We start from the raw sequence: 72089 nt of genomic DNA on the forward strand, positions 1-72089 counted from the left end.
TTCTGTGTAATTCTACATTATTCTGAGATAGTCCATGAACTGATTTTTGTGATTCTACCATCTTGTAAAGCATTTCTTGAAGCAAACTTGCCTATTGCTAAGAAAAGGTTTTGATAACAAGGAATTTAATTCTCCTTACAATTGAAGGAGATCCATCTATTTTGGCACAAATTCTGCTTGCATACAATTAAGTCCTTATTTTTCATTTAAAGCTCAGCATATCATCTAAGACAATAGAAGTAACCTTTAATATCTGCCCTTTCAAAGCTGTCACCATAGCTCTAGACTAAGTGAATTTCATGCATTCAAATTTATAGTAGAATTCTTATGAAGAATACTTATTACACTCACATGAATGCCAGTGTGGTTAATAATGATTAAATTTTTGCCATGAAGAATAAAGAGCTATTTATGATTTACAATTAAGGATGGAATGCTGTTGTCTGGAGCTGACACAAATATGACTAAAAGAGAGAAAGAAAAGAATCATCATGTGTAGCTGACATTAGGAGCTGTGATAAGCATATGAGGAAGTTGTTACATCATTAGAAATTAAATCATTGCTCTTTTCTCAATTTTCTTGTATTATGTCTTACACACTTTGTCACATTATTTCAACAAGGAAATTTTTTAAAAAAATTAAAACACAGTAAAATGCTCATATCTGCTTGTCCATAATTTACTTCTATGCTACTCTTGATTTTTTTTTTTTCCAGGGGAGCATCATTCAGTTGTTTGTGTTGATAGCAAAGAAACTCAGAACAGAAAATGAGCAGAAAATCATTTAGGCATATCAGATGGATTCCTAGGTCATACATGTTAAACCTGAATGCAGCTAGGAGCTTGTTTCCCATGATTTGAAAAGATTTCCTCTTCCACTTCAAGATGAAGGGAAGTCCTTTTCATGAAGTGTTCCCAACACTTCACCAGTTATCTGTAGAGCTTGGCTCCATGCCTTATTTCATGGAATAGACATGCCTTAAGAAGTCCTGCCTATGCTTTCTAATACAGCTAATAATATTTTGTGACCATTTTTTTAACTTATAAAAACCCCCCAGTATTTCTAATAACATGTCCTCTGAAAACCGGGCTCTTACATGATCAGTCTAAGTGGGGACACAAAGGCCGAGATACCTAAAATAAAAAATTAGGCTTAAAAATCTTCATCATGGTATTTTAAGGTTTTAAACTTTCATGTCTCAGAGTTATGGTGGCACTTTCAACAGATTTATGTTTCATTGTGTTCGTGTAAATTGCAAATATAAATACCTACGGAAGGACACAGCATTCTGAATAGCTTGGGTATGTAACTCATTACCCTGCAAGGGGGACCTTTGCAGTAGCCACAGAAGGAAAAGGCAGAAACCTGATAAATTTGGTGAGGTGAGGTCAGAATAAATCCCTAAAGAATCTAAATTGGTTTAATTTCAGCTTTCTTGTTCCTCTCAGGATGTAAATTATATTTTCTTGCCATTCATCTGGGAGTAGGGCCATCATATCTGTTTGAAGCAGAGAAAGAACAAGCCTTCAATAAAAAATCATTTACTTTTTTGAGCCATACGGGCAAGAAGGGAAGTGTTAATTCTGATAGCCCCTCCTGGTCCATCTCCTAGGAGAGAAGCTCTGCAGAGGAGCACAGAGAAAGAGAAAAGCTTGGAGCACACTGCCCCTCTGACAGCTCTTATGAGGTGCCTGGCATGGGTCAGGGAGAAGTGGATGGGATGGCAGAGAAACGATTTACACATTTGCCATGTGCTTGATCACAATAACATGCTTGAGTGTTAGGAAGTCTTCCCCTGCAAAGAGAAGGGCTTTTTGCACCTGAGGTAGTTTAGCTTGGATGCAGCATCCCTGGGACCAGATCTCTCTCCAAGCAGCTGCAGATGCCATGCTTTGCAAAAAAAGGGATGCTCAGCTTACACGTGGTTCTCTAGCTCCCTCCCTTCATGTGTCACAGCCCTGCCCAGCTCTGGTGTGGTTGTCGAGCCCTGACATACTCAGTAAGGCTCTCAAGGATCACATGCTTGTCTTCAACCTGCTAACAGACTTGCAAGTTTTCATGTCAGATTGGAAATGCACTTTTTGGTAGGAACAGCTGAAACTTGCCATGGTCAAGGAGAGCTGTTCCAGTTCTGTGGATATTTCCAGCTACTAAATGGTTCATCACCACCATGATAGACAGACAGGGCCATGTAATTACACCTGACAGCCTTATACCTACAGTGCCTCCAGGAGTCTGGAGAAACACATACATGCATGTACATGAGTGTTAAATTCCTCATCTGTGGAAGGGAAGGAAACTCACCATAAGTCCATAAACTCATAAATTTCTCCTTAGCTCCTGTTTGTGGGGCAAATGAGGTACCATGACATGCATGTCTCTTGAACTAGTTTGGGTTAGAATTTGTAGAAATTGAGTTTCATTAGATAAGGAATCAAAACAGCCCACAGCATAAGCAGGGATTTACCTAAAGACAGCATGCTTCTTGTGCAGCAGCCCATAACTAACCAGCAATGAGAGGCATTTGCCTGAAATCCCAGCCTTACCAGGTACTGGCCAGGTACTTCCCTCTGGAATAAGATCTCTCCACCTGCTAGTCATCCTTTTGAGATGTAGGTGGCCTGCTATCCACAGCAGTGAGCTCTTCTAAAATAGGATGGCAGCTCCTTGTTAAATAAGCCCCAGTGGCTGGAGGCAGAGGGAGGGAAAAGATTTGCACCTTTGTACTCTCTCCATCTTGACAGGACTTTGCAGCAAAACAAATACACAAGCCCAACAATGAACCAAAGACACTCCTCTACTTCAGTGCTGCATATTTTGCTAATCCTATCTGCTTACCTTCCTTGTATTGAGCAGGGCAGGATAGCCTTCTGGGTGGGACAGGATGTGTCCAAGAATGATAAACTTTGAGATAGTTGTTTAATTAGTCAGGTCATCAGTCATCTAACAGCATTGACTGGGGGAACTGAGTCACAGCAGAACTTCCACATGGGTTGCAGAGCACTGATTATTATACGGTAAACGAGAGCTGAGCACCACATGTGTGATGAATACCAGAGTATTAAATGCATTCCTCCACTTACCACTCAGAGTTCTTTCAAGGATTGTTTTCTGAAAAAAAAAAAAAGACAACACTTTGCAATGTCTACTAGAGATAAGGACACTGCTTAATTTCGAGATTTCATGACTTCTGAGTTGTTTTATTGGAAAATAAAACCTTCCTTCAGCCACTAATGAGAATGAAGTATTTATATTTAGTAGAATTTAAGTGATAGTGGAGAAAAACTGTGTCTTAAATTGAAACTTCAGCTCCTAATTGACCTTCTCAGACTGTATGAGTCTATTTATATGCTGAAGAAACTCGCTGCAGTACCTAGCCACCTGTATAGCCCTCCATGTCTGTTTTGTTTGTGTGAATTATAATGGAGATTTACAGGAATCTGTGGTCTGCAGAATATCTTTGTTTAAAATATAATTGCCATGTATCAGCAGGAGTTCTCCTCTGAAGAGGCCTGAACAACCAGTACAGATAAATGTTCTGGATGGCACTTTCTTTTCCACCTGTCAAATTATTGTCCTGCTTGAGCGCATGAAACTGGACAGAGCAAGGCAAACCAGGAGGTCTTTTGTGAGGCAGCAGAAATTAGCTAGCCAATTCAGTTCTCTGTGACATAGCTATTTTAAAACACAAGTGTTAAACCTTTTATGACTTATCTTTTTGGTGATGAGATATATGTAAAACAAGTTTTCTATTTACAATGGTACAATGTTTTATAAGACTGCTGGGAAAACAAATGGAAAGGAAAGATGGAAAAAAAAGGAGGTTTGATACTGGTGACTTACTGCAGCAGTCATTTTTATTTATCACTTTGTGTAGCCTCTGAGGACTTGTTTAATCAATAACAGTATCCAATTTGATCACCATATTCCATCCTTTTTAAATCTGGAATAATAATAGCTCCCCAAAAGGTGTCTGAAAGGAAAGAAGTTTGTTGAACAGGTCAGCCTTGAGTTCTGCTGCTCTTTCTGAATATAAGCCTCCTTCCCAGTGCTTCTCAAATGGTAGTCATCTGATAAGGAGGTATATGTGCTGCATATGCAACTGCAAGAAACAAATATGTTCTTTTATGGCATGCATATTTGTGTATATATATGTATATGTATATGTGTGTATACATATGTATAAGTAGTAAAATAACATGATTTCTCCTTTACCTTCTGAATTCTGATATATTAATTTTTGTGGTGGGCTCCATGGAAGTGAATGGTTCTAGTGCAGAGCTTCAGATAACCTTGTTTTTAACAAGCTTTCTTGTTTTCACAGAGGTCTGTTTGAAGTATCTCATTTTACTAAGAAATTGCTTCAGGGATGGAAAGTCACATTGGTTTTTCTTTCTTACTTGCTAGTCACATGCTACTTTACTGTAGTAACGAGGTTAAGGCACTAGAATAAAATATAAGAACAGAATGTTCTCTATTTTAGGAAAAATAAAGATTCTTTCGGATTTGCTATACTGACTGTCAGAGCTTGCACACCAACATTTTTGCCGTGACATCTGATCCTAGAGTATAAATTCATGTATTTGTCAGTGCTGCTCTGCAAAAGACATATTTAGCTTGAACACTAAAATGCACTGGAGACTGCTGAAGAAAAGATTGATTTAGAGTCCCAAGACAGCATTCATATGATGCATAACTCCTACAAACCAAGAAGGCTGTAGGTCTTTTAAGCCCATACTAAATCACATACAAATACAAGATTATGAACACGCTAAGGAGGTTAGATCTTCACTTTTTAGATACCCTTGAGCACACGATAGCAAAGTGTTTCACTAGTGTAAGAAAAAAATGGTGGTCAAGCTGTGATTTACAAAGAGAGTAACTTAAAATTTTCACTCACTGCTTTGGAGTGAAAAATCATGAATTTGTGCCCAAAGAACAGTTCAGGCATATTAAACAAATTTACAACAAAATTATACTTATTTTTGCCTTGAGTTTTGTGACTAACTTTATGATTTTGCTAGGGGTTGCTAATATTTTGTGATCCTAATAATTAAGGAAGCTAAATATTTCCTCCAATTGAACATTATCTCTATTACAAAAATGTTCTTAGAGAGCTAAAACACAGATCTGGGGTGGAATGCAAATGCCTAAGCACATCTGTTTAATGCTATTTTAAATGCCTAGCAAGATGCTTTATTGAATGGGTCACCTATAGGTCTTTTATCACATCCGCCAGCTCTACAGCACTTCAGAGACAGAGGGTGTAGAATGACAATAGATGACTAAGTTAGGCTCCTGAATAATCCTCTGGGTTACCTGAACATTAATTTCTGGAACTACATTTTTCTTTTTTTTTTAAGTGCCTATGAACTTATTTCCCAGAAAGAAATGTGGCAGAAGTAATGAACAGACTAAAAGTAAAAACAAACTGCAAGGTTTTGGCACTCAAAAATTTAGTGTATGGCAAGCTTGCCCCATGCCAATCCTACCTCTCTAATGCAGAAAATACAATGATGATGTAATTTGGATGAAAATCACCACACCATTTCAGATAAATTCTTAAATAGAATAGTGTTATGGAAGCAAAAATCTGGCTAAACCAAGTGCTTGGGTACATAAGTAATCCCACTACAGAGAAATAGGACTGCTTGTGTGCTCCAAGATAAGTGTATTCTTAAATGTGACATTAAGCTGAAGCCAAAGAAAATTGGTATAGAACAGAGACAAGAAAGACATGTTAGTCGAAATGTAGACTAAGAGGGGAAACCAGTGCAAGAAGGTGAAAGCAAGAAATTTTGTTCAATCATCAGGGGTAAGGGTAAGGGAAAGAACCTGAAACTATTTTCTGGGAAAGAAAAATTGAGGTCTTTTTAGTTAATTCTCAGTGTTTACTGTTGTGGGTAAATGTTCAGATGGAGAAAGTTTTAAGCAAACAGAAGGTAGCATTTGCTGAAGATGAATTTTGCACTAAGAATTATCAGGTTTTCTTTGAGGTATTTCATCATATGGGTTACATTCAGCCCATCAAGGGGCTGCAATACCATAGGATCTGTGGAGTCCAAATAGAACAAGATATCTCAAATCAACTGAGAAACTGAGATGCCCTGCCAGGAGAAGAAAAAAAGACAAAGCATAAGTAATGGGACAAATTATAAATTTTATAGTAAATACTCTTGTGAATTGCAAGCTGTTATGTTCACTTCACAAAAAGAAAATGGTATGGATTTGTCAAGTGACATTTCACAGCAAACACTTCCTTCAGCTTATAGTTACTGCTACTAATGTAGTTTGTTCTGGATATTACAGTAGAACCTGCATGCTCCTCTGAGCCTGACGCAAAGGTAAACCTCCCTGTCTTGGTCCTTGTTTTTACAATCAGGGAGCTGAATCATGCAAAGGCAGGGTGTACTCACATGTACTTTAGTGGTAAAGCTGTGTTCAGAAATTCCTGCCTCCTTTTCCAGCTGACTTCCCCTCCACTCCTGCTGTTACCCACCTATCAATTGTTCCTTACAAGGAAACTCCTTGTAAGGCTGTTTTCTAAACCAGATATACTAAATGATGCTTTTAGCATTCATAAACTAGCTAGAGGACAGGTAACAAAGTGAGAGATGGAATATTGTATGGAGAAGAAAATTCAGATTAAAATGCACCATATAGTAGTCATGGTATATCATTCAACCAGCTGGGCTAAATGTCAAAGTGACTGACACTTAACTCATGCAAAACTCCCACAGATTGGAATAAGAGCGATGCATAAATAGTGACTTCAGGATCAAGTCTGTTCCCGGGAGCTACTGAACGCTCTTCACTTCTACTGCAGTCCTGGAATACACTTGTCAGCACCCAAGAATCTGCCCCAAATCATAGCTGTTTTCTGCTCAGCACCAAAGACTGTAAAATTCACATTTTATCCCATTACCGAACAAAATCTTTGGTTTGTTTTTCTATTAAAATATAAGTATGTTTTTAATGGTTTTAAGGATAATTTAACCGATAGAGAACAACAAATACAAACCCCTTGTGGTTTTGTGTAATGCAGAAAGAAAATATGCCAACGATATGGTCACCAAGAGGCTGAAATACTGTTGGCCAGAGATTGATTGCACTGTCTGTAGCCATTTAACGTCCCTAAATCTGCTTCTCTTTTGACTAACAAACGGGGTTAATAACAGCGGAAGTCTATACAGTCTATCCGTGACTACTCTCATCACAATTCATTCAGAATCAGTGTCTTCTGAACTGACAAAAAGCCTCTGTCATTAAAGTAAATTAACTTTAATAATTAGACACATTAAACACATTAAAGATGACGAAATATTTGGGTATTACAGCTATGCAGTCCACATGAAGGCCATACATAGCTGTTTGTCTCAAGTAACTCTCCTTAACCTAATGCACCTCAAGAATTTGAAACATTTCCATCCTGTTTCTAGGAGGACCTTCAATGTTTTTATTTCTGCAAAAGTTGAAGAGACTTTTGTTCAATTTTTGGACATTGTCAGAGTTGCTTTTCTAAATTTTAGAAACAAAAACATCAATAAAATTAATAAACATTATTCTATTTAAAGCTAAAGCAGCTTCCTGTATTTCAGGGATAGACACCAACAGATTTCAACTCTTTCTGAAGTTGATTCTGTCACCTGCAATACAAATCAACGTATTGTGCCATGGAAAGTGAGGAAATATGAAGATGGAAAAGGGAAACTTTAGCTTTCCACCATTATCACTGCTCAATGTGACATGTACCTCTGCTACTTTATTTAGATGGGGCCTGTATCTACCCCAGAATAAACTGAACTACTACCTACAATTTAAAACAGAAGGCAATAGTTTTAGTAAAACGTTTTCTCCTTAGCTTCTGTGAGTGATAGAGAGAGGCAAGTTTCTCTTGTAAGCTGAAGAGTTACGCAGTTTTAGTATCTTGCCAGTGTGACAGCATATTCATCACTGCTAGCTTCAGTGGAGCGCACAGCCTCACTGGAGCAAAGTGTGGGGCTGTGTTTAACAGGTAGCTATAATTCTCTGGTCCGTTGATTCAACAAATGAAGGCATGTTCATTGGTAGAAAAATAATCTAGTTTTGTCAGAAATATCTATAGTCTGTCTTCTGCAAAACCTGCACCATTATCACATAACCCAGAGCTTTTCTCTTTTAATAGATTCATCTTTTTCTGTAACTTTTTTGGATAACACTTCCCTGCATATGTAGTGTCAGCCAACTGCACATTTTTTTTAGAATCTCAAAGTATAAGCAAATGTTTCAGTTTTCATATGAACCTGGGTTCTTACTTTCTTCGTAAGGGGTACAGCCTACAAAGGGTTTTCTGCTGTTTTTCGTAATTACTCCTTATCGCAGGTGCTCTTTGTAAACACTTCAACAGCAGCTCTTACTTCACACCTGGATGCTTCAGGAACAGCAACCTGCCAGCTCTCTCTGTCTTCAGCAGAATAAAAATTTATAGTCACTTTTCATGACCTCGCACAGAATTTCACGCAGAACTGCCCAAAAGGAATTAATCAGCTTTTGGGTTTCACCCCAACTTACACCGCTTCAAAGTAATTTCATCTCTGATGCCCCTTGCAGGTTTCAGCCATATTCACAAACTCCAACTTGCCCCAGTCTCGGTCTCCCCAGCCCCATAAGAGTGCTGGCAGGTGGGATGGCAGCCAGTGAGTGCTGATGGTGCCTCAAATCCTTCACCTTTCTCAGCTCTTGCATCTGCCACCTCTTTGCTAAAATTTTCAAGACTTACTAGCATGCCAGCACTGTCAGCAGACATCTTGTGTGCTTCAAGGTTTTTGTCTGTTGTCACTGTTTCTCAGCATGCCCATCCTTGTTCTGCTAACTTTGGGGTACTGTGAGGTTTTTTGCCCCTTTTCCACATGACAGGCATGATTTCTAGAGAAGGCTGTGAACACTAAAAGGTTGGTGGGCTGTGCTGTCTGCCTGTCCATCAAGCAGTTTCGGGAGGGACCACAGCTGGCTGTGCATCTGCTCCCTGCAGCAGAGCCAGCCCTGGGCACAGGCTCTGCTATGGCTGCAGCACCCTGCTATATAGGAACTTTTGTTTCTTGTGAGGATGTTTTATGACTAACTCAAAATCAAAGCGACGGTAAATTAACATTTAAAAATGTATACTGAAACCAAGGAAAAAATATTTCTTTCTGTATTAGCATCTGTTTACTTCAAAAATGAAGAAATGGAACTTAATGTAAAGAAGAAAATATTTTGTTTTAATTTGAACAAACATTTTCTTTTAAGTATCTTTCTTTAAGAAAATAATCATGCTTGTAATCAACATACGCAGCCCTCAATTCAATTTTCAGAGATCTGCTGAACATTTGTGGAGAAATACTTGATCTCCAGTCTGCAACAGAGCAGCTGTTTAGCATAGTGCAACACTTTCTCTGCTAGCCCCTATAGCAGTGACATTATTTGTTACATTAGTTGTGAGGAAGAAAGAAATGGTCTTGTGGTCGAGATACAGAAGCCGAGCACCTCAGTCCTATTCTTGGCCCCACCGCAGATTTCCTGCACAGTCTGGGGCGAGTGACTTAACCTCTCTGTGCCTCCATTCCTTCCTCTCTAAAGCCTGCCTAGGTTTTTACAGACACTTTTATCACTGCAGTTTGGGAGGACCTGCTCAAGGCAAACAAACATTCAGCTGCTTCAAGTTTGAAGTCCCCCTTTTATTTCAGCAGAGATGCTTGGAGGCATAGCGCAAAGTGTTCTGCAAACCTCCCAACAAATGGAAGCCGAAGGCTCGATCAGCAGCCCGGCTTCTTCTGTTATGCAGAGGATATGCACTTCCACCCAGCTGATGACAGAAACTGTGGTGTCAGGAAGATAAGGACAGTCAATATTTTGCAACTGATTCTTCTGTCAAACGGAGATGAAAAGCGGAAGCATTGAAAAGGTCACTGAGGCACAAATCTGACCAATTAAATCAATTATAGGTTACTATTAAAATATTGTATATATTTAAAGTGTATTAAGTTAAGTTAAGTCAATGTATTAAGTTGTTAAGTGTAAAAAAAAACATTTTCCAGTATATTCTTGAACAGCCCGAAAACTGAGACTATGGTATATGCAGAAGTACAGTACAATCCAGGGCCTGAAATTTTAATTCACACATCACAAGTTACCAAAAGTCTAGAAATTTCCCTTTCCCCTTTCCTATCCTTCTGAATTTAAATAAAAGAACACATCTAGAAGAAAAACATCTAAAATATTAAAGTAAAACTCTGTTTTTAGAAAAAATCTCATTTGAAATAAGTGTGAAGTACAGAAAATCACGGGAGTAGCCTGTTCTAATATTTTCTGTTGTTATCAGGTTGATTTTCAAATTGAAGGGATTCTGATATTGCACATAATCATTAAGTAAATATCCAGAGTTTTGGATGCTATAGCTGAATTAAACTCTGAGTGTTGTTTGGTGATGGGTATCATTACTTCCCGGATACTCAGTTATCCTGAAATGACCTGGAAAAGCAGCATCACAAAAATACATTGTAGATTTTATGAGGTCAGTTTCAATTATATCCAGTCCATTACTTCTAACACACTTTCCTCTGAGCGCTATATCTATTATTTGAAAACGTTACTTTATGTTTGCTGTAATATTCTCCAGATTTTAATAAAATTCCTTTGAAAATGCCTATTTATCAATAGTAGGCATAAGCCTGACTTTTGCCTTGGGAAACAGTGATCTTCCCGGAAGAATTACTTTAGGTTGCTAGAAAGATTACAAACATAATTTAGTCTTATACAAACATGAAGTATGACTTTAAAACCTGTCGTTCTAGATATATGGTTTGTTCTTTGGTCAAAATTAAAACAAAGAATGAAAATACTTAGCTAAAAGGTGTACTTTTCATCTTCTACTTGCTCTTTATAGCAAAAATCCACTTATCTTGGCTTTCTATATAAGGTATTTTACATCATCTAGAATTATGGCCGGGTGTGTATAAAGGTTGTGTCAGCATTTCCATTATAAAACCATATTTTAGGGGGGTTATAACTCAGCCATAAAAACTCACTCCACACTGAAACTTGGCATACGAAATCCCAACCTGGAACACTTTTTTATCACCACCATTTTATAAAAAAAACACGTTTGGTTGTTTTTCAGTTTTCTGAATGACACATAAAATGAGAAGGATTTTGGGTGGGGGTGAGGGGCAGTGGCCACCTGGTGAAGATGCTGCTCACCAGCACCGAAGGAATAGGGAATGGCACAACTTCAGCCCAAGCCACACTGCCTTGTCATTGATGAATATTTACTTCAGGCAGGGGTCAGCCCTACGTGCACAGGAGGTACAAACTGCCCCCGTGCCAGGCTGGCAAGGCTCCCCAGGTGTTCAACCTACACAAAGCAGTGAGGTGGCCACTGCTTCCCCAGACCCAAAGCTGCACACAGGAGTAGGAAGGTCAGGAGAAGCCACCTTCAGAGATGCCACCTCATCCAGCGGGAGGGCCAGTCATCCCGGGTATCAGCCAAATCACGGGCACTGTTTTGCACAGAAGCAAATGAAGGCAGATATCCAGTGTCTGCGACACTGGATTCAGCAGCTCTCAGACACCCTGTGTTGCTGCTTTTTGGAGATACTTGTGAGATATCTTACGACAGGAGCAGCCTTTCCTAATTTATGTCTCAAGCAGTGCACAGGATCATGTTGAAGGTATGACCACTGACAAGCTACACTCCAATATAGTAATAATGACCATACTGTATTGAAATTCAGCACTGTCACGGGAGGTGAGAAACACCCCCAAATCCAATATTTGGACATTACATAAAATGAGGGAGGCAGATAAAAGGTCAGTGAGAGGACGAGTAAAAAAAAAGAGTAAAATGCTTGCAATCAGGAGATGTGTTTAACAACACCAGAAGAGACACTCAGAAGTTACACCTGCTGTCAAAGTCTACTGCCAGCAAGAAGGCTCAGAAGAGAGCTCAGGAAGCAGAGGAAAGGTGGCTACAGGTAAAAAGATAGCCTTCAGAAATGACAAATCACATCCAAAAAAGGGGAAGTGCATAAATCCTGACAAGTTAAATGTTAAACCTCAGGAAGGCATGCCAATTTATTGAGGAGCAACTTATTAAAGGAACTCATTAAAGGAATAAAAGTTAATAATAAAACCTTTTTCAAATGTTTCAGGAGCAGGAAGTCCATCAGAAAGTCAGTGGGGTGAATCCCAGATCTGAGAGAAGAGAAGTTCTTGGTGACAATAAAACTCTCAGAAATGTTACATGAATTATTTGCCACTTGTCTCTGCAGTGGCAGTCATGCAGGCTCCCAAACCAAAGCTGAACTCTGGGAGAAATGAATTGAAGGACCTATCTCAAAGTGGGTCTGTAGAAGGTTTTTTAAAAATCTTGAAAAACTGAAAAGTGCTCTATTAAGGAAAATGGTACTCATCCAAAAGAGCTGAAGGGACCAGTTCAACCAACTTGCAAACCGTAGCATGGAAATTATCACTTAAACGAGCCTCTGTGTGTGCCAGCATCCCTACAAGATTGGAGGTTAGATTGACCTTTGCTTTGAGCCAATACGGAGGATCTTATGGTTTACATACTTATAAGTGATTTTTTTCTTAAAATTATATACTTATATCTAATGCTTTCTTCCTTTTATGGAAGCTCAGCTTCTGGTGACCTAGATACTCTAGCTACACAAGATTAGAGATACTAATATGAAAAATAGATTTTTCTTCCTTAAGTCTCCTTGCTAGAGTTTCCACCTAGCATCTACCAACTGATCGTTTTCATCACGAAGTGGCAACAGAAGCCATTTGTTTCGGGCCAGTATCCAGGTGATCAGTCTTACAGATTCCTGCTCCCTTTGCACCACTGAGCCCTGTGGCCTGGAGAGTGCAGCCACCACGCTGAGAGTCATGTTGCTGGGAGGAGAAAGTTCATGAATGTTACATCAAAAATCTACTGCTGAGCAAAGAGACCACTTTCACAACGACCTTTCTGGCTCAGAGGAGTCTGGATCCAAGACCATCCATGTTAAAAGGGATAATTCCATTAATTAACATTCTTAATCCTTTTGAAACAAATTCACCTCTGAAGCTGACTGGGAATGTAGCCCTCAAGAGTGGGTTGTACACTGAGATCACCCAGGGCTGCAGAGCAGTCTCAACCACCACAGATGCTTTTAAGGAGGACTCCCCTAGTAGCAGTGCTACACCACCACCTCCCCCAGTGACTGGGCTGCAGGCAGCACCACTGACTTCCCAGGCAGGTCCACTGGCCCTCAGTCCCAGCAGCAAGGAGCTCTCCTGCCCTGCTACCACGTCTTTCTCCTAATAGATTTTCACCTTGGGAAGGTCGTTAGTCACAGAAGCAAACAGTTCAAAGTCCTGATGCTAGGTGACTAGTTATAAAACTTATTTTTCTTTTAAAAAAAAAACCAACCTAGTGATCTTTGGTCTTGTCATTTAGCTTTCTTCAGTGTTAGACACTTAATTAATTTTCATTCCTATAAGCAACTGATTGAAAAGTTGCTTATAGGATTGAAAAGGAGCGTCCTCCTCCACAGCATTACAGCACAGTGTCACCTACACAGACAGCGTCCTGCGCGTTAATTGCAGTTATTGTCACTTAGTAGGAATATTGGAAGATCACGCAGCTCTGCCGTTTCTGTCACGTCCTGCAGAGGAGACCAAACCTTGCCTGTTTTCTAATAGCGTCCCAGATTACTTCTGTTTCAAAGCAATTTATTGTGAGCTTTCGTATTACCTTTGAATGTTGTTGTGGTTTCTTAGTTACACATCTACTAAAGCTTACTTCTATAGAGGGAACATGCGGGGATCTCATGTATGGAGGCTGTGTCCCAGTGCAAGGCTGGGCCTCACACCACTCATGCTTCAGGTTAGGAACCTTTACTTTTTTTCCCCTCTTCTCTTCCTCTATTTTTCCTTTGTGAAAGACCTCATATAATTCAGTGGTACTGAGAACAACCCACATGACTTCTTCATGAAAAAAAAAAAGTTTTGTTTTTTTCTTCCCTACATCAAAACTGTCGACAGTGTGCAAGACAACATGATGATAGGCTCTCCTTCCAGGATGGTCTTGGTCATGGCCATAACGAGAGTGTGCTGACAATCCTTTGTATATAATGCACCCACAATTCCTTCCTGTGGGGATGGGGACAGAAACGGAGATCACCAGCTGTTAGACCCGTATGAACAAGTTCTGCCAGGGATATTCACTGGTAGTAATCCTGGTTCCTTGTCCAGCATCTCCTGAGAGACGGCACACTTCTTAATGAAGGTTTTGCATCTTCCAGTAAGAATGTTTTTGACATTTATGATGTAGTGTTCCTCCACAGAATTACTTTCCCAGAGCTGTCTGATCATAATCCCAAGTTTTCATGGCAGTATCTGTTGCGAATTTAGGCATGAAAAAATATATACTCCACTCTGGTAGTGAGCAGAGAAACTGTTAATTTCTTTACTACTGTCAATTCAGCTCTGAGGCAGAGTGCGTCACTTCTTTCCAGCGTTCAGGTCAGATCAATAAGATCCAAGTGCAAGAGTGTGTTAGCGAAGACAAGGAGTTAAAGAAAGAGAAGTCTGAAATGCTGCAAACCTCTGAAAGCTTTAGTGATGCATTTGATGTTCTCTCTCACAATACTGCATATCATACTGCTGGTTTAGTGCTAGCTGTGTCTTCTCTCACCCTTCACAAGTATGTTATGAGGACAGTGTTAGTGTTTTAGCAAATACTGACACTGCACAGGTATCACTGGGGTCATCTCTAACCTGTGCTTATCCCATTGCTGATGCTGCTTTCTTAGTGACAGAAGTATATATGGTGAATTTGTGCTCAGGTGTATTGAGAGACTCCTCTCTTATGCAGGCAAGGTAGGGTTGCCTTGCCTGTAAGAGAGTACTGCCCTAAGAAAAATCTGCCCCTCCTTTCCCCAGTACTCCCAGAGTACTCAGTGATGGCTAACAGCATTGGGTTGGGTTTGGGGGGTTTTTTGGTGTTCCTCCCACATACGCACACAAAATCAGTCCTGTTCATAGCTGTGCAGAGACCCTGTTACCATTGCAGCTCAGCTAGCAGTCATTAAAGCCTGAGAGCACTTTGTGTAGTTGTGCTGTGGCTTCTGGGCTTCTTCTTAAACTCAGACTAAGCTGCATGATCTCATGGCTGTCACAACACTTGAGCTTCTCACAGGTTTTGAGGAAAGCTCCCTACCTCTTTCCCTACAGCCTGTTGGAGGTATATGGCAACGCTTTCACAGGCTTACATGGGGGACGTACTAGACTCAAGTGCTTCCCTGAAGGGATCCTGGAAGCAGTGTGCACCTCGATGACGAATCTTAAGGAATGACAGACGAATTTGTGGTTGCCCTGGAAACTGAGCCAGAGTCCACACTGTGTGTTAGAGATGGGGCTGGGGTTGGAAGGATGAAGACTAGAGAGCTGCCACGAGCCAGGCATTGTCTGCGGATGACCTGCAGAAGATAAAACAAGAGATGTATGGATGGCAAAATAATGATAATAGTAATAGGTCACCATAGTTGCTTAATGCAGCCTGCGAAGCTTTTCACCTGACAATTAATAAGGTGAGGAGAGGATGATTGCACTCTCAAAAAGCAGTCAAGGACAGCCTAGCCTGTAAGCAGATGGGAGAAGGTTTCCCGCCTTCACGCAATGCAGAGCCCAGGGGTCCTGGCCTACAGCAAGAGTTCCTGGGCACCACGACCCTGCACCTGAGAAGGCAAATCTCTTCAAAGGCTCATATATGTAGGAAATATATTACAGATAGTCTCTATGCAAGTGAGTTTCTCTTGGTTTATACCACTTGAATTGTAGTCCTCATTGTAGCATAGGGAATGAAAACATTCCATTTTCTCATGACATTCAATACTGAAATGTGTAAAGGGAGTCCCCTTTGGTTTGAAGAAGGAAAGAATTAACCAACATTGTAAATTCTGTTGATTTCTGCTAATACTGGATTTATCTACATGGACAGAACCCTATAATACAGTACCATTTTGAGCACAATGTCAGAAGAAAGTCAGTCTGCATTTGCTTTTTTTCCCCCCAGTTTGTTGCTTTCTATGTTTTGGCAGGGAATGATCTGCACAGCTTCCAGATCATAAAGCAGAAGTAACACTTCAACAAAAGAAAAAAAGTTGGACTGCTCATAGTGTTAAGTAGTTTTAAGTCATAGATTATATTTGGAGAAAAATATGAAATAAGGATTACTTCGAATAGCTATTCACTTTATTTTTTTCCACTGTGTCATGAAAACTACTTTTTAACTTCTCATCTGCTTTCTATGTTTCCCTAAGGCCAGGTCTAGAATAGGGGAAATTAGGTTCATATTACTGTATGATACAAGGTGGACACTGCTTGTATTAGTAAAACTAATTTTTGCAGAAACAGTTTCTTACTATCCACCCTGAACAATATAATCGCTAGCAGTTGAAGAGCAGCTATTCTATAACAAATCCAGCAGTGGTAGGGCTTTTGTAGACACAGGTACATCAGTCAACCCCTCCTGGCATAAGCTGTTACAGCTGTGCCAGAAAATATTGGTACTGTAGACCTTGTTACGTAGTTATTTGTCAGTAATGTCTTTCCTATCAATCACAACAGTGTTAAGCAGGAAAGCCTTACAAAAATGGGTGAAAAACAGTCGAAGAGCTTCATTTTAATTATAGAAAGGAAGGAAGAGTTTTAATCCTGCCCTAATATATGACAGAAATACAGCAAATTAAAGGCCAAAAGCAAGAATGTTGATGTCCTTGTTAAATCTCAGCTCCCAATGCGTGTTGAAAAGAGGATTTCCACAGGAAGAGAGCAGTCCCCCAAGTACTGTCAATCTTAGTTATTCTAGGGTACTCAGCTATGGAAGTCAGATAGGAATATCCATGTCAGATAGGAACATGGGCAGCAAGTAATTGATTAATCTGTATCACAGCTTCCACTGTATGGCAAATGATAAAACAGATCGATCTGCACGTTGAAGGAACAGCTAGTCTTATTGTTTCCTTGTGATAAACGCTTTCTCCATTGTGCTATCCAAGACATTTCCCTGTATATTCCCTTCATGCTAGAAAATAAAGAAAGTGATTTTAATTATTACTTTTGCTATCTGGAGAGCATTAGCAATGTCATTAATGATCAGAACAAAAGATGTAAAAGTCACACTGATTTGAGTGGAAGCATAACTATAAGCTTCAAGGTACTGGAAATAAGACAAGGGAGGGAGCTTGCAGCAGCCAGAGAAAGCATAGAAAGCAGGTTCTTCCACCATCTCCAAGATGGAGATGTCCCAGCAGTGGAACTCACCACTGGCTGCAACGAAAAATTGAGGTTTTATTAAGAGAGACATAGTTTGCCTGGGTTTTAACTTTCTAATTTGCCTTTCAGTAAGCAAATTTCTTTGTTCTCAAGGAAGGTCTTCTTTCACCCTTAATCACTGCCATCAAAAATTCCCAGGAAAAGAGGTTTACTGATGTGATATCCCATTTGACCCGTGATGTCTCCTCTATTGAGAAACCAGGGATGGCAAGCTCCTGGCGCTATGGGACTTTGGAGTTCAGATCAGAAATAGGTGTAGGAGGCCAGATGTCTTGTCTGGTGCCCTTAGGATGGACGAAAGAATTTAAAACTTATTGTCCTCTTATTCGTGACAGGTAAGCTGGAAAAAGTCCTCGGACTTTCAGTAAATAACTAACATACTACTTCTGCATTAATTTATAGTGCACATTAAAGTATCTGCAGCTGTTGCACATGTAATAGGAACATATACCAGTTTTCTCTTATTGGGCCTTACATCAGACTACCAAATCCAAATTATTAGAGTAACTAATTAAGATGCAGTCTTCCAGGTCAGCATTTCTATGTAAATATATCAAAAAATAGGCATATTTCACAAGGATATGATCTAACTTTGATGACCTTGGTACATTGTGTGCAGTCCTCACAGGGGGCTTCTGAGAAGGTGACACTTCTGATCCTGCCCCAGGAGCAAGTCCCCAAGTCTGCTCTGCAGCCAAGGGTAGTGCAAAAGTGTGTGCATGCCAGGTTTTAACCAAGTCCAGCCAACATCAACATATACTACAGAGGATAATTGCCTTTAACACCATTACGCTGGAAACTAAAACCTAATCACTATAAGATATGCAAACAAGACACTTAGTGTTTCTAACTCCCATGCAATGTTCATCACTCGCACAACTGTTACTGCCCGTCTAACTTTAAATTTATCCCCTCAAATTTGCAGAAGTACATGTAAAGGTCAAAATAAACATCCAGGAGATAAAAAGTCCCACTTCCTTTTCAGTTGAACTATCTCCAAAGTACTAAAACATGAACATATGCTACAGTATTACTCACTACATAAAAATACATATGTTAGTAGATATACAGTATAGTTAAAACACAAAATTATACAATCTACATATACTTATATAAACCTGCAACATCATCTATCAACACACCCAGTCAATCAAATCCTATATATAAAAATATTTTCTTATTCTCTCCCAGACACTAGACAAAAAGTTACAGAACTTTCAAATGTAGGCATTCCTCTTGAAAATTTCATTACATTCATAAGTGACAGGATTTTTTTAAATCAAAGCATACAGTGTTGCCACTTCCCGTGATTTCAATGAATTCTCATTATTTGACGGTTTCTAAAGTCTCAGCTCCTGAAACTCCAACTTCAGCTTTTTAAAAACAGGTTTTTTGATCTCATAATAGGGAGAAACAGTTGGTGTCAGTTTTAATACCTAAAGATTCAATTACCAGAAACAAATAAAAAGAAAGCAACTCAGTATTTTGAAAATATTGCTCCTTATTCTAACAGGAAAAGTTATCATTAATCCACCCAAATCTGCTGATTCTTTTTTCAGACACATTTCCTTCCAAATTACTGTGGTTTAAAATAAAATCTAAAAAACACCAGGGTATTTTGGCTTCTTTTTTTAAATTATTTATTAGAAAGGAAAGTCAGTTTTCTAAGCCTACCTTTTCCTAGCTGAAACTTCCTTTAATTTTTAAAAAGCAGAGGAGACTTGAAGGCTCAAGATTGGTAGACCTTATTGATTTTAAACCCTGAAAATAAAAAAAAATATTTTGCCATTGCCTCAGCCACAGGTAAAAGGTTTTCTTTGTATCTACAAGTCTTGAAACTTCCTCCCTGATGGCTGAGGTCAGAGCTTTTGGTGCAAGCAAAGCACTCGCAGAAGACCACCACCTTTTATGCATTGCTATGAGAAGATATAACAATTAACTATGACAGAGGTTTATGCCTCTCAAATCACATAGCAGTCTGCAGCCTAAAAAATGGTTCTTTGAAAGCCCTCTAATACGCCTTATGCCTTAACTAGCTGTTGATTGTACTTATTTATGCAGGACACAGCGACTGAATACTATGGATTCCTACAATCAAAGTGTCTCACCTGGCAAACCCTTGGCACTGGCAAGACAGTAGATTGCTTCAAGAATTGTGGTGTTTAGTGAAAATATTTTCCTCCATTTCACCAGCTAGAACCTTTCCATTACTTCATCTCTTCAGTGAAACATCCCCTGGTATGAAGCCCAAAAGCAGCACCTGCATATAAAAATCAGGTCTTAAGCTTCCTACAAAAATGGCAGATACTGATTTTTTAAATTTGCTGTTAGGCAGTGGAGCAAAACTGGTATTCAGTTCATGTTTTTGAGCTGGCTCTGTATAGAGCAATGAATTTCAGGCAAAGTTACATTAATATTTTTTGGCAACTGATTGCATGGCAGCCCTGACGCTGACCCCCAAGACATAGAAGTTGTTTTAAAAAATTTAGAAATTATGGCATGCAGAAGTTCTTTTGTACTATTGGTGATCTACCTGAGGTCTTCTTAGACTCATTGACTTACCAGTACCTAAGAGTAGCAGTAATTATAATTCCTGAAAAAAGACAGTATAATCAGCAGGGACGTGCAATCAGTAGGGGAAGCTTTAGGGGAGCCTCAAACTTTCAAATGGATACAGGGATCCAAACCATTTTTAATTCTCCAGATTAAATTTACACTTAATATAAGTATCTAGGAAAATGCCTGCTTTCTAACACCATGTAGATAAATAATGTTATAAGCAAAAACCCCAAGTCTGTGTGTCTAATGTTAAAGCCCTACATTCATGGTCAATGGATAAGTAGTCTCAGCACTCGCAAATTTTGTCTTCACTGCACTGAGGGATGTTTGGCACTTCTCTGAAATAAGACATTTATATTTTTGTTACTCAGTTTCTATTACTACAGAAACCTAAGAGAGGTAGTCAGTTTGTACATGCTGCCAGTTTCTATCTTCCTCATTCATTTATTATTTGGTTGCCATTGACTTTCTTGGGCAATTTTTAGACACTTGACAGATTTTCAGAAAACTTCAAAAAGAAACTTCAGAAATCTTCTATAATGCTCTTCCTAGGTGTTTTTAAATAATGTGTTAATAAAACAAACAAGTAAAAAAATAAGAAGAGGGAGAGAGGAATATACACAAAGCCTTTTTCCTGCAGAGAAGTGTTGCAATGGCCATAACGATTTTTTTTTTTTTTAACTAGCTTAGGCAGGATTATTACTTAGTTAATTCTTGATTACTTTTTTTCACTGGAACATGATTTAATAAGTCAACACTTGCCTTTTTCTGACCCTCCAAAGCCTACAGTTTACTATTCATAATGATGAGAAATAGCTTGGGTATTTGTTGCTGCACAGATCTATATCTTCCTGGACACCACAAACAATGTAAATCTTTTCCATTTATATGCCTGATCTTTTTTCCAATGTACTGAAGTGTTTGAATTTCCAAGGTCAGAAAATGATTAATCTTATTAAATGTTTGACACAATGAACAAAGCAAAACATCTTTTGATATTATAAAGAGAAGATAAAAGACTGAATTCTTATCTTTGTAATGCTTTAGCTGCATGACTTCTGGGTTCTTAGGCTATCATAATATAATGTTTATTAGAAGCCAAAACAAAGATTTCTCTCTTAAAGAAATATCAGAATGTAATACAGAAGGCAATCTGGTAGATATATCCTATTCAAAATGAAAGTACTGTGTTAGCAAAATGCTAGGAATATTAATTTAAAAAAATGTTTAAAAACAGTCAAATGAGAAACTCCTTTCTGGGAAGGACACTTATGGCGTCTAACACACTAACAATAAAGATTTTCAGTGGAATGTATAACAAATCTGGGGGACTTTTATTGAAAAATGGCCATGGGCAGCCATATTTTGGTTTTGGCTAAGCCTCAGTCATCATGTTTTGATTTAGAAGGAGAAAACCCAAACCACCTGTGGTTTTCATTTTTAATTCATGGCCCATAGGAGTACAGACTTTATACTTTCCAATTTTTTCCTACCCATGTGCAGCCTGTTAATCAGAAAAATAATATTTTAAAACTATTCCTATCCATGTGTAGAATTTTAAAGAGACTGAAGTGAAAATATACAGAAGCCATCGTCATTATTCCCCATAAGCGCACAGGAGGGATCTTGCAAAATCCAAACCTCCAACCTGGCTGTCACAGGTTGCCCTTTCTAGATAGAGTGCATCTGCTGCAGTGCCAGCACTCTCCAACTTAAGGTTATATGTTATTTTCTTTACTTAATGAATAATGATGGAGATAAGTGAAATAACAGTATATCTAATGTGACCAGGAGACAGACTTCTCCTAGGTAATGCTCATTTTCTACAAGCACATTGACTGGTTTTGAAGAGGCTATGGACAACAAACCTCCTTACTCAGTGAGGATCCAGGTAGCAAGCTGCAGGAAATGGGAAAGTACCCTGGAAAAGTAAAGGGAGAGTACAAAAAAGAAAAGTATGCACACAATCTCCAGAGGTGGCAGGGCTGAGATTTCAAATGAAAAGAGACCACAAACAGTCTGAAACCTGATAGCTCAGGTGAGAGACACTCACTTCACTTTTGTGCCGTATGTGGTTATGCCTACAAAGATGCACCAAAACAGAAATATCAGTCAAGTGCTCCCTCTATTTTATTTTAAAGGAAAAAGTGCACTTTATGTGCTAATCTACCACAGCAGACTTTCAAAGCCTCCATCCTTTGTCATGCAATGAAATGCTGATATGCATTTCTTTTGTCTTAACCCACATCTAACTGGATCTCCAGCTGGCAGATGTTACTGGCAGCTCTCTTTGAGAAAACACACCGGGTGAAATCCAGACCCCTTTGAAGACAGTGGGAGCTTTGCCATGGACTTCAGTAGGGCCATATTTCACACACTTCTATTTGATAAGGGTAGCAAACTAACAGAATTTTTTTTTTTTTTGTAATTTCTATCAAAATATAGGTACTTCCTTTCTAAGCTAAACTAACCTTCACTTTCTTTGTTATAGCACTCCCATTGCAAGCAGTTGGGTTTATATATTTAAATGTATGTATAGACGCACATGCACATATGAATATAAAATATGCATAAATACAGTTTGTATTAAACATCTTTCAAATGCTAAATACATTTAATAGAAATCCAGTTATATAGACTGTTACCGTTCCTTTTACAGTTAAACTATTTCTATAATAAATGGCCATTTTTCCCACAGAAATTAAGGATATGATAGTTAAAAAGCTAGTACATAAATGTATATATAACCATTACATATATATAAGTGAAAAACCCTGAATCTCTTTCACTCTCTCTCTTATACATATCAACATATACATACGATAGTAAAATACCAAAAAAGCCCTAAATAAGGCAACTTCTCTGGAAAAGTTTTAATGAAGCAGAAAGATACCACAATGGCAATCAATGGCTTTATGAACAATTCTGTGGTCAGAGGCTTGATCATACAAACTAGTCATGACAAAATTATAGCTTAAGGCCCCAGTAAAAGCACCATAAATTCCAGAGAGACTCATCACATTAGTAAAATGGCTAATATTCATGTTTGTAGGTGCAGAACCTTTGTTATGATGAATTATAACAGCCTTCTGTAAAGTCTCTGTGATCTGCCTCTCAATCGCATTTTTCCAAAACGCTCCCAGAAGTAAATGAGAGAACCAAAAACCCGTACTTAATATTTAGCCATTTTGCTACTCTCCCTGGATTACTCCTTCAGTCATTAAGCAGACGTATATCCATTTGATTTTTATAGTGATTTTGCTCTAAGTTATGCAGCAGGATGGGGTTTCTTGCACACACTTAATTTTTTCATTTTTTCAATTGCCTTACCAATTTGTCAGCTTCAAAAGAGTGAATAACATGATCCACTGACATAGCAGCATACCAACTGTTTCTCCAAAAGTGCCTGAGAAATAAGAGATGACTGAGCCCAGCAGTTTTGCGAGATGGATAAATATTATCCACGACTCATAAATGAGGAAGTTGAAGCACAAAATGCTTGACAAGTGAAGTACATGTCAAGAATACCTTGGCAATGCCATGACAGAACTGAAGCTAGGTCCAAGATCCCCATTTTTCAGGGAGGAAATGGCTTGGCATAAAAGTTAGTCTCAGGTTTTGCTGAACCTGAAGCATCGTGGATATCCCACTAGCTCCCTGCAGACACCATTCAGCTGCTGATCCAGTTCACATTAAGGCAAATGTTCTGGTTAAAGAGAATGTGTTTAAATGTCACGGAGGATCACCTTCCATAGTAAACCAGGTCTACCAAAAGTTGAGTTTCAATCACCTGTATGCCTTCCATTTCTTATTTGCATCTGGAGAAAAGAAAACACAGAAGAAATGAAACTCAAACCAATATTTTGCTAATGAATAGCCCAGCTCCTACCTTGCGGGTGCCTTCCTAGACGGATGCTGCCAAAAAGGCCTGGGGTGGGGACGGAAAATAGACAGTGCAGATTGTCAGGGGAGAAAAGTTTTGAAGCCGGTTTGATCCAATGCAAGAAAATAATAAAAGCTATTTGTACAGACAAGAAGAAAGTAACACATATAGAGAGATAAATTTATAAAACTGAAAGAATTTTACAAGCATGCCTATACAATATAACTGAAATTCTCCATCATTTTTATCCTGCTGACTTGCTTACATTCATGTGGTTTTAGTCTCACAGATGTTCTGGAGGATAGGACATGTAATATGGCTCCATAGTTTTCTAACCACAGAATATCCAAAATATATAACCAGGAAATCACTTGCAGTCTGTGTGGGGTTTGGCAGATGGTATTTCTAAAAATGCAAATATCCAATATGGAGGTAGTGGAGAAGACGGATTTCACAAGGGAACAGTGTAACTCTTTATATGGAGTGTAAACTTTACACAGTATTCCAATATAGAACTGGTGAGTACTGTTAAAAAAGTTTCCAATGAATATTCATTTCACTTTATAAACATATTCTCTTCAACTGTTTCAATGCCCTCTTTGTGTTTGCTTACTGTGCATGTTCTAGCTATTGCATTTGCTGGCAAGAACGTTTGTGGGAACAGCAAATTTTAAGCAAATATTAAAGAATATATATGGGAAACGAATTTTTAATTTGGAAATATAGGTGCCGGCACCAGAAATTTATTCCAAACAGGTATCCTGATCCATTCAAGAGAGGAATGTATGTGATCTGCAAGATCAAAACTAGTTTAGATTGAATTTGGGTTGTTGAATGCTTGCAACCACATACACTAGCAGTGCACGATTTTAAATTTTGGCCAGATGAGACAAAATCGGAAAGTAGTCCATTCTCCTGCTAAGGAACTTGCGTGTAATGGAGGGAAATCAGGAAGCAGGATGGTGTGAGATACGGGCTGAGCTGTTTTCTGGTTTCTGTCTAGATACCGGTTAGCCTGATACAGTTATGAAGGGGGTACAGAGAGGAAGGGATGTCTCGGCCAAGGGGCAGCCTCCCAGCCAGCCTGCTTAGGCTATGACCAAGTTTTTTCAGCTATGAGAGCTGCACAGAGCATCCCTCTCTTGCTTTGCTCTGGAGCACAATTTCAGGATAGAGCAGGAAGAAAGCCCATTTCTGACTGCTGAGGCAACGTGCTGTGCCCCTGACAGACCACAAGCCGCCACTTGGGAGGCAACATGGGGTACACTATCCACCATTAGCAACACAAAGGATCCGCCTCTAGTTTTTTACGGTTGGTTGGAAAAATCCTAAGATGAGCAGAACGACTCTCTCAGTTCCTTATAGCTGAAGGAATCTCTACCACTGATTTTCCTTGCCTGACAAGCCATGTAGCTTCTAGTTCTGAGAGCTTTCAAAGCTAAATGGTAAATATGAAATATGAATACATGAAATATATAAAATATGAAAATTATTTGAGCCAAGATTTGCTCTTATGGGGCCTGAATGACATGAAATCCTTGGTAATTATGGTTTAGGTTTAGATAACAGTAAGCACAGAAAAGACCAGGCAGATTTCATATGATGGAGGATTTAATTTTAAGTTGCACAGCTGTAGTCACCATCTTAATATACCATAAAATATATAAATCCAAGTTCTTAACTGATGCAAGCAATTACTGCTCCATCAAGCCGGTTTACAGTGGAACTGAAACGTATCGTTCGCCTGGCAATTCTACCATAAACAGACTGGATTCTCTGTTAGTATAGACTAGTAGTTTTATAACCCATAAATATATTTTCTAGAAAAAAATTAGAACACAGAGCAGACAGAAATGGATGTCCTCAGATAAAATTGTTGTAAAGTTTAACAGAAATAGAAATTTTTCTACAAGCTTTTTTTACACACATGCCACGGCTTAACCTCATGTACACGTATACAGATCTCAAGCACACTACTCTGTAAAATGTTTTAATCACCCGATAGTGAGAATGTCAAACCTGATTAAGTTCTGCAGCATTTTAAGTTTGGGGCTTAATTTTAATGTCTATTTCTTCTTAGCCCTAACTTTTGTATGGCTTTTCAATTCATATTTTGTCAAAGAAAAATCATAGAACAGAGAAAAAAGTTATCTATGTCTGAATTGCTGACTTTACTAAAGGGTCAGTTTCCTTCCAAGCTGTATCAAGCTCAGACAGCTTTCTGGCAATTTCAGTTCAGCTGCAAACAGCCAAGATCATGTGAGATGATCCAAAAGATTCCTAAAATATTAGATATGCCTGTATATATATTTCAGACTAAATATTTTCATGAATGCAATCACATGAAAGAAAAAAATCCCTAATGCATATGAAAACCCAGCTTTACATACTTCAGACTCTACTTATGAACCAATAAGCTATATAAATTGGATTGTCTCTTTCTCAGTGGCTTACATGGGCTTTCTCCACAAAAGTTCCAGCTGCAGTAAGGTTACATCCCACATTGCATCAGTAATGTTTCACCACTTTGAAAGGACCACACGGTCTGTTATAATGAGAATCCATCTTCCCTGGTAAGAGGGCCTGATCCATGGCCACTTAGGTTTCTTAAGTTGAGGTCATTATGCTAATTCCTTTGCAATGTGTTAATTGTCAGTTTGTATAGAAGTTGTTGCTTCTTCAGAAAGTATAACAAAATATCAATACAAATTTCTGTGTATCTGTAATGAAGCATTTCCTCTCTAAAATTTTGTCACCAAAACTTGTGTGAATTTTTTCTTTATTTTGCATTGTAATAATTAGTATGTGATTGAACAAAAGACTTATCCTGTATTTGTGTATATTAGTAGTACAATTTTGGTGCAAAACATCATATTTAATCTTCATTCACTTCATTCATTGTCATAAATCAGTGGATATTTTTATTTACACAAAGAAGATGATTAATTCTTGAACCCATGATTCCAAGTTACCGTATTTCTGAGTGTTAATTTCCAGTGAAGTGTTATTCAGTTTTGCAACAGCAACACCTGAATAAATTTCTAACTCAATGTACCCCATGGCCCAGGTTCCTGTGTTTCACACTTACACCCTGTTTCTGGCTCCAGTTACGTCAGTAAGACTTGTGAGCTTTTATGGCAATGGACCGCTGTTGTAGCTGTCTAACAGCTCCTAACTCCTAAGCACTCTTTCTCGTCTACAGCAGTCGGAATACAGTCTACTTGACTGAGACACAAAGCCATAATACCAAATCACAGACCTGAAACACACTCAGATAACGTAGGAGTATTATTATTCTTGGTTTTGAAATGCATTATCTAAAGGAAGAACAGGTACAAAACCAAAATAATTTGGGGTCACAGAGTTCTTCTCTGTGAAACAGAATAAATTATCATTAGCTTTTCAGTCAGAGATATGAATACCTGTGACACCAAGCACAGTTTAAAATTTTCACTCATGCCTCACATCACACTATTGGAATTGGAACTAAGCTTTTAGTATTTTTTTCCAAGAAATTTTAAAGGAAGAAGGGCTGATCAATGTGAGAAGTTGAATAATAAGTACAGATCTGACTCATGTGTTGCTAATGCAGTAAACAAGGGTGGTAAACAGTTACTTATACTCCATCAAACTTGAGTCTCGTATGACTTACTTACTGCAATTTTACTCCAAAATAACACAGCTGGACTTCTGTGAAGTTTCTCTTTTTATACTGTGACTGATATTGTAATCCAAATACAGATTTAAATGCTTTTTCTCTGGATTCACACAATAACAATAGAAATCAATATCTTACACTAGGAGTTTTCTTTTCAGTGTCTTAAAGGCAGAATATGTTTTCTTCCATAATTTTGAAAGGAAGTTATTATGTTTTCCCATTCACAAAGTGCAAAAAGCCACAATGGCTTTCATTTTAAAATGGATGAAGATAAGCCAAACACAAAACAGCACTGAAGTCCTGTTCCTCCTGTAGTCAACAGCAAAGCACCTTGTAGGAACATGATCATATTCCAGAGAAATGCATCTCTGATGTTTTTCCCAAAAGCCATCAGCAGAGATCCGGGTACAAGCAACTGTGAAACGGCAGAAATATGTTAAGTGCTTAAAAATGTAACCACTACTTAGAACCAGAATATGCCACTTTTCGCAGATATAAGAACATACTACATTCTTATTTTCTTCCTGTGGGAGGTCAGTGTTTATACTGTGGATGTGCCTGCCAGGAAGAACATTTTTGTGCTTGCTCTTCTTTCAGTTGCTAATCTGCACGTTCCTTTGCCTCTGCTTGAAGAATGGTTTGTCTGAGCTTTTCCAGCATTACTGGCATTAGACCCAAGCATTTTCACAGATTCATACCATTTTGCCATCACCCCTCTGTAGCAGGCACAGGACGGAAATTTTATCTTCCCCCTGATTTGCCTTTCCCGCAGTACCAGGATGTGACTGACTTCAGCCCTGCCCCGACTGCTGGACTGGCTTTTGGAAGCAGGGTCTGAAACTACAGAAACCTCAGGAAGCTGAGAGCCAGCTTTCCTGACTGCCACCTTGGTCCTCGCTTCTGGTAAAGTCCCTGGTCCCCCTCACGATCCCCAGTTTGGCTGCGTGGGCACCAAATAAGATTACCCTCCTGCAGCATCATGCTGGTCTGTCTAAAAATGCTCATAAAGCCCTTATCCCTGGCAATAAGCTGGAGAAGAAACATAGTATGCAGTGCCTCATCATTTTATTTTACAGTTGTTAAGCTCACCACAGTCTTGTCTTTGCCTTGTGTCAGGAAAATAGCAGCAAAATAACTAAACAGAATTCCCTTTTAGGGATATTTCCAGGCTACCTCCTAGTGGTATTCAATATACATTATTCCATGCGGTGCACTTTACCCCAACTTTAACCAGACTGCAGAAAGAAAGGGAAGATCAAGATGGTTTCTGCTACAAATTTGCATGAGCTTCAAGCAAGGACAAAAAGAGCAAGACCTTGCTGGCGGACTTTTCCCCAAAAACACCCTCAGGTTTTAGCTTGTTTTAGAGGAGCAAACTAGTGTTGGATGAAAAACTGCCCTGAACCAACCTGTTCAGGTCTTTTCCCTTCATGCCTTCCCCATTAGGAAAAAAAAAAAAAAGAAAGAAATGCATTAACTTCTTGGCCCGGCTATGCCCTGGTCTCTGAGCAGCTCTCTGCAGCCGGTCTATCACAAGTAGCAACCACTGCTGACTGCCTGGCCACACCGGAGACAGCAAGCTGCCTCTCCTGGTCTCCAGCTGCACAGCCAGGAGCTTGATGGCACGCACAGGCTTTTCTGAAGGATCCTACAGCTGGTAAGCTACTCTCAGAACATCTAAGACCGAAACATGTGGCTTCTACCCCTACCCAGGGAGAGCCGAGGCCGTGAGTGAAAACGAAAACCTGAGCAGTGCGGTGCCTCGCTGCCGCTCTCCCTAACCCTGTGGTTTGCGGGGAGATGTTAACTGAGCGTTTCCTGGTTTTCTAATGTTTGTTTGGGGTTTTATTCTCCCACATCCCAGGAGGTACAAGTTGAAGGAGGTATTGTGAGAGACTGCAGCCAAAACTCCATCTTGATAACATTTTTATGGGGGTGAAACTACAAAGAGCAACTCAACAGCTGCCAGCAGGGCTGTGTTAGCATGAAAGAATCGCCAGAAGCATGCGAGTAACATTTATGCTGAAAATATGATTGATCACTTCTTTTTTTTCCTGCAACTCTGCCCTGGTCCAAATCCAGGCTCAGTGAGAAGTGACTTGAACTGGGGCTGAGCTCAGTCTTCAGAGGTAGCTGCACTTATTTCCACTAAATCACCAGTTCACGCACCAAGCCCAGGGCAAAGCTGGAGGCTTGTGGATGGCCTGTTGCCCTGGTCTTTGGTTTGCATAAAAGTGATAGAAGCAGACATTGGTCATTTTTTTAATTCCATCCAAAAGTCAAGTCAATTCATTTATGCATGTGCCAAAAAGCTGAGGTAGTTAACTGGTCACTTTGTGCTTAGAAAGTACAGCATGCTTCTAATAAAGGTCACTTTACCTTTGTTTCAAGAGGAGCTGAGAGATTTTCCAGACAGGTAAAGGGCTAAATCACTGTCCAGACAGCTAAAGGGCTAAATCACTGTTCACCTTCAAATATACCGGCTCACTGTACATGCCTTTCTGAATAACATTTACACTAAGAGAAAGCAGGATTAGCACCACTAAAGTTAAGGATGCTAAAATGATGTGCAACCACATATGCCCATTGGTTGACATGCTGAATTGTCCTGATCACAGGTACCATACATAACTTGCATAAGAGTACATTTACGTAATTTACTTAATTTAACATCTGATTTGCATATTCAAATATCTACCAAAGAATTTGCCTCTGAGTAGGGTTTTTAGAAAAAAAAATTAGTATAGAATCTGGAAAATATATTAAGACCTTTTTCTTATTTCTTTAAGTTCCCTGCTGCTTACAGGAATTAAGTATGGAAACAACATCTGTGTAATATTGTGAAGGATTTCAAAAGGGCTCCTCAAAAAGGGCTGACACAATCTTACTCCTTTTAGAAGAGGATATGAAATGAATTGCTTACTTTGGCTATTACATGCACTCCCTTCCCCCCAGAAGCAGAGCCAAGAACCAGTGGCACATCTGAGAAATTTTTTTAAGGGGAGTCCTTCAAATATTTTTGACTGTTTGCAATAAGACCTAAGAGAGGTCCCCTCCCATAAACATAACACAGGAAATCACTACGCTAAAGCCCCACTTAAGTGAATGAATAATAGATTAATAGGATCTTATGATTAATTATTTACGTCATGCCTTTGCATATGACCCTGACAGCTGAAAAGGGTAAACGAGTAAAATACATATAAGAACTTTTAAAAAATCATTTTGTTAATCACTTGTTAAACCTTAATTAGTTATACAAAAATAATATTATTATCCAATCTAGTAGGTATTAGACATAAACTGGTAATTATCAGCAAGTCTAAAGAAATGTCATTTGACAGTAGGCAACACCTGTATCAATGAAAATATAAATGGATCCTGCCCTCTCCCCCTTCCTGTGTAGATAGTGAAGTTATTAGCCAGAACCGATCATCTGCCCAGAGTCTTGTAACACCGTCCTTGCATAGGTAGGCACCCCCACTTTGGCATCTAAAACCAGGTATGTTTCCAAAGTCGTTAATAAAGTCTTAATGTCAGTATGGAGCTTGATTTGAGTTTAGCTCGGCTTTAAAGATCACCTTAATGATACTTTCAGAACTTGCCTGGGCCTAATTACATTTATTTTGTATCAACTCTGAGGTTACTCATGTGTGAACACACAAAAATAACATCTTTCTTCTACTTTCCAGAAATATTTCAAGTGATTTTAAGTGAGGAGTTTGCCTAAAAAAAGAAGGTGTTTTTTTCATTTGAAAGACCACAGATTGATTTGAGATGAAGCCACTTACATAAAGCCTCTTCCTTCCTTAGGAAAGCGAACCATGAAGTTCCCATTGACTTGTAATTAGAATAACAGAAGAAGGTGCTCCTTTATAAGAAAAGGTAGTTGCAAATGCTATATATCTGAGATAGGATCACTGATCAAGATCACGTAATGTGTGTCTCTCCCTCACTTCAGGCATGCCCATCTACGTGGCTTGCTACTCTCACAGCTCCTTTGTATCACAAATGAGCCTTGCAGCATCAATGCCTTACTGAACTGCCATCTCCTAGCAAGAGTAAATACAGATATTTTAGGACAGAGAGTCTCACAAAGGGGACACCAGCATACTATGGGCTCAGACATAAGAGCAGCTTCTGTGATCTGCAATATACGATATCACTTGGTCAGGTAGCTACTTATAAACACATATTCTACTTATCAGAAAATTGCCATGATGGCAACTCCACCTGGACACTGTTGCATTTAGAGTTGGACCAAGCTGAACAATATAGTTCTTTAAATAAAAATCTGGTTTCCTGCAATTGGGGAAAAATAACCAGAGTTGTGTTGTAAAAATGCAGATTCAAAATTTTTAAGCGTTTTGACCAGCTGTACTTGAAATACCATAAATATGAAACATGTTGCAAAAGCAAATAAAATGCAGACTTACATCCCAGCTGAAGACAGCTCTAGTCTCCACTCTGCAGAGATTTCTTGTCCTCCCTGAGGACAGGGGAGGGAAGACCTGGAGCAAGATAAAGAAAGGCATCTTTTCCAGGAGCATGCAATCAGCTGCAGCATGGCACCGCACCTCTGCTCCCCTCTCATGGCCCAGCCCCTGCCTAACACCAGGCACTGCTTGACTCAGTCTGGAAGAGCCATGGTGGTGAAGCTCCCCATGCCTGGTGAGACAAGGTTGCTGTACCCTGATTCTCTGTGCATGTCCTTTGGTACCAGGCGCTGGAGCCTGGCTCACCCTTAACTTGCCAGTTTGGCAGGAACAGTGGACTTCACTGAAAAGATTATTTGTAGCAAGAATATTTCCATGCATCTAGCCAGAATCCAACAATGGTCTTTCAAAATAATGCTGTCTAGTAAAATCAACCAGCTGAAAGGCATTTTGCACAGTATCAAAAATGTAAATACAATGTACATTTGGCCAGTTACTATGCATTCATATGAATATGTAGTCACAGGGCAAATCCAAAACACGCATGTAGTTTAGAAAATAAAACAGATGCATGTAAAAATGAATTGCGTTAAAATAATTGTTCTGTACAAGAACAGTGCTATTGTTTCACTGTATAACAGGAACTGATCAGGAAAGAGAAGATGCCTGTATTCTCATAATGATGTTTTAAAACTCTGTGCTTCTCTCATGCATTTCTTATTCATAGGAAGAGTCCCTGCTGAAGCTAGCAAGACTAAGTCCTCCAGGATCAAGCCCTTAATTTGTGCATTAACAGAGTACTTTAGCCTCCAGTATATTTAATCTTCCATATCTAAAAATTTCCCAATAGTATCACAAATACTTTATGAAAAATAAATATTTAGACAAGATAATGTATATTAATGTAGGACCTATTTAACATTGATTCTTTCTTTCCATTACAACTCATCTAATGTCATGGTCTGATTAGATCAGCCCGCATACACATCAACAAGGCTTGCAATCATCTAATTTATCCTCAGGGTACTAACTTCTAAAATTGTAACATTTGGGAATTATTAAATTTAAATAAAATGCTTTCGATTTTCCATTCAACATTCAACCCTTCATTTCAAAAGATAAAAGTAGTCTGAATCCTAAAAAAAGTCAGAAGAGTATGAGCAGTATGATCAGAGGACTTTTTCTTCACTTGCACCAAAGACTTCAGAAGCAACAGCCAAATCAGGCAGGAAAGCAGGGAAGGACGGTGGGTGTGCCTTTTATCCACTGAGCCTTTTAGGGGGATCGTGGTACACTGCTGTAAGCTGCATCCGTAGTGCGGATGCATGCCCAGACACATGATTGCAATCAGGTAGTTGGAATAAGTTTTCTATCAGCAACATGTGAAAGATTGGCCAAAGCGACATTTAGGCTCTGAATTGCTGCAAGCGTTTGATCCACCTTGCAACGCTCTCTTTGTGAGAGAGCAGACCTGTGCCCAGCAGGTCAAGAGGACCGCCGTGCACCAGCCGAGCTTCAGCGGCGAGACCTGCCACGTCATTTGAGAGATGCTCAACAGCTTGCCATTGAGCACCTCGTGGTGCCTCCCTGGCTCGCGGCTGCTGGCAGCTTCTGCAAATGGACAGTCCCGGGGATAGCTCTGCAGATTGGAGGTAGCTGACCCACACCCTCTCCTCGCTGCAGCTCATGCCAGGTTGGGTGAGGCTGTAAAGTGGCGTCACTCTCCCGAAATGACGATTCCTTTGGTTGCAAAGAAGAGGAAGTGAAGGGTCGTGTAACATGGAAAACCCTTGGCTGGGGCCCTGAGGCGAAACATCTTGGAGTCAGAAGCCCAGATAAAAAAGCCAAAGAAGCCTTTGAGCCCAGAAAAGGATTAAATGGATTTACTGGGTCCAGAGAAAAGCCAAGCAGCAACAAGGAAAAAAGTACACTGTCTTGGTCTCTTCGCCTCACTGCTATTCAAGAGAGAAGAAATATGAGTTACAATGAACTGGGAAAGGATTTTTCTGAGTGTGTGAAAGGAAAAAAATATACTATTCGTGCTTATTTTATGTTGTCCAACAAACCAGTCTGGGAAAGGGATAGCCATATATAGATTTCTGTATATTCACAGGGAGCTGAGAAGGGGAAACTGGGGCAGTGGGCACACTGTTTCAGCCACCTGTTGCAGGCTGGTGCAGGAGAAACAGTTCCTTCAGATTACTTTGTCAGTGGCCATTTTCTGACATGCAGCGTTTGGGTAAAGGCTGTCTGTACCGTGGCCATGTTATTCAGGAACCACAGGACTGCCCAAATCCTGGTTATGGCTGCAACATTGCATGTGCTAATGGATGCAATACGAATAGGTTTTCTGTTTCTCTTATAATCTCTGTGTTTCCCGAGTATCAATAAAATGCCCATGATCCACAATTCTTAAAAGATTCACCTTTGAAATGAATGCTTGTATGCAGGCATCCTCTTTATTTATATTTGTATTTAACTTCCACCTTTTTAATACTCTAGGTCTGCTTATCTGTAGGAGACACTTTAATAATCTAATGTGAATAATATTGGTATCTAAGGATGAACGGAAATTCATGATGCCTATTCCGTTATTCAAAAGTAGGTGCTGAGACTGTGCGTTTCTGCTAGTATAAACATTTGTTGAAAGAATGGTATAATATAGGCCTCCATTTCTGTTTAAATATCAGGTGAAGATAGGAAAAGATTAATAAAGACAGACTGGCCACTAATTCATCAGAAAGTATCATAAACAGAGCTTTGAAAAATAGCAGAAGTTGCTCTGTGGCTCTCAGTACCAGATCTCCCAGTAAAATTTCCATTCATTCCTCTGGAGTCTTTTCTTTGTTTGGTTTTTCCCTCCAGAATGTACATGGCCTCATCATTTCTGCTGCACTTCTACATCAGACCAAACATTTCACCCATGTAAAAAGCTGTTTGCATGTCTTTGGAGATCTTTTTTTTGCCCTCTTTGAGCTGTTCCTCTTTCAAAGCATGAAGAGAGACCTGTTTTGGAAGAAATGCATGTCCACACATCTTTGTATATTCAAGGCCACATTTGTTTGCAGCAATTTGCTGACATGCTGCATGGTCATGTGCTTATTTCTTAATTTTCAACTTTATCTAATGCATTTCTATAGGAATGAATATCTGGACCATGAACTCTCCTTTATCAAAGTATATATTTGTAGGCTGTGATATCTCTGAGTACACAGATACCTGATTAGGTAACGTGTTTGCATTCGGGCTATTTGTGTAGCCGTTGAGCAGCAAGAGTCACTGAAGCACCATAACAGAGTGCCAAATTTGCTGAAGTCTGAGAACCATTTATGGCTTCAGATAGTGACGCTTTGCTTCCCGCTTGTGTGCAGAGCAGATAAATAAGTTATTGTAGTGTTCTCCATCACCAGTCAAACACAAATTATTTTGCCATTACATGGTTTTAGCAACAGGATATATGCATCGGGACTGGCTTACTAACCTAAATGAGAACAACAAGTGTTGATAACTCTTGAGTCTGATTCTCCTCTGCTTTTCCTCTAGTCTGTGTACTTAGACCTATGAAAAGTGGATATAAAATGGTTCTTACCCACTCTGCACATAATATACAAAGTCACATGTATGTAGCAGGGGAAATATGTAACTCTGGAAGCATGTCTGTCTTCACCGGTGTGATTGACACACAACGAAGACTGTCTTTGAAGAGCTTCCATAATTTTTTTTTCTTAAAAACCTTCCTTAAGTCCTAAAATGGCTTAAAATTTCAAAATAGCTTTTGCTTCCTTCACTGAGGAAAATATTTCCCTTAACTTTTTTTTTTTTTTACCAGAAAGAATCAACAATGTAGGAAAAAAATTTCAGCGAAGGTATTTTATCTCATGCCACGCTCCTCACGGACTTTCCCCGTTCCTACTCACTCCACCTCAAAGGAATAATTAGTTACTAAAAAATGTGTTTCATTTTGGCTGGGAGAAGACAGAGCATGTTTTTAATTAAGGAAGTGCTATTAAAATAAACTTTTCTAGGAAAACGTGCACAGGGTAATATATAACATAATTAGAAAAATACTTCTTTTTTTTTCCAAAAATGGTTGACTAAGAAGTTGTCAGTCAACTGCAATATCAGCTCTATCTTCCCTTGCAATTCTCCTTCTCCTCTTGGGGTATACTCACTTTGGCTCTTTCTTTTCCTCAAAAAGCAGTTTCTTAGTTTTTGCTACTTCACCTTCTATCTGAATTGTCTCTAAATTTGCATCCAGAAGAAGTATGTATATTTTTCTTTTGATCAATGTGTGTCTGCCAGCATGGAGTCTTGCCTCTAACTCTTTGCTGGTCACATCATTTTTATGCCTCATCCTTCTGTCTCTACTCTCTGATTTTACTGCATCCGTTGCCACTGTATCCACACATACTGAAATTTCAAGGTTTTGGTGAAATGTGAGTCCTGCCTCACGTGTTTACCCCCACCAAGTTTTCAGTCCAAAATCTCTATGCTAATCAGCACTACTTTAAAATTGGTGGCTTGCTGATGGCTTACTTAATGGCTTCAGCTTTGTGTTGATTTATTTTCTGAAGTCTGAACTCTTCATCAATAACTAGAGGTTGAAGTTTATAGAAATGTTATAATTTGTGCAAATCTTGTATTAGCAGGACCCTGGGGAACCTTCAAACCACCCAGCAGACTGTGTGTTTCCTCCTGTAAAACGCAATTGAACTGTAACTCTTTTCTCTTGCGCTGTCTCATTAACTTCAAAATATTGCCTCAACCTCTGTATCTGTGTTGGCCAGGTCTCTCTATAAAGTGCTATCAAAAAGCATCAGTTTTTCCAATATTTTCTGACATACAGTCAGCATAACTGAGCAAGTTACATTATTCAAACCACATGGTAAATGCTGCTCAGGTGGAAACAGCAGGCAAAGCGGCAGGTTGTGTCACACCAAAACAAAATGTGAATGGTAGGGCTCCCTGCCTCAAAGGAAAAATGGCACAAGTCCTTATTATTGCAGGCAGTATACCTGGCAGACTTTTGTTTCTAAAGTAGCCATACACTGATTCTGTGTCTAATATCAGGGTTGGTTTGTTTGCTAATAATAGCCATCATTGAATAATAACACCACTTCAGAGAAAGCAGTACAAATCTGAATATTAGCTTTAAGCTATTTGGACCTGTGATAACGTGAAATTAATGAGCTGCTCACTATTAATACATTTTGAAGACTGTCTATAAATGCCTTTTGCTTTTTTACTCCCCGTATAGAGCTGCGTTTCAATTATCATCTTCCATTGTCTTCTGTTGTACTACACAAGTATAGTTATTTTTATCTTTTTTTTTCTTCAGTTGAAAGCTGAATAAGCACACTGATAAACCTGTTTATAGCAAGTCCTAGCACATTCACAAGTCAGTTTTAAATATGCTGTGTTGCGCAGGGTAAACAAAGGTTTCAGGCTAAAGTCACAGAGGAGATTTGGTGCTCTAACGCAACACTGATGTTAGGTCCCTGGGCAGCTACCACAATCCCAAACACCTAAATAAGGCACCAAAGCTGTGGTGCCTACAAATGTGATTCACAAAAGCCAGACCAGGATGGGTGGTGTTGCTCATTTAGCCACCAGTAAATGCTGAAGAGACAGGTCATATTTAAATACCCCTGCTCTCTTGCAGTATTTTTCAGAGTACTTCTGCAGGCAGGGGCTAAGCTCTGGGCAAGCGGGTGTAAGGCAATGCTTTAGCAGAAGTTGCAGTGAGTGCTTGAAGACAGCACTGAGCCAGAGTCAAGGGGTGCAGGGGATGCGGGCTGCAGCCCTGAGCCTCTCCAGGGTGGTTATGCAGCTGCTGACTGGAGAAAAGAGAATTTTTCTGGGAACATGGGACTGAGGAGGGCTCACTGCTCAGGAGGCACCCATGGCAAAGGCTTCATCTAAACGAAGGAAACTGAAGCTGGAGCACGGGCTGTTGCCATGGCTAGGTCAGAGCAACACAAGATAACAGCGGGACCGACAATAAGAGATGCCACCTCTCACACATGCTCTGCCCTTCAACCTGGAGACCCATTTGGCACAAAGAGACGTTGATGTCTCAGCACAGCACACCACTGGAGGCAATGGGGCTTCGCACGAGTGCTAAGGTGAATTGTGCACTGATTGGCAGGTCAGGGTCAAACGCAGGTAAATGTATGTGAACACGTGAGACAAAGTAACATTTATGTGAATTTTGGTGTTGGTTTGAACGTAAACTGTGAAAGAAGCCATAAACATAAAATGAATGAAATGGCATGCTTAAAGAAGTGTTAATACAGCGACTAAGTAGGGTAATAGGAAGCTTACAGAATTGGCATATGTTCACATTTTGTTTTTATTTTATAGATAAGCAGAAGCAAGACATATTATTTGCTCTAAAGTGTGGTTAAAAGTGACTGTAAAAATGGCATTAGACTGCCTAATGTTTATATTACATTTACTTCCATGTATAATATTCTTTTCAGTTTATAAATAAAAAGAGTCTCTTTTGAACTGCCAGCTCAGCAAACAGAAGCTGGCCTCTGAGAACTGGACATCCCCATGTCTGATCTGGCCAGTAATAAAAGTCATGTTGTATATCCCTAACTCCTGCTATGCTGCAATTTGCATGCCAGTTTTGGATAAAGGTGTACAATTAATGAATGACTTGTATATGTAAATTTTGTTTTGTGCAAACAAAGGAGGCCGTCAACTATACAAATAAACACGTGTATGCAAATCTTCTTCATGTAGCAAAATGCTTTTGGATTTGTCAGTAGTTTGCAGAATGTAACAAAAAAGGCAATCCTGTCTGTTGTTTGCAGCAAATATCTCAGGAAGGCAATGTGATGACTTCCCTCACTTATTACCAACACAAGGCTCAGCCTGCCCCTGGCATATAAGGCCCCATCCAGAGAAAATGTACAGGGAGGAGTTTCCAGGAACTAGTTTATTCTCTTTGTTGCCTGATATTCTGCCAGATGACACATGCGGGGAGGGGAGGGATTCACGAAAACCTGACGAGTAAGTGAGGCTGATCTCTCCCGCTCCCTCCTCAGTCACTCAAGAGGTAGGTAGCCTCCTCCCTGTCCCAAGTGGGTGTCAGCATCTTCCCACGAGGGAGCCTGGAGAAATCAAGGATGGCCCCTGGGGGCTCTGGCAGCCACCCTGCCCCTGGTCCCCGCGGGGCAGGCAAGTCTTCTGGCCGGGAGCCCAGGAGCCCAGGGGTTTCCCCGCCAGGCACAGCCAGAGACATCCCTCATGGCTCCCTCCCGCCTCCACGATCCCATTCACAAATGAAGAGGGGGCCCCAGGTAACAGCACCTGATCGGTTTGTGGTGGTCTGCGGGACAGACAGAGGCTTTAACATTTGAGCTGGGTTTGCTTTTGAAAACCTATCCATCGCACTTGAAGAAAATACATTCTCGAAGTTGCTTGAAAGAGTCAAGAGTCATTAAAATATGTAAATGGTAAAATTGTACGTGGATAATAGTCTGATTACCATTTCAGTGACAGATGTTCTAACACAGAACCAGATTTTCAAAGGAGATCCGGGTTAAATTTTCAAGTATTCAGCCCCACATCTGGAGTTGAATTTTCAGATGAGCTCACCTCTCGCTGAGGCACTAAGTGGGCAATTCTCTCTAAAGCCCTCGACATGTAGTTCCCATTGTGATTTTAGTCAGATGCTTTTTTTTTTGGTTGCAAAAGAAAAGTTGCAAGCAGCTGAACTTGTTTGAAAATCTGGCCCTGTTCAGCTGTTAATGCTGAACACTTGTGGAAATCCAGCTTCTCACATGTACCTGAGCCCCACAGGCACAGGATGCCCCACACACCTTCTCCCGAAAGGTTTGCCAGTGACCAGCAGAGTGGATTCCCTTGCCCTACTAAGGACATTCAGCAAGGGCCTGCTATACCCCATGCTATGCATCAGTCTCTCTAGGATATCAGGGAAAGTCAAAGAAATGGGTAAAATGGTAAAAGCCACACTGAAACCAAAGGCAGGCTTCCAAACATTGGTGCAATGCACATTAGGTGCCAGGATCTGATCTTGGTCGCAGCAGTTCAGTACTGGAACTACTATCAAAGTCACAGGAAACTAAGTGTGACTGGGAACTGGCTTTCTATATGCATGTACATATTGTCCAAAATGTGACAGAACCTCCCAGGCAACCTCCATCTGTCCCCTTACAAAGTTTCAAGTTAAAAAAGGAGCTTGTAATGACAGCTAACTTCAGGAAGAGCATCACTGTTTGACTTGCGCACCATGCAGCATTTGCACTTAAGGCACTTCCATTCTGCTGAAGTTACTACAGAGGGAAAACTTAGCTGAGCTACTGTTGAGCACCTTTGCAAAGAGGGCCGTATCACTAAATCTCACAGTGTGAAGCTATGACAGCTTAAACACATCTAAGAATAAACATCGTCACCATGCTGCTGCATTGGGGAGATGCTGCAAGGAAGGGCATGGCGATGTCAGGGCGAAGCTCCCAGCAGCCACAGCCCCCTGGGAGGGCCCAGCAGAGCCACCTGCACCATCAGCTTACATGGTGGAATTGCCACCTATAGAAAAAATAATTTATATGCATTTCTGCTATTAAAAATAGGCATCTTTTATCAATGTATGTAAATTGCTTTAAGAGGGGGAAACATGTTCAAGTATGATGACTCATTTTCACATTCATATCTAAGAGTATACAACTAATACCAAAAGTACAGAAGCCGTTCTTGCACATTTGGTTTATTATGTGTTCAGATTCTAGAGTGTACAAAACACTCTCATAATCACTTACTGTCTGATTTGGGTTTCCTTATTACTGGGAGGCAAAACTTGCCTGCTCGACTTGCTCAGTGCCTTGTCTTGCACCAGTGACCTTCACAGTTCACTCATAATAATGCTAAATTGGTATTCTGGGGGCAGGCAATTCCCCTGCCCTTCAGCTGCTAAGGCTTTTTTTTTTTTTAATTGTAATTTAAGCATCTCCCAGCAACTCATTTCCTTAAACCTGTGACTTTTTTTAAACTAACATTTATTTCAAAGTGATATGTCAATAGGAAAAAAATGTATTTGGCAGGCACCCCCTCAAAGCTCTCTGTATTTTGTCACCACCAGTCACTACTGGCTGCCTCATTTTAAAAGTGAGGCATGTGTGTTTTCTACAAGAAAATCAACAAGCTTTATTGCTGCAGGATTATGACCGTCCTTGCTCACCATTTGTGGAAGGTTTGTTAAACTCAAATTTCATGAATTTTTAGCACCCAGGATTGTCTATCAAGAATTTTCATGTTGGAAGAATTTCATTTTGAAAGTCTGCACTCATAACCCTTTATTATGTTGTGATAGCAGAAGAAAACGTATTTTATAAATGTTGCCTAGAACTAGTGGCAAGATACTTGGCAGCGTGGAGAGACGGCTAGTACCTGATGGCTAACATCTGCATAATGTTGATAGATACAGTAAAATGTGACATTATTACAGGTCTTTATGACAAGCTGCTGGAGGAAGCAGTCTGAAATTTGACTATCAACTAGCTTAAGTTGGTTCTTACAGTTGGAGTCAATGTCAAGGAAGTAGGAGCTAATTAAGATGTGGGATGGGGGAGAGATTAGAAAATTATTTCAAAATCTTATAAAGGTAGATAATTAGTGACACAGCGTCTAATTGCCAGAATTATATACAAACATCAATGAGAATCTTTTCCTCTCTTCGAAACTAAATACAAACATTTCTTGTTTTGGTAAAAATTACTAGCTGTCTTTTGTTGCTCTTATTTTTGCATGTGAACAACTACTTCTATTAAAAGCTAAATCAAAGCAAGATTGTATTTATTGCTAGTATTGCAAGTATTTATCAGTTCTAAGTATGGTGAGGTTAATAAGCACTGTTACCTGCTGTGAAGAAAGTTTCACGCTCTGCATCTAGCTACTGAGAAAGGTCTGTCCCTGGCGTTCACAGACCTCCTATTTTGCTTGAAAGTTTTGCCATGTTAGTTCATTTCCCAGCATTGTGAAAGGCTGTGATGGAAGCAGGAAAATAAAAAATAAATATTTCAAGTAGCTAGATACACTCCTGAAAGAGACTGTGCATTGATTTCCGATTTTAGCCTTAGTGATCATTAATGTCTTGATGACCATGGACTGATTTTTTATCTTAACTAGTAGCACTTTTTTCCTTATCATCTTTCCTATCCAGACTCACAGAATTTATTCAACTTTATTTAGCCATCCATTAGGAAGCCCAGAAAAATGTTGCTGTTACATTTTATAATTGTTTCTGAAGATTAAACACACAAAATATCTATAATATATGTTGTTTCTTAAGTAGAAGTCTCCATACCTCAGCTAAAACAACTCTGCTGGGAGCCTGACAAGCATCGGTCACTTGTGAATCGACTCAGCAAAGACTCAGCACGGTTAACAAGTCCCTATAAAATGTGCTGTTTGTCGCTGAGGCTGCTGTCAAATTGCATGATGCTTTTCCACTTTGTCCAAGCAGTTAGAGAAAAATTTGATCGTTCTGTGTCAGGCTCATTCAGAGAAAACTCATTCGGATCAACAGTAATCTGAGGAGGCACTGTTTGATCAGAAAGATACTTTCTCCAAAATACTTGTTTAGATGGAGAGAGTTTACCAGATGTCACAGCATAATCAATTGCTTCCCATTGAGGTGGTACGTGAGACAACCAGCGGCTCTGGCAGAGTGCAGGTGACAGCTGCGCTTCTGCAGCTAGGGCATCTCCGTCTGGAAGCGCTCAGCACTGATGTGCAGGAGGTGATCCCATAGGAAATCACGTCTTTTCCTACCTGTGAGAAGACCACAAAGTCACCACATGTACAATCCTCAGTTATCAACATCTGCTTGCATTTCCTCAGATGCTGATATTATACTTCACAGAGCTCTGGAAATGAGATTAATCTACTGGGAATGTCAGAACGAGGGAAAAACCTGTGGTCCTGCTGCGACATGTTTTGGTCAGCTTTTGCAACATCAGAAGTGTGAATTTCCACACGTGCCACCGTCAGGACACAAGGGTACCACCATATTAGAAACAAGCCCCAGGACAAAGGCAGCGTCCTTGGTTCAGAGGAGGGAAGACAGCCTGGCACCCACTCTGGGTGTCATGCCAAAGGGTTGCTGACACCGTCGGTGCCATTTTTATCTTATTTCTTTTATCTGAGGCCTACCAGCAAGAGGCAAATAGCAGAGGGCAGTCCTGTGCTGGCAGAGCAGTCCTGAGATGGCGAGCACCGAGGTGCATGGGACCGGAGACGTCCTTTTTCCTGGTCCCAGCTGTGCCCCCGAGGTGTTGCACTGCGTGTCTCTCTTCCTCTCCTGCTGGTGTTCACCAGCCATAAAATACGGATAGGGCCTATTTAGCTCTTAGTCATGTTGTCAGCATTATTTTATGAGTGTGTTACTGTGCTTTGAAAACTGAAGTATTGTCTGAATTACTGTTTTAATGCTGTGCTAGAGATCAACGACATTGATAAACTGGGTTGCCTCGTCATTAAGTCATACGTTTGACCAGCACACCACTCAGCACACAACTTGGAGAACTGTGAGTTCTCCTCTTGTTCGTGCCATCACCAGAGCAAGAGGTTTACCCATATTTGCTGAATCATCTGCTGGAGCTGCATAATCAATGCTTTTGCTCTAGATACTATTTCCAGTTAAAATAACTGCTCATGAGGCCACACCTCACACTTCTAGTGAGATAAGCAGTTAACCATTGTCTTAACTAAAGATTGACATGATGCTCATAAAGCCACTAAGCTAACTGAGCCATAACTTCATTAACTCCCTACATGCCAATCAACCAGGGAATTTTACAAGCTGACCAGAAACTAAGGCCACCTGAAATGCAGTGCAGGTCTCTCCAGCTGTTCCTGGGTGTTTACTGAGTAAATCTCCCACCGTTAGTGTGCACACTGTCCCAGCTTTAAAGCCTTACACTCGCCTGTTTTCAACTAGTTTTGTAAGCATCTGCAGCCAAACCTTCACCTTGACTGTATCCCTTCAGGCTCCCCAGAGACCTGGCCTTCAGAAAAAGCCCCGTCCTCTGGTTGGGTCCATGCAAACACACTTTCTTATCTCGCTTCTTGACTCCTCTTTTCTCCTTTACAGCAAGAAAAACACAGATCAATCACAACATGGATGGAGTGCCACAGCAGACAAGACATGGTTATCCCTACGCAGCAGAGTTGTGCAAGTCCTTGAGATTCCTCTTGCTGTGCTCAAAATGAAAACGTGGCACTTTTGCTTTTCCTCCCCTCCAGGTGCTCTGCCCAGCAGCCTGCTTGCTGTAACACTGGTGGGATGGAGACACCGCTGCCTAAAGAGCCTGCAAGAGCCTTGTCAAAACTCATTTGCTTTCAAGACCCAAACCCAGCTCTGCTTCTGGGTATCCTACAGTGGTCTTTCAGCCTGCCTCCCGTGTCCACTTTCCCTCACCAGCTCTCTGCAGAGGTGGTTTTGTTACCAGCACCTCCCGGTGGCAGCCTGCCCGGGGCGGCCCTCCCACTGCCCGCATGCCCTGCCCTGCCCGCACATCGCTGGGTGCCCGTGCGCCGGCTCGCCTGCCCCGCCCTGCCCCGCCAGCTCACCCGCACCCCTCCTCACCCGCCACCTCGCCAGCTGCCCAACAGCAGTTCAGCTAAACCTTTGGGACCGGGTGGTTTGCGGTCTTAGAGCTGACCCAGACGTAATTGTCAGGCTTGTTTGCTGTCTTCTCGGAAAACCATGGGCTGAGTGGACATAACAGCTTCTCTGCCACAAGAGTTGTATTTTCAGGTCAGGACTGAGGCACGTTGCCGGGATAACATAAAAAAAAAAAAAGATGTGCTACAGGAGAAAGCTTTGAAAGTCCTGTTGAATCCCAAGATTCAAGTCTCGCTCCTGCAAAAGCTTCAGTCTTTGCTGCGCAATCTGCTGAAGTCTGGAGGATGATGAACAGCTGAAGTTTCGGTTTCTCAGACTGCTCATCCAGAGTTCCACAAAGGGCCCCAAACCTACGGTGTTCAACTTTTGCTGCTTAAAATATGGCACTTTTTTTTTCCCCACAGACTTAAGAGCCTGAGAAACATCTTGTATATATTATAGCAGTCTTGGATCTGTAGTAAGTGATCAATTGCAAAGAGAAAATATTTGATAGCTCCATCCTGTTGAGTAATCAACATCTTGCCCTTGGACTACCTTACAACATTTGCAGCATGCCTCTGCAAAACATATTCTGCAAAGGGATCTCTGACTCCTTGTACTTGCTATCTGTATATTGCTTTTATCCTTCCTGCAGATGAAATCTGACTGAATCTTTCACACCCCAGGAGACAGGGCAGGATTTTTTTCAAGCAAATTGCAAAGTAAGGAGTTCCTTACCAGAGCAATTATGGTTTATTGTTTCGGTCGGTAAATGTTTAAAAAAGCAGCTGTCTCTTAAGAACATATCATAAAATGTGACATGCACAGAAAGTGTAAATAAATAGAAATAATTGCTCGTACTAGAAGATCCAGTCCGGGATTGGTTTCAGTTCCTGGTATAGCTGCAAACTTTCTGTTCACCTATGAGCAAACCAATTAATCTTCCCTGTATCTCATTTCCCTTTCAGTGCAATGATCAGAATACTTCCTCTGCCCAGAAGATGAGTTCTGTAGCTCGACAGAGCCCCAGCATACTTTCCCCCTGCCCCAAAGAGGACTTTAGCAGGACCAAAGTAAATAGCTTGCAGTGATTTCACATATTCCCAGCCCCGTGGGCTTAACATGATTTTTAAAAAGAGAAAGGATTTCCAGTCAGCTTGTGGTTTGACAGTCACTCATTTACACCAAAGAGCCCAAAAAAGGGCTCAAGTTAAAGTGGGACTTGGTTAGCAGTGTTTCTTTTCACAGTCAGGTACCTCACTGTCTTTTAACACCATCTCTGTCGAAAGGAGCAAAGGAGAACCTCAAAAGCCAGGGTTTACTTGAGGGCCACAGCCCGCAGCTGCTCCCATAGCTCTTGAAACAAGAGCAATCAGATCTGTGCTTCGGTGATTTTTTTATTCTTGCTCTATCAGTTAATACTGGTAATCATGCAGCACTGACAGTTAGAAGCAGTGCTTGTTTGCCACCCATTGTTATTACATCTAACCACCCTCCCATAATTAAAGTGCAGGGGCTCCTTCCCCCATTTCCCCACCCACTTCTAGGAAGCATCTGAAAATCTTTGTGTCTCTATGGGGAGACACAATAAAGCCTCATGCATGTGTTTTTCTGCAGACTTCTTCCTGCTGAGCTGGTGATCTTGTCATCTGTATAGAAAAAAAGACTCATTTTCAAGGAGAATGAAAAATGGATCTCTGCAATTATGAGGGACTCACCTCTCTGTGCTTCACTGGTACCTTCACTATCATGACAGCGGCTACCTAGCAACCATGCCTTTCGACTCAAGCCAGCTTTATTTATATATATTTGTATTTCTACTGGCATGGGGGAAAGGTGGCCATAAAAATATTAATTTACTTGGACATGGTAAGCTAAAGCATCTTCTTTCAGATAATTTAAAACAATATTTCAGCAGCAGCTTGAAGAAACACCAGTGTCTTGTTTGTTGGCATGGCAGGTGTACCTGTTTAAGCTCAATATTTAGACATGTTTCTTCCCAGGTTAGAGTGTGCAAAAAGTACTTACTGTAAAAAGTAAAAAAAAAAAAAACAAAAAAACAAAACATCCCCCCCAAACCCCTGAAAAGCAAGACCTTACAGTTTTACAGGAGAAAGTCCTCTTCCTAATAATGCATAGTAGCAATTAAGCCCCACCAGTGGGTGGTTTCTGGGCTTACCTTAACATAAGAATTACTTACGCTTTAAATTTATGTACTTAATGCTAGTTACTTTTTGCCCAGAAGACAGGGTGGAGTTAAGTGTGCTTGAGATTTGTAGACAGAGGCAACCTAAGGCAATAAATAAGTTCTTTTGCCTCCCTCCTGTCTGAAGGCAGAACTAGGTTAACCTTATAAAGCTATGTAATTGGTCTGGTTGGTTGTATTTTAGATCACTGCCCTCCCTTTCAGCCCTCCTTCCTCCGCCCCCATCATCTTTGAAAAACAAAATTAAGCAGAAGCTGTAAATCACTGTATGGACCTTACTTACACTCATCCCTTTTGCAGCTGACAAGAAGCAAAACCTAGTAAATACAGTTCCTGCCCATTTTCACATGGCAACAGTTTTGTCAATTCATGGGACGAGATACCCTTCCAAAAATGTTTAAATACAGCTCTGTATTCCTCCCTATCACCCTTCTGCTCTGAGCTGAAGCCTTGTCACAGCGCTCCTCTCCCTGGATTTGTTCCAGACTTCAGACTGGTGTATTAGGTTTTCATCCATTTCAGTGTTTCTTATTTAGTATTATCCCATTAACTTGGAGTTTTTCAGAATATTTATTGATGAACCTTCACAAAACTTTGCTATTGTGAAGTAGCAAACTGCTCCTAGTCCAATTTAATATGTGAGGAACAAGGCACTGTATTTAGTGTTATAGAGTATTGGGTAAATTTTCTGATTCTGCCAGAATTGGGTACTGAATAAAAGGACTTTGTACAAGCAGACAGTATTTGTCCAACGGTTAGAAAGATTGAAACAGAAACAGCCAGTAGGCAAATCAAAGGAAGGAGGGGAAAATTGTTTCTGTAAAAGTAGACATGGTAATAAACAGACATACAAATAAACTAGAGCAATTATATAGAGTATTGCAGAGTAAAAGGAACAGCCAGTATTTCTGAATATCAGGCTACTCATCCTGGATCCTAGAGGTGTGAGTTCAACTTCAAGCTCCTACAGGAGTCTAAAGGCCCTGTAACAGGTTCACAGTTAACAAGTAAATACAAAAAGAAGGGACTAAGTGAAATGTAGCCCCACGTTAAGTCCTCGGGCCCTTGAGATGCTCCAAGTAGGATCCAAAACAGGTGTCACTTTGGGTAGTGACAGAAAAGAAACATATGTGAGAGGAGGGCCACTCTTTCCCAAGGTCTCAGTCATCTCAGGTGAGGCTCTAAGGATTCACTTCTATTCAACTGAAATCCACAGACCAGTGGACATGTGGTTACAACAGGTAACTCTTTTCTACAGTTCACATTTTTTGAAGGACTATATACAATTTTAAAATCATGGATTAGATCTCAGGTCTTCACTAATGCCTTAGTCATATAGTATTGATTCCTGTCTGTCTTTATGCTATCCAGCTGGATTACACTGGAAATCATTGTTTTACAAGAGGGGATGTGCCAGTGAGTCACCCAAAATCTCCTGTGATTCTGCCTACTTGAGACACACTGAAGCATGGACTCGTGCTGAAGGGAGCCGAACCCACAGGTCTCACTAGCTGGGTGACTGTTTAAAGAGGGTAGAGAGAGCACCAGCAGCAATTTAAAATGCAGCAGCTACAGCTGGTTTCTTTGTGAGGTACTCATCCCTTCAATATTTGAGACACTCCCTGAGAAAGTGTCAAATTCCAGGTGAACACTGAAAAAAAGTGGGGGTTTTTTGACAGAAGGATTCACAATCCACTTAAATCCTGCTGTAGGCACCAAGCTCTTGGTCAAGACATATCTCTGACAACTGATCTTATTGAGCCAAAAGTGTCACTGCTTCAAGCCTGCAAAAGCCCAAGAAGTTGCATCACAAACTATGGCTCCATTTCTCTAACAGGTTCTGCAAAGGAGAGCAATGCCTTGCCTTTACCACCATTACTGCTTTCATTAGATCTGATATTAAACATGTTGGATGGAAAAAGGCAAAGAGCGTCTGAGCTAAAGAGCAGGTTCAAATTTAACATGAGTCGTATTCAAGGTCTGTAAAATGGGGATAATACCACTTGCCTGACTCACAGGAGAACTAAAGTTTGCAAAGCATTCTGCAGATGTCAGAAGAATTATAATGATCATTAATTAGAAAATGATCATTCAACTTAGTCTTTGATTCTAGGCAGATTTCATCCTCTACCCTTTCTATTAGAAGTGTTGAATTGCAATTTCATTTATCTTCATTGTCTGCAGTTTTGAAGTAATGGGAAAAGTTCACAGTGAAGGCTTTGAGGTGTCTTCCTGTTATCAAGGGTTCCTATTAAATACATTAAATTGATTTAAGCCTATTAGTTTATCAAAAGAGCATAATCCTATTCTTTAGCTTTCAAAGGAAAGCAGCAACTATCTCAGTTAATTACTGTTTCCTTGCTGGTACCCCAGAGCAAGCAAATGTTCCACGGTCCAAAGTAATTGGTAATGACTGGGAACAAACGTGTACGTATTGGTCCTACTAACTAATAAGGCTAACTGGAAAAACTGGAAAAAGCGTGGACTGTAAAGAAACTGAATTTTCTTCAGAAAAGAACATGAATCTTCCAGCTTACAGAAAACAGATACACGTTTTACTTGGTGCTTATATAAGAAACAAGTTATGAAAGATCCCTAAATGACATAGACATGTAACCTGTGTGTTGCCAGACGAATGCATCAAATGTAGACAAAACCAGTTTTGACAAAATGTTGGCTATTTTCAGTACACAAGTATAATGCAAAGTGTATGAGCATCCCTGTGCAAGGACCGAAGAGGTTCAGCTGCCCACAGATCCTGCTTGCTCTCATCATGGGCAGCTTTAGGGCCCTTCTTCTGAAGATCTTCTGTGTCACTTCATAGACAGCTCGCCTGCATCCCACCAGCCACATGATGCTATTGCAAGGTGACAGTAAGTGTACAGTGGGAGTGGAGAGGGTGAGTTTGTCCTGGCCATGCTGCCCCAGAGGCATATTTAGCTACGGGGGAGAAAGGAGCTGGTGTTTCTTCCCTGACATGTGGGGTCCTGATACACCTCACCCCACGTGGATGGAGGGAATGCATCCCAGGGTGGGAGAGATGAACAGGACCGAAGGAACGGGAACAGGTGGACAAAGCAAATTGGGTGCAGGGAGAGGCTGGTGGCACAAGGGGGAACGATGCATTTTGCCTCATACAGGTTTGAATCCAAGCCGGAGAGTGCGATGAAGCAGAAAGCTTTTTGAAGTATATTTCAATAAATTTGCCCAGATTCTTAAGAGATTTCTAATAAAATAGTCCTGTCAACTTCAGTGAATCTTTGATTTATACTGACTGGGGATTTATCCTTCTGCTGAGGTATTTCTAAAGTACCTATAATTTTGTTATACTAGCGAGTCAGAGTTATTCTGATATATGTATTATTGGTTATTATGGACTGTCATCAACCCTTCAGTCAGCTGGCCATGATTCATGAAAGAAAATCACTCCTAATTAAACATTCATCTAATTATTCTTGCCAGAAACAAATGAAATATGCAACCAATATGTTCCATAACAGCTTCAGAAGAGTACTACTAGGATTTGTGAAGCCAGATGATTGAATGCACAGGGAAGCTTTTCAGCACATGTTACATGAGAAAAAGATCCATCCCTACCTTTTAACTGTCTTCTGAACATTTCAAGCAGTATTTAATGTCAGACTAGATTTTGAGGCAAGGCACATTAATGACTACAGTAATTGCTCTTTGGGAGAACAGATTTGAGTGACAACACTTTCTCTAACCTCCAGGGTCTTACTTTCCTATGAACAGCTTAACGTTTAAACAAACTGATTTCTCAATATTTTACAAAAAAAAAAAAAAACAACAACCACAACAACAACCCTGCAGAGGCTCACATAACTATTTTTCTGTATGTAATTAAAAAGAAAAGATCTAGCATAACATTCTTCTTTGGTGTGTCACTGGATTGCTAGTCTGTTTCATGCATGCATATGCATCTAAGTAGTAGGATGTTGACCCCTCCAGAATGACTTCAAATGCCTAGAGCTTATCGTTCCCCCCATGTCTGAGAGTATAAATCTAATTACCCAGTGCCTGGAATAGTTTCGTGATTCCTGCAAATTTCTTTCTTGCCCTAACTTATCTCAGCTTACAAAGTCTTGAATATGCAGTAGCTAAAGATTTTCTTCCCAATGCGTGGACATAACATGATGCAAATTGCTTATATACATTTGATTGAAATCAGTTGAACTTCCCTAGTATTAAAAACTAGTCTAACTGAAGGGAGAAACAGAAATGAGGTTTAACAATATTCGCCTAATCAAAAGGGCAAATGTATAAGTGAATGCATGTTTCCAGCTCAAATTCACCCCAAAAGTCTGGCCTTTGTTTTTTTTTACTGCATAATCCAATAGCCATTAACAGATGCGTTACCAAAAGATATATTGTGCCTTCATAAAAACTACAGTAATGCCATGAAATTCTCAATACTTGTTGACAACTGTAATAAAATAGTTTCTTTTAAGAAACCTTCTCCTTCTCAATCTGAGGAAAATGTAACATGAATTACAGGAAAATAAGTAGCAATTGATGGGGTTTATGCTGTTCAAATATGTGGCAAAATTCTCAAGATTCAGCAGGTTGCTTCTGATACCATCACATCTGCAGGTTATCAGGTTCTGGCATGCTACTTCTCTGTAGTTCTTCATTAAAAGACCTACAATGAATGTTTCAAAAAGACTTTGCAAAGCAGTTGGAGTTTGGGTTTGTTTCTCAATCCTGCCAGCTTTTATGTGCAGGAATTTAGAACCACATTGGTTGAAGCAGGTAGGTGCTGATCTCCCTTTGAAATGAAGACTTACAGAATTTTCTTATGAAATCGGTGGGAAGTAGACATCTAAGAGGCTTCAAAAATCTAGCCTCTGTGCTCTCTAGAATAACCTCTGATTGGAAGCAAGCAGTGCAATGCCTGATATGGCTTGGGAGTTCAGTGTAAATTGGTTATATCTTGGAGATTTCTTGAGGCCAGCTTGGCTTTTCATAGATATCTTAGTGTTCCAAGGGCTTCTTTCAGTAAACATAAAATATTCCGGTTTTTCACTGAAAGAGTTATATTTTGAACTCATAGAACTGACTGCTTAATCATATTTTAATTCCAAACACAATCTGTTCCATATTTGCCAGAAACAGGTAATTCAGCAAGACAAGTGATCACTGTTGAGAACAATTATTGGAGTCAAGATGTTGAATAGGTATGGATGCTGCTGTTTTATACATGGCAAATATCTGTTCTCTGGGGTTCATGACAATTGTGTTAAGATCTGGGGCTCAAACACTCCCCTCTCCAAGAGCCGTGTGTGCATCACCTGAAGCTGGCAGTCACAGTACAGCCAGCACATTATTAATATACTTTTATGGTATAGGAATATTTTGTGACTCTTGAATGCCACCATCAAAGTTTCCTCTTTCTCATTCTGAAAACACAGTCAATTTAGCTTTATTTTTCAGTTATCATAACCAGAGATTACCACTGATCTTAATCCTCAAATTATGTCTGCCTTACCACATTAACCAGATCAGTAATCAAATAGTCAGATCCGTGGTAATTTTTCTCTCTTGGTTTCTGTATTATCATTTTATTAGCTGCAAGTTCCTGCAAAACCACATAGACTTCCTTTCCAAATCTGACTACCACTGTTCCCATAAGATGGAGGAATATTTTAGCAAGCTGTGACCACAGGAGAATGGCAATTAAGAAACTGCCGCTATGGCTGCATCCTTCTGTGATTGCCAGCAGGCACCAGCGAAGCACCAGCGAGGCATCTCACACAGCACCCAAAACGTGAAAAGCAGAGGAAACGTCAAGTCGGTAAACCAGCAGCAGACCGATGCACAGGGAGGCTGGAGGTGCAGGGTCCCTGGGAAGGCTGCCCCGCATGATTGCTTGCGCAGCCAAAGCACCTGATTTGCTTCTTCTGCTGACTCCTGCAGCTACCAGCAGTGCGGAGTGCGTTCTCCCATGGGAGATTCCTGCTTTCACTTGTGCTGCAACATGTTAGCGTTGAACTTGTGACTCACTCCTCACACAGCAAGCGCAGCACTCTCTCCTCCCGTTGCACCGCTGGCAGTGATGCCTGCAGTCCACATCAGCCCTCCTCTCACCATTCTAGCTCAGCAATGGGACCAGCCCTGGCTTCAGACCCCAGGGGAACAGGACTACTTCCATGAGTGCTGAGTCTTCTGAGATGGACGAATTTAAAGCCATGCCCTGTGCTTAGTGTTTCCAACTAGCTAGCTCTAGACAGGTCTCTGCTTAGCTGTGACGGGTTTTTTAACAAGCCCTTTCAACGTGCCTGTGTGCTGTTCAAAGGGCCCAAGCGCTTAACTTTAGATTTTTGCTTCTATTCTGGGGACCAGTTGGCTAAATATTCACTTTGCAGCATCTAAACATATGGGCATCTACATTCTTTATCACATGTAGCTGAGAGTCCACTGAGCAATAAGGAGACTTATTTGTGCTAACTGTTCATTTTACATTGTTTTTAATACTGCAAAATAAGGATTTAAATTTGTTTGCATACAGAAAGCAAATTATTTTTATGTTGTGCTGCCAGAGTAAAATTTTGCTGCATGCAGATTTCCTCTTCTTTTCTAAGAAGCTATCTAAAAATACATGCTGTACACCTGCCTCATCTCTGTATACCATCCAGTAACTCTAAAACTAACCATGTATGTAGCACTGTGCTAAAAGCCTCAATGAAGCCTAGAGAGGGAACTTCACATGCACTGCCTTTGCCAACAGTGTTATTTGCCTCGCACATCAGAGAGCTTAGACTGTCCTAGCCCAAGCTTCCCCCAAAAAACACCTTTGGTATAACATGCTTTAACTTTTGGTCAGCCCTGAAGTGGTCAGGCAGTTGGACTAGATGATCATTGTAGGTCTCTTCCAACTGAAATATTCTATTCTATTCTATTCTATTCTATTCTATTCTATTCTATTCTATTCTATTCTATTCTAAACCAAAAATCCGTTTCCGAGGTCTTTTCTTTATGGAGGTTTGCCCAATTTTTCCGTTCAGTTTACTTCAGCCTGCATTCCCACAGCCGCGCACTGGCAGACATAGCAGTGCAAGCATGACACGAACCAAGGCCAGAAGCACATTCCAGCACTGGGAAGGTCCCGCACCTCACACCACAGGTCCCGCTGGCAACAGGGAGTTATGAGCCAAAACACTGCTGGAGTGCCGGCTTATACGACAGAGTCATTCTCCGAGAGTGTATGAATTGTCAAATTGTGGTTTCTGATTCAGATTTGGCCTCAAAAAGTCTTACGCTGTCAGATACACCTCAATTTCAGCGATTTACGTCATCCAGATTTCTGTTTCGCACTAGCTATTTCTGTCTTCTGAAAGAAATGCTCTTGTTTTCACATTCTGGAAAACACTGTGAATGTTGTTATGCTACTACAGCAATACACCATTGGCTAATAGCTATTTTGGAAATTCATGTCAGGTCTGTTCAACCATTTTTATTCTTCTCTTGTCCATTAAATCAGACTGGCATCCTGGGCCACAGTCACTCTCCCATTGATATCTGGCCCGTGCTAGTTAATGCAATGCCCCCAAAATTTCATGGTAACCTCATCTTCTCCAAAGTTATAGAGATGATCTGCTCATAAGTCAAGCACATATAACTGGCTATAATGACACCTGTAAATCTAAACCAAATTAAATGTATCTGGGACCTATAGCCAGGACCAATGAAGATCAATGAATCTTGCACTCTTCGCCATCACTGAAGGATTTCAAGAAATAATGTCGAGAGAGACATACTTCTTGACTTGAAGTTGCTTATTGCTTACTGCTTGGGGTACTCTGCTTAGAGATGGGAGCTACACGTTTGAAAGCCTGGGGACTGAGAACGGATTAAACTGTGGTTTTCAATTTGCTGGCCCTGAGCAGAGGACCATACGCATATTATATGAAAGCTGTAATGTGGCCTTTTCCTCCTCCAGTGGTCCTTACAAGCAAGGAGCAGCTCCTGTTGCATTTCACAGGGATGGATTCTCATGGCGTGCATACCCAGCCTCTGGGCTTCTGCAGATCTCTAAAGCACAATCCAAGGAGTACTGAGGTCAGCTGGCCAAATCAGAGTCTAAACTGAACTGAGGACCAACCAGTCTGATCTGACCCAGCTGTGTCCCACTGCTTTTGAAAATGTAGACATTAAAAGGCAAAAAAATGTAAATCTGAGAAAGGTTTTCCTACTGCATTGGATAACCAAACACAGCACACTACTGACATAAAAAGCATTTTCAGGGAAAAGTTGCACTGTGGTGTGAATTAAAAGTTTTTTCACTTATACCTGTTACATTGATATGACAACTGTCAATCCCTGCACTTTATGGCATAAAATAAGGTCAGAAAAATATTCCCTGAGGATGAAAGGTTTGCAAAGTTGTGTCAAAAAAGGCACTGTAGAGTAATTTTACCTTCTGCTGGAATACCTATGAATATCAGTGGACACAAGTGATTGGGCTAGTCACTGGTGTGTGGCATTAAGATTCCTACAGAAATAATCACTGCAAAATTACTGAGAGACATGATAGGTATCCACTGTCTTCACCTATGAAAACAAAAACATTGTGGGTAGGCTATAGTATAAAATATGTAATTGCTATCAAATGAGCACAAAAAGGTTTATCTTTGATGATTATTACTATTTTTAGATGACATGTTTTGGGACAAGGAAATTCTTTTGGTCGTGAATTGTTCGCTGTTTTGGTTCCTGGGTCAAGAGCTCTGGAGAAACCAATAATATACAAACTAAGGATTTCTTTTTTTGGCCCAAAATTTGCCAGCCAAACAATTTTAGGTGAACCCACCAACCTGAATGACTTCAATAATTTGTCAAAAATAAGAATGGATGTGATAGATCCTGACATGCAGTAAGTCACCAGAATAGTGGAGAAGAATATAGCAGAATGCCCCATAAGCAATATAGATACAGTCACCAGTCACTCAGTGCAGCTATGAGCTTCCAAAGCAGTTATAGAGTTGTGCACACAAGGAAAATAAATCAGTAATGTAGTAAACGTTTCAGAATGGCTTTGGACTGGAGTCTATAGTATGTCAACATGCAACAATTTAATTAGCCTTCATTCTGCACTAAATACCTCAGAGCCCTATCTTGTAGTTGGGCAAAATGCCTATGAAAGCCAAGAGGAAAGCGTAGAGCCCTTTAGTGTAAGGATGGAAATACAGTTTGTTTTTTTAATAAATCTACAAATATCTCAGCCAAGCTCAGAATAATGCAGGGAAGTTGTTTCCTTCTTCCTACAAATTTGTCTTTCAGTGAAATCACACACTTCCTAATTTGAAATGGCCACTTCTAATGGAAATATGGGGTTACATCTGAGTGATAATCTTTTGATTCTGGAATTAAAGCAGCAGACGAAGTCTGCTTCAGACCAGATGCAGCAACTCTAAATTCCTTCCTCTCTTCCTTCAGTACGTCTTATGCTGTGGTATAAAGAGGGTGTTATTAAGTTTTTTCAAACTACCATCATAGATGTATCAACGTAGTGCCAGCAACTTTGAAAATGGTATAAGTTTATAGCAGGTGAGGATGCAGCCTGCAGTTTGTGCTTGTGTGTGGGCATGTGTGCGTGTTGAGGAGAAAAACGTATGCGCAAGCACAGATTTCTAGTTTTCTCCATTTGTTTATTTTTAGCAACTTTTCGGTTCAGCCACTGTTTAAAGTGTAAGCTCTTTCAAAGCTCTCTTTAAAAGTCCTACCCTTTTTGAGAAACATTTGAGTCCATGTCCCATAAAAGAGATTTGACCACTTCTCAGTTAACAGATAGTCAATCATCTAATAAGATTTAATCCAACTAGGAGACCAATTAAGAAATTGTTCTGGGGGCAGCTCTTATAAATCAGGAACATATTTAGATAAGTAGTAGTAGTAGTGGTGGTTTAGTAGTAGTAGTAATTAGTTTTTGACCCATTTCCAATTTATTAGAGCCTTTCTCAACTCAATGTAAATCCCACTCTTAAGAGTTAAAATCTGAATTAGAAAATAAAATCTAATGTAACATCTTTTTGATGACATAGGAAACAAGAGTGGTATTTCATCTTCTATTGTTCAACACTTAAAAGTACTATTAATTTGAAAAATTGAGAAAAAAATCTGTAGGACTGAGTAACTCCTCTATTTAAGATGAAAGAATAACTGTAGATTTCTTGAACTGATTAATCTCCTTTCCTTTCTCATGAAAAAGGCTTCCATAAGAAAACTAAATTGCATATTTCTTACAGCATGAATTGTCTTTACCTAACTAAATAGAATACTCTTCCAAGAATGCTAAGGAAAATGTATTTATCCTTAGGCAGAACATAAGTACACATGGTTATGAAGGTCAGCCTGGTTTCTAATCTGAGTGAAATATATGTACCATATTTAGCAGATGCATGTACAAGTATGCCCATACAAGAAGAGAGAGTGAGAAAAGCAATTATAATTGCTATTCCCCAAATATATCATGAATTCTCAGATTTTCATATTATGCTTTTACATTCCAAGAACAAACCTTCACAGGTCTTAGGGGGAGGGGGAGGGGAAAGATAAAAGAAGTTTCAGCTTCTGGCAGGACTTTTTGCTTGGTTAAATGTTAAAAAAAAATTAAAACATCTTTAGTGAACTGCAATCCTTTTGTGATCTTTCCAAAAATTATATTAATCCAAAAAGCAAATTTTATTCTAGGCAAAGTTGGATGGCAAAATTCTGCTCTCAGTGCAACACTTTAGATGCCCGCAAATTGCATGAATCTGTCACTGGAAGTTGAATCTGATGCCAAAATCTGTATTTTCAGCATCTATTGACAGGCCTACAAATAACGTATCTAACTAGTCTGCTACAGAGAGAATAGTCTGATCTTTGTACTTTAGGGAGCTTTTGTATTTAAACAGCATTAAGGAAGACAACTTGGCATAAGGATATCAGAGTGTTTTATACATACATACAAAGGAAACATCATTGATTTCCTCTGTGATCACTATTCAAATGAAATCAAAGCAAATCAATAATCCTCACGTTTTTTTAGGCTTAATACCTATTTTATAGACAAGCTAGGTCCTTTACCATGTACACCATCATTACAGCAATGTACATGGCATGTGCCTTCCTTGCTTCTTTTGCTTTGTGCTTTTAGGACATATGATAAAGACAATTAGAAAAATAATTACTATTCATTGGAATTGTTCCCCCTGTTTACACAATGAGACTTTTACACGTCTTGAAAGGGTGAAAAAGTTAAGAAATTTTATGCAGGTACTAGAATGGCACAGCTGTCAAGGTCTGATCTCTTTTCCCTTTTTTAACTCTACTGTAGCACAGGAAGAGTACAAAAATTCAATAGAAAAGAATTAAAGTAAAATCATTAAGTTTCTTATAGCAAATCATGACCAGTTGTGTGGTGTCACTGAAGTGCATGAAGTGCAGTAAAGTCTAAAAGCTGTAAGTGCCCCATTATTCATTTTTACTGAAAATCTAAGAGGGCTTCTTGTAAACTCAAAATTTGTCATATGGCCCTTAAAGTAGGCCTTTCAAGATTTCAAGCAGTTGCTTCACTACTGACCTTCAGAACCATGAGTTATTTCTGTGTTTATGGGGTTCACAGCATTTATAGATGCCTAAAGTGCTGTGTTAAGAAGCAAAAGTACAAAGTGGAAACTGCATCTCTTTGGCTACCAACATAAAACTAAAACCAGTGTTCAAAATATAAACATATGGAGACTGAGAAAAGAATTACTTTCACTCTTCCATTTAAAGCGCTTCAGTGATATTGTGTCTTTACTTCTAGCCTTTGCAAGGATTATACTTTTAAACCAAAACCTCTCAATCTAATAAATGAAAAGAATTTCTTCAAAATCTGGGATATTCATAATACTTTGCAGTTTATTGTTCTCCGAAGTGAAAGATGCAAATGAAAAATAAAACAGTTACCATAGTTGACTTCATAGTTACTCAATGCTGATTGCTTGGGAAGACATTGACCTGCATTAACACCTCCCATATTCCTCAATAGACCAATTGGTCTAGTTTGAATTTTAAATTTGCTCACACAAAAAGAAATATTGCACAGGCGGAGAGATCAGTAAAAGTGTTCCTGTTTCAGACCCAGTTTACGGGGTAGGTAACATCTCTGAACAGCTTCTCACTACCTGATAGTTTTCCTTACTTTACTCCTTGCACAAGTGCATCTGCATGCATCATTGCAATAATGTTTCAGGATCTTTTTGTAATTCTTTAATCTTGTATAACCATCTACCACCTCATCCCACTTCATCTCAGTATTTAGGGTATTCGGATCGAATCTGTCTCAAGACCTCTGTTTCATAATAGAAAACATCACTGACAGAAACTCCTCCTGCTTCATGCTGGACGCGTGCCTCCATACCAGGGGAGACCATTTCTTTCTGATCACAAGGCATGCCTTCGCGGTTACTGTGCCTGCCATAGCCAGTGACTGCTTGACATGTGCCGCTAGCTGCCAGCACCCAGCCAGGCATTACGCTACACCCCAGCACAAGTTTAGCTTCTGACCACAGGCAGACAAAGCCATCTGGCTTGGTTCCTTATTGCTCATAATGATGATGATGATGGACCTCAAGCATTAGCTCCTGGCTATGCCAAACTCTTGACTTTTTTTTTTCTCTCCATTCTGTAATAGGTAATTAAGAGCTGAAATTGCACCAAGTACATGACAAAATGCCTACGGAGAGCTATGCTTCTTAGGAAGAAAACTTACAGCCTCAATACCAAGCAGCAGCAGCAGCCTGCGCCCATCCTGTATTCCACAATCTGTAATTTCAGCTACATATCTATTTATTCCAATGCTGCAGTATTCCATTTCTGAATGAGTTCCCACATCATGGTGACACATGCCTAGCATTATTGCATTTTAGACAGCCATCTGTACTGATATATTCAGCCAATAATTTGCCACCAGGAAATTGGTTCCTGGGAATATGTTTTTTATACAGAGTGCATGCATGCCTGCCTCTAATTTCTAAAATCCATATATCCTTGACGTACGTTGTAGGAAGTGGAAATCCTCTTTCATCCTGAACTGGCCGAAAAATATAATGCTTGGTATTAATTAACAGGCAAGAAAATTTATGCCATAGTTCATCAGCAAAACCTTAGCACTAGCATAACAATCCCTGAAAAAATAAGTAGTAGCATGGAGATGCCAGTTATCTAAATATGGCAAATGGCAGGGAAGAATGAAATAGGTCTAAAGGGGTACAGATCCTCTAACTGATGAAAGATATGGGCTAAAAATATACTCCAGTGCAGATATATATAGAATAATGATTTTAAGAAAAATAATCCAAATATGGGCTGTAGCATTTAGTGGAGCGATCTTACAGTACCCTGAAAAAGAAAAGATCCAGGTAGTTATTAATGAATAATCCTTCAGTAGATTATCAGACTGGCTTATAATACCCATACGTAGTGAGAAATGGTCACCTAACTTCAGATCATTAAGTCCATTTCCTGGGACACTAGAACATAGTCCACCAGATGGGAGACACATGAAATATTAAAAAGATACTAAACATGTACTTTAACTTTGGGCAGAAAGCCAAGGGTAGTAGGAGCACAGGCAGGCAGCTCACAAGGGGGGTTGAGGAGGTAAGAGTTCCTCAGCTGAAAAGCGTGGTTCAAATTATATGCAATGCAATTTTTAAATCTGCTAAAGTAGGCTTTTTTTTCCTTTCCTTCTCTTTTTTTGTCTAGGGAGGGGTGGAAGAGGGAGAGAGAATTAAAAAGGGAAAGCCTTAAAGAACAGTTCAACATGCTAAAAGAGAAAGAGAAATTCTATTACTTTAAGCTAAGAGAGACAGACTTATGGAAATAAAGATTTTTTTTTTAATTATCAGAGATTTTCCTGTCCTTGCACAGACAACAAGCTGCTAATCAGGGGCTTTCACAGCAGTTAATTCCACTTTGAGTAGGATTAGCTTTAATATTTAAATAAATAATCTCCATGGCTTTGCAGTTTTTGGGTGACAAGAGTCTGGGGAGGAGAAAACTGGTAATAATGGAAAAAAAATGAAATCTCTGTCCTCCACCAGATCTGGAAGCTAAGCAGCGAAATTGGGAGAATATCTCAAAGGTCTTCCATAGCCCTGGAGAAAACTTCAGAGGAACTGGTCAGCCAGTTGCAATAAATATAAGTTCAGTTTGTTCTTGGAGGAGAGAAGACATTCATAAGTATCTCTAGTATACTAAGTCTTTCCGGAGAGAATATTTGTTCATAGTGAAGAAGCAGTCTCCAAAGCATTTATGAAATTGTACATAAATATTGGTTTGACTTACATAAAATCTTCTTTGGTGTGGACTGATTTTTTTTTTTTGGCAAATTTACACAATACTACAAAAATGCTACATTTTGTAATAGATGTCAGCCATTTTTTTGAATTTCAACAAATTATTTACTGTCAATTTAAATACTTTTATGAAAAAATCACTTAAAGATTATTTGGGTTTTGTTTCCTTCCTGTGTAGAATAACTTTTCACTTCTGCGTGTTTTGAACTTCTACAGACCATCATAACAATGTTACCAGTACATCATGGTCAGAAGTAGAAGTATTGCTGCACTGTTGCCTTTTATAGTATACCCATATTTTATGTAATATCCTTTTTCAAACTCATGAGAAGGATTTTTAAACCAGTTTGGAATGAGAAAGGATAACCCATTTCCTTGATTAATGGCAGCTTACATATATCAACAGGCTTTGAGAAGGAAATAACTTATGGTAGCAATTTAAAGGGATGGCAAGATTTTGCAATAGGAATCACATCTTAGAGATATTTCTTAGAACAACCCTGTTAAATTAAAATAAAACATAAGCTATTGCAAAAAGGGAACAAAAGAAGTTAGGTCAAGAGAAGTGATCAAAGCATATACTTACGCAGGGGTCATCCATCATTAACTGTAAGACCATGGTTTTGTGAGCACTTTAAGCTGGCACCAGCACAAGCATTGGTGCAGTGCCTCCAGGGAGGGAGTCTTTGCAGATTAACCCCCCCCAAACCCACTCCTCACTGCATGGCCCCACACGTCAGTGGGCACAGGGGACAGGCACTTGCGGTAATGGGTACAGGTGAGGGCAAAGGCAGTCCTGCTTCTTCCATCAGCTTTGCCAGATTTTGCCTGCTTTGCAGAGCTGCGACCTAATATGTGTTCTTAGGACAAAGGCTAAGATTTTCAATTTTTGTCTGTCTGCTTCAAACAAAATTGAGAAAATACGGAGTGCTCCAAGCTTCTTAGCTCTCCAGGGTTGCAGATCCTGGGAGAATCATCCTAGAGGGAAAAATTCTCATTTTTACTGAAGTCCCCCTTCCAAGTACTCTGGGTAAGGAACCACAGAGCTGATGTCAGCTACATTCAGATTGGCTCTAAGGCCTTTTGGCATTCCTAGAATGAAGAAAAAAAGAAAGAAAAAAGACCAGATGCCCATGAGCTGACTTCTAGGTTGAAATTTGTTGCATATGTTCAAAAAATACAAGCGACATTTGCTCCCATGTATTGCAGGCAGCAGTAACAGAAATTTGACATGTCAAATAGAGTACATGCCACTTAATCTATCCAGCTTGAGATCTGGAACACAGTGTGTTAGAAAGACCTGGGGAAAAAAAAGAAACATTAAATATATGTGAAATGCTATGGAAAAAAGTGTAAATTCTGTTTTTCAGCCCCCAGCTTCACAATTCTTCCTTTCTGATGTAAATAGCTTCCAACAGAAAGATTTGGGAGTGCAAATTTGTATGAAATGTTGGCAATTCAAAAAATAAAATGTTGAGAGGAATGACATAGTTTGTTTCCTTCAAAATTTCTAAAGTTCTTATTTTTTTATGAAGCATCAGGAGACATTTCATAACAGGTCAGAATTAAACCTAATATATATTAGCTTTCTTTTCAGTCCTTCAACAGGGCAATGTGTGGCAAAAGTCTAAAAAACCTCTATATTAAAAAAAACATCGGAAACAGTAATTCGAAGAGTTAACAACCACTGCAAATACATATACTGCATTTCATTATAAAGTTAAAGTAAATGGAGCATTTAAAAAGAAATAACAGATGCCATCATCCTGGATGGATAATTAACAGCAGACTCTTTAACACTTATATTTAAATGGGACAGAAACATTTCAAAAAGATTTTTTTTTCTGTTGCAAAACATTCAGATGTAAAAAAAGACCATTCCCCTCCAACAACCTCCTTAGGGAAATGAACTTTTGAACAAAACTGAGACAACACTTCAGCAGTCCAGGTTTCCACATTTCTTGAGAGGACTGTGGGCAGCGTGCTGAGTTCCTGGATGTAGAAAAATAGTGAAGATGATACCTAACCCACTATCATTCCTTTTGGGCAAAGAATTTACCCTCCTCAGCCTTGCAAACCCCTGGAGCCCAGCTTCCGCACCTCTGGTGGGCTTTCCAAGGCAGCTCTGGCTTGCCCGCACCAAAACGAGCCAAGACTGTACTGTCCTCTTCTGCACCATCCGCTCAGGTATAGCTGCATGGGGGCACCATTCTTTAGCAGGTGCTTGATAATAAAAATAATAATACTTTTTTCCATATGCATTTTTCTTCCACCCTCACTTGAGCAATGCTGCTTTTTTCCACCTCCCTGGTTTTGTAGAGATGCACAAAGCCAAGGTTTGCTCAAACCTATTCATCACAAAACTACACCTAGTTTGCCGTCACTTGGCACCTTTTTTGGCTGCAACAGTAGAAAAACAGGCTCAAGCTGACAGAGAGGTTGGAATCCTCCTCTGTTTTCAAGAGGTGATCTCTTCAAGGTGAGGATTAACACATTGTTCAGACAGTCTGCAGGAACAAAGCTGCTTTTGCCATTCTCTGTGCCATTTCAAGGCATTGGATAACACCTTTCGCTTTAATTTTAAGGAATACAAATGCCTTTGAAAAGATGGTGAAACCATCAGCTGCCACACTGTAAAACTCACTCCAAGTTACCTGCTCTGAATGCTGAGGTCGGTGTGTAATGCGTGGCTGCCCAGGGGCTGAGTATGTACCTGCTAAGGATGCATGGTCAGCCAGGCGGGACATTTTACTCTCAACCTGGGCCCCATCAGCACATGGCAGAGGTCAAGCACCAGCTGCCCCAATATATCGTCTCAGGCTCTGAGTGTACGTTGCTTATAAAACACAGCCTTTCAGATAAACACAGGTTTCTCACTTCCCTTTTCTGTTTACCAGGCTGTATGTGTACAGATTATCTTCCGAATTGAGACACACAGATGCTCTCCTTATTAATGTGAGAAAATAATAGTGCCAAAGGGCATTATAGATCTGTTCATTCAGTAGAGGAAAAAAAATTGCGCAATATGATGAAGTCAGACAAATACCAGGAAATTAAGGACACCCCCCCGCAACTATTTACTTGTCAAACTGATTTTAAGTTTGAATATGTGGTCTGCATATGTAGTCTCCATATTAGCAGGTGCAAATTAATAATTGAGCCTTTTGACAATCATAGCGCTAGAAACTTAACATACAGCAATAGCAAAGCGTGTAGTGTATTCCTAGCTTGGTAAAAAACCAAACTGAGACTCCAAACAATAGAACAAAAGAGGCTCTATCTCATAATCAGGAACAACTGCGTTTGTCTGTGCCTACATAGAAAGCAAACCTCCAGCTCGAAGCGTGCAGAGGGTAACTGATGAATATGAATATCCAAGAATGATTATGACAGGAAGTTTACATAATGGTAACAGTATCTGTCATACTTTGCGATTCTCCCACATGTGATAACTGATGTCTGACAGTGACTCATGGGCCACGGCTATCATGTGGCTGCTCAGTTAGGTATGACTAAAAGACAAACCCAGAATCATGTAAATGGCATGCACGTGTGCCCCGATGCTGACAGATAAGTGGGCGTTTATTGGTGCTGGTGTCAGACACCTGTATGCATCATCAATATTTAGAGGAAGGCACATGGGCACTAAATTGCATTTTTTATATAACTGTGATTTTGAGATGTCTGGGAAGAGAAGTGATACTCAGAGTCACAGTCCCCCCCCTCCTGATAAGTCGATAAGTTAGCATTTCTGTCTCATTTTAATTTTCCCAAACTTCTACGTGTATGAAATTGCTATAGGCAACTGCCCAATGCCTTTGCATCTGCTAGAGCTGTTAAGTAGCTGATGAGGTCTTTTTCACAAGATCTGGCTTTTATTTAATTAATTATTTTGGGTTTTTTTAACAATTTCTGAAGATATAGAATCTGTTCCAGCAATATGGTGAGTGCAAATGCTCCTATTGGAGATCTGCTGATATCCAAGAAGATGTTTTAGTCCTGCTCATAAAATTATCTTTTGAGCATAAAGGTGTAAATAAGTACGTATATATGTATGTGTAGAGAAGGGATATTAAGATAAATAAATTTCCAGTATCTGAGATTTGTCTATGGCTCCCATGAGAGACATTTATTTTAATGGAAATTGCTAAAGGACAGTCAAGCTCTTCATGATATTAGTATTGAATATCAATATCTTCAATGATACATAGAGAAGGTAATGGGCTATATTCAGTCCTTAGTGCATGGTAAAACTACCACTGAAACTGGAAACTGTTGACTACATACAATTATGATTATATACTTCAGTTAACTTGAAAAAACAGGTAAAAAACCTTTTTTTTTCTTTAGTTAGTTGGAATGTTTTAATACTATTCACAGCACTTTCATGACTGAATGGCTTCCCAGGAATCCTACAAACTGTTAGTTTGCAGATAATATTTCACATATATTTTCTTACACAGGTTTAAGTTCCCTGAAATGCAGCCTGATTTCACAGGTTCCTTTCTTGTAAATTTATTTGTGAAGGGAGGATCTCTAAGTTCAACAGCTGTCTGCTGCGGATGAAAGTGAGGCAAAGGACTGTAAAACAAATAAAAAAGGGAGGGGTAAGATCAAAGTACCTCATTAAGAGCAGTACGTTATAGCCTTGTACAACCTCTGCCTGCAGAGATTGTATACAAGTCTGTCCCCAGTTAGCTGATAGCCTGTTTCTACAGCGCCAGGGAGGGGAGAGGAGGAGAGGCGGGGGCAGGAATGACACGGGTGCTAAAATTACCTGTGCTTCCCCACATGAGCTGCATTCTGAGCCTTCCTCACAGCGGTTCGATAAAGGAGGCCAGCACCCTCGCTTGGTTTTTGAGCAAGTTGTGAGGCTGTTCGAGATGTTCTTTAGCAGCCAAGTTGCATTTCCACCTGAGTACTCCTGGAAAAATACAGCAGATATTTAATATTTATCTTAACAGAGGCTCCTAATTGTATCTGGCTGTGTAGGCACACGTGCTTACACCTCTTCTGACAACTGCATGTCAGTGAAAAGACCTTGGAGGAGAGATGTCTGTATCTACATAATTTCCCACCCAAGTCTGTGACTGAGCAAGGGTGGTTGAGCTCTGCCCTCGCCCTCACACTTTGGCTATCTCTTGCTAATGCCAGTCTGTTCCCCAGCAGAGATGCTAGCCACATCATGAACTTTCCATGATGAGGGCCTCCTTACCTGGGTATGAAGGTATGGCCTGCCTTTCCTTCTTCGCATTGCCAGAGCCAGGAGGACTTTGGACCCATCCTTCCTGCCTGACAACTGTTCTTCAGCTCTGAACAGGAGCCAGAAACTCTTCTGAGCTGACTACTCCTCTGGGGCCAGTTTCACACACGCTCCTTGTGAGTGCTCCTCCAGGCTGGTATGGGCTCCTCCAGGCTGTCACGTGCTCAGTGGAGCCCTTAGGAAGGAGGATGCATCCCTAGGATTTGAACCAGCTTTCCAGCAGTGTGGCAAGACTGGTCTAAGGAGTTCTGGGTGGCAGAGGCAAGTTGGGATTTGCTCCTCTGTTGAAAAGAAGTAATCAGGAGCAAAAGCAATTGGTTTTCCGTTTTGCTGTGTGAGCTAGCTTCTGTCCTCCCTCCTACCAGGACACCTTGGCTGCTCTGCTGCCTGTTGAAATTATCAGGCATCGCTACAAGGTATGTGATTTGGTTAAGGTTAAAAGAAAGTGCAGCAGTAAGTAACCCTTGCCTTGACCTGCTTTCAGCAGGCACTGTGTGGCAGCATCAGCAGTGGCTCTGAAGTACCTCAGGACACTTTGGCTCCTGCTTTGGGTGATACAGTACTGCCTGAGCAGGAATACTTGCAGCTTGAAAAGTGTTTTCAAAGCCAAATGACCCTGTTTCACAGCTTACATGGGACATGTTTGGTGCAATAAGTAGTGATCTTGCTGCCCTGTGCTGGCCTGACCAGGTGTAGCCACCATGGTGTCCTCTCACAGCTGCTCTGCCAAGGAGACAGGAGGTACTAGGGTGCTGTGGAGAGCTGGATGCTAATCCTCAGAAGTTGCAATGTTCTGGGTCTTTCTTGGTATTTTGGATTTGACCAGAGGACCAGGATAAAAGTTGTATAGTAATACTTATAAAACATCAAGAGATTTAAGACAGGGCAGTCTTGGCAATCAGATCCAGAACTCAGATGTGGTAAGCTCCTTGCAGTAGAGGTAGTTCTTTAGGAAAGACCCTGTTTCTGTCTTATCTCTAGGGGAACGTGCTCGCTAGTCCATCTCAGAGGCTGAGTGGAAAGAGAGCCTGCTGCAGCATTTGGCCTCACAGCACAGCATGTCATGAAGCTACAGCTGAAACCACGTCAAACACCTGAGCATCTGCTCAAGTGGCTACAGCCCTGGCTACAAGCCAGCTCATGGGCCCATGTTCATCACCTCCCGCGCTGCAGGTAGGCACAAGCATACCTCAAATCCTCCCTGAAAAACAAAATTCACTTGTCTTGCCAAGAAGAAAAGGAAAGACAATCTTACAGCCGCCACCACCACAGCTGCTCGCTGCCACTGCCACGTCCCAGAGGGACACCTCCAGAGCCCCCATCCCAGAGACACCCAGCTGGGCTCACCCCAGACCTCACATGCCTTAGTACGAGTAGATTGCAAACAAGGAATTTAGAGGCCTAGAAACAGAAGGTGGATTGCCTTAGCACCTGGCTGCTGATTAGGTGATTAAGCAGCCTTGGCTGTTTGACACACGTGTAAGAGAGGCACCTAGGCTTCTCTGTATGTTTGAATATTGGGGTGCTGCTCTCCTGCAGATGTAACCTTGACATGTATTTAGACATCTAGCCTAGGGCCTGTGGTGACTATGCAAGCGAGAGAAGTCATGAAGATAAATTCCTGCCAAACACATGGATGACTAAGCAGCCTTAGACACCTAACTTGATAAGATTAATCATATCCTTGATGCTTCCTGGATGTGTTGGTTGCACCTGCCCATGGCTCCTCATCAGAAGCGCAGCAGGTATGCCCTTCAAAGATGTAGGCAGGGGCTGTCTTTTAATTTTTACGCACTACCTAAAACATTGGTAACCAAATCACTAGTGGTGCCTTGCAGACTATATTGTTATATAAATAACTACTAATAACAATAGTTCAAATATTTATCAAGCTATAAAAGTCTCCTCACCACACCCGTGAGAGCATGATCTGATTCCATTGGAGGGAGATCTCACTTCTTAGCAATCACGCCCTCGGCAGGTTTGCTCTGCCACGGCAGCTGTTCACCTGACCTGCCTGCCCTATGAAGACCATTATATCTCTGCAGCATGGACTCAAGGAAGCTCATGGTTGATCCTTTTTTTTTTTTTAATTACTTACTAATTATCTACTTACAAAAAGCTCCATTGGTTCTTCTCCAGCTGGACAGGTCAGTTTGTAATGCAATTTATGAGAATTATGTCTTCCATCAAAAATGGGAAAAAAAGAAAGCAGCTCATTTGTGGTCCCCGCAGCAAAGAATTTACAAAGAGGTTGAACTCCACTTTTAGGGAACAGGTCTATATTGAGGATGTTTGTGAATTCACTCTCTCTCCCTCATTCTCTTTCTTTTTTTCCTCGCCTGTCCCCTGTGAATCAAACTCCTCCTAGGAGGCAGGGACCGCTCTGGGGGTATCTTCACATCCTGGTGGAGGCTGTAGCGCAAGGTGGCACTGGAGTATTTTTACACCTTTTAGGTGAGTGCTGGTTTCCTTCCTATTAAACTAGGATTTTTCCCATAGGGAATACAAACAAATTAGTGTACCATATAAATAATTACCTTTATGTAAATGCATGTGATAAGATAAATGGAATCTGAAATGATTAACTAACCTTCCATTTAACAACATTTCTGACATTTGATTCAAGGAATGAAGTCCAACCAGCTTTCCCATGCCTTTTACTGTGGAATAGCAAGGATGTGTAGTGGTCATTAAAGCAACTCATGCTTTGATCTTCTTCCTCACATAGGCTGAAAGTATGAAAAATGAGGGGGAAAAATTAAGGAAGCAAACCAGTCAGACAATTTTTTATGTCCAACCAGAGTCAGCTACCACTAGGGGATGAGCACCTTCTTCTCCATGGCTTGTCTTCATCAATTTCATTTGATCTGTGCTTCAAGTTAGACTCAGGGTGTCTTGGAGCCTTCACTCCCAGCATCATCCAACCAGTGCAGCATCAGACGGCAGCCAGCTGGGAAGCTGGTGATCCAGCAGCATTTTCCCAGGGTTGGTCCCGAGCTTATTGAAGCTGCCTGTCAGTACCTCCATGCAAACGTGGCTGTTCTGGTTCAAGGTCTGGAGCTAGCTCATTCAGTGTTCGTCTGGGGATTTCTGCACCACACCTTCCTGCCCAGTGTAGACATGTCCCAGGTCTATCATCATTTTCATCTGCCAAGCATTCAGACAAAATAATTAACTTAGCTTTGCTGGCACACATTCTTTACTCTAAATTATTTGTATCAAAGAGCATTATTTCAACAAAATCTTTATATTTAAATCATGAAAAAATAAACATGAGAAGACTCAACAGTAACAACACTGATTAAAAATGTAGAAAAACCTGACCGTGTTTTCTGGCACAGACAGATAATTAAGAGAATTTTTAAGGGTTTTCTCTGTAACAGGTAGAGATTTAGTGGTATTTTGTGTTAATCACCTCTAGGCTGCAGAGACAGTACCACTGCATAGTGCAAAATAAATGACCAGAAAGCTTAATGGTTTTTGTGTTTTTATTTAAAGTGATTTCATATTACAAGCTCATGCCAAAAGGTTCATTTGGTTCTGAGTTTCTGGCTCTGAGAACTGTTATCCATGCTGTGAATGTACGACTGTTTGTCCACACAGTTATTGGAGTGTCTATGAATAGTTTGCAGGTGCCATTCAAGCTTCTCTCATTTTTGGTCCCAAAAAATACTTTTGACAGCTACTGATGGGTCCATTTTAACTGCCCACAATGCTGTATCTGCTGTGATTATTACTGTGATTCATGAAAAAAAAGTCTCTTATCAGGCTAGGAATATCTTTTGCATAAGAGCATACCTGCTGTAGGAGTGTTATACAACACCTCCTTACCAGTCACTTCCCTACACTGTGAATGAAGTCCTAAATTGTTCGTGTAAGCTCTTTTATATCCTAGGGGTTTTTTAAGGAGTCATTCTTGTTATGTCAGTCAGCTCTTCTTTATCCAGCCAGAGTTTCATCCACTTTTTTACTTCTGGACATTATGTTCCTATGGCACATCTTGCCTTGATGCCTTTTGCCATATGCCTCTTCTGTTGCAAAGTTGCCAAAGGGCAGCCTGAGACACCTTTGGGTAAGACTTAAAGGTGACATTAGCTGTAGCCATCCTCAATGAATTCAGCTGATGTTTGAGGCTGTTGCAGCTGCCAAGTCTCCTCCACACATGCAAAGTGTTTGCCGAGTGTTTGGGGACCCCAAGAGTCCAAACAGCTAGATGTGTCACATCCTAACCGCACCCCTCAGTAGCCCTCTTTTCTCTGAAAGGCAGTAAGAAACTGTGGCTCATCCTTCTGCTTTAAAGGGTGGTGGGAGAGGAGACACCAAAAGTTTTGGGGAGCTGAGAAGGGAGAGGGTCTGTGAATTACATGTTAATTATTTCAGGTCCTGCTGCTTGATGCCCTGCTTGTTGTGCCAGCTTTCCATAAACAAACTTTGGGAATCCTTGTTCTAATAGTATCTTTCCATCTTCTTAATGGTTATGCTTTTTCACTCCATATGGCCACTTCATCTGCATTAAGCCTCCTCACTCATAACAAAAAATCCTTCTGTCGTTTCTGTGTTTAGCCAGGTCTGTTGCTCAGATGGTGCAACCACTGAATGGTTAAGCTGAGACTGTGTAAAATGTTGTTTCTCTAGCTATAGGCAAGGGCAGAAATAAATATCTTTAGTACCATATCTATTTAACTGAAAATCTAAGTAGACCTCCAAATCTGTGCGCTTTGTCGCATATGTTAGAAACAGATCTCTATGAGTTGATTTGTAATAGCCATTCCTACCACCACCTCCTCCTCCCCAGAAGCCTGACTGCACTTGATTATATCCCGATTGTGTCCATGGACAATTGTCTGGATTGAGTGAGGCTGAGAGAGAAATTGAATGTTAACACCATAATACTTTGGCTGTGCTGGACCAAAGGACCCGTGTTTCCAACACTAGCTGACAAGGAATGTAAGTAAAAACAGGTAAGAGCAGAGGAGCAGAGTGAACCTATGATGGTACTTTCCCATGCAATCTCCTCTGCTCCAGGTATCTCTGCCCATTCTAAGCCATGTATAATGTTCTTGCACACGGTAGGTCTTTTCTTCCATGGATTTGTCAAATCAATTCTTGAGCACATTGAAACTTTTAGCATCAGCAGCATCCTATGACAAGCATATTTCAGCTGTATTTTGCATGACAAAGTACTTCCTCTTGTTTCTTTTGAACTTGCTGGATGACAATCTTATCTGGCCTACCCTAATTCTTATCATATGCAGAACAACGACTTCAAAACATTCACTTTCTCTATTGCCACTATTAATTTCACAGATCTCTACCGTATTTTTCTTTAGGTCTTACTCTACTGAGTTATTTCTTACAGGACCTATCCTATGCTTTCTTTTGATTACTGTTTTTCTCTCTTTCTCTTCTAGTTCTGCTTTATCTTTTTTGAGAGAAGGATCAGAACTGCATATGGTAGCAAGGTCATGAATTTAGACAGTGACAGAAAGACATTTCCTCTCCTCTTCTCTTCTCTTCTCTTCTCTTCTCTTCTCTTCTCTTCTCTTCTCTTCTCTTCTCTTCTCTTCTCTTCTCTTCTCTTCTCTTCTCTTCTCTTCTTTTCTCTTCTCTTCTCTTCTCTCTCCTCTCCTCTCCTCTCCTCTCCTCTCCCCTCCTCTTCACTTCACTTCACTTCACTTCACTTCACTTCACTTCACTTCACTTCACTTCACTTCACTTCACTTCTCTGTTCCTTTCCTATTAACTCTAAGGTAACTGTGCTCATTAA

At 40.2% G+C, this 72089-nt stretch overlaps 1 long non-coding RNA gene across 1 annotated transcript; it reads right to left on the reverse strand.

The window, feature by feature from the left end:
• Nucleotides 1-23686: 23686 nt before the first annotated feature.
• On the reverse strand, nt 23687-41842 carry LOC140652128 (uncharacterized). The gene is made up of 3 exons (XR_012042665.1): nt 41760-41842; nt 31875-31949; nt 23687-23715 (listed from the first exon to the last, which is right to left on the reverse strand). It is a non-coding gene; the product is annotated as an uncharacterized lncRNA (long non-coding RNA).
• Between the last annotated feature and the right edge of the window lie 30247 nt (nt 41843-72089).

This window comes from Ciconia boyciana, chromosome 5 (assembly GCF_034638445.1).
Source record: "Ciconia boyciana chromosome 5, ASM3463844v1, whole genome shotgun sequence".
NCBI lineage: Eukaryota > Metazoa > Chordata > Aves > Ciconiiformes > Ciconiidae > Ciconia > Ciconia boyciana.